The sequence below is a fragment of the Eumetopias jubatus genome, unplaced genomic scaffold (genome assembly GCF_037043125.1).
Source record: "Eumetopias jubatus isolate StellerSeaLion01/CBP00866 unplaced genomic scaffold, mEumJub1_p1.0 scaffold_2, whole genome shotgun sequence".
NCBI classification, from domain to species: Eukaryota; Metazoa; Chordata; class Mammalia; order Carnivora; family Otariidae; genus Eumetopias; species Eumetopias jubatus.
In genome coordinates, this window is record NW_028274808.1 from 86,449,931 (window position 1) to 86,522,019 (window position 72,089).

A 72,089-nucleotide genomic window follows, 5' to 3' on the forward strand; every position below is an offset into this window, starting at 1 on the left:
GCCTGACAGTCCGGAGGAGGGTGGGGACTCGGCGCGCTGGGGTGGGGGCCCCAATCCAGCGGAATCAGGGCTGGATGTTACCCCCTTGAGTCCGGGAAACCTGCTCGCGGATGTGATGCGGCGACGCAGGGACACCTGCGCTCCCCTGCGTGCTGCACTCGTGCAGCTCCGGGTGGCAAACGGGGTGAAGTGGGGGCGAGGGCGAGAGGAAGTTGAGGTGCTGGAGCGTCAGAAACGCTGCCTTGGCTTCCCTTGCTCTTTGGAGGCTGTCCCGAGGCGGGGCTGGAGGGCTCTGCACGGCGGACTTCCAAGTTGCCCGGGCACAGCAGGAGGTCGGGAGTTTTGAGCCCCCTGAGGGCGGTACCCTGGAGGTCCCAAGTCCCCACGAGAAGCCGGGTGCACAGGACCGCGTGGCGCGCTCGAAGCGCACCGAGCCGAGCAGAAGCAAAAGATAAACCCTGATGGGCCCGGGGACTGGCTGGCTGGGTCGCAGAGTCAGCGCGGACCCGGAGCGCCTTTCGTTTTAAGGAGCCTTACTTCTGGGAAGGGACAGGGAACTGTCAATCAGCGAGGGAGGGAGCGCACCGGCGCTGGGTGATGTCAGCGGATCATCTGCTCGATAACAAAGAGGGGGTATTACAGGAGAAAGTTGCAGCGGCGGCGGCGGCCACGGCGGCACCCCGGAGCCTCGGAGACAAGGGGCCAGCGGGCGAAGGGAGGAGCGGGGGGACGGCTGCTGCCGCAGCAGCTTAAGACCAAGGAATTGAAAGAGCTGTAGGGGGAGGCAGTGCGAACCAGCCCCGACTGCCCCTCCTCTTCCTCCTCCTCCTCCAAACTCGCAGGGTTCAGCCCCAGCGCTCGCTCAGCCGCCGGGAGTACCCGGACGGACGGGAGGCAGCCGCGCGGCCCCGAGCTGGGCACAGTCCCCAGCCGCCATGGATAGCGACGACGAGATGGTGGAGGAGGCGGTGGAAGGTACAGCGTTTCTCTGGGGCTGGGGGAGGAGGCGCCGAGGGCTTGGAACGCGGAAGGAGTGGCGGGCTGCGACCCGCGCGGCGCCGGGCCCCGCGGCCGCCACTGTCCCCTAGGCGGGTGGCCCGCTGCCCGGCTCGGGCACGGGCCGGGCGGCCACGGCCACGCCGCCGGGAGCGCGCACTGCGCGGTGGGGCGCAGGCCGGGAACGGGGTTCTGCCGGGGCCCCCGGGAGGGTCCGGCCGCTCCAGCCCGCGGGGCCACAGCCTGCAGCCGCCCTCGGAGTTGCGAACCTGCCCCGCACTCTGGCATCCCTGCTTTCGGGGCTGGAAGGTGTGGGTGCGCAGGAGGACAGCCCCCCCGAGACCGGCAGTCTCGGCGGAGCGATCCCCCCGCCCGGTTTTGGCAACCCGAGCCCCTCTCCGGCTGCCAGCCCTTTCCTTCCGCTCGCCGCTGCGACCTGCGGTGACCGCGGCCGCGTCCGGGTCCGTCCCCTGGCGCAGCGCATGGGGCCGACCCAGGCACGTGGCAGCCGCGGCCGCCGCGGCCGCTCTTCCGAAAAGATGAAATCATTGCAGGGCAACGCACCACGCTCCCAACCCGGGGCTTGAACGCACACCGCCCGGGAGGCGGTGGCCTTCCCCTCTGCTGCCCCCGAGCGAACTCTGGCAAACCGCCCCTCCCCCTTCCTGCTTCCGAGCTCGGGTGCCGCCGCCGCCACGCTGTGCAGGCGCGCCGCAAGCCCTGACCGAAATTGCTGGGTGACACTTAACTTTCTGAATTCCATGCCGTTGGCTGTGGGTGATATCACCGCCTCGGTGTCGTGTTTCTCCGCCCCTTCTCTTCTAGCGCCCCTCCCCCGACTTTTCTCGCCACTTTGTTTTGCTGAGTTTCTCCACCTCTTTTTTTGCTAGTTCTAAAAAGCGAGGTGGGGACGTTATACAATCTAGTTGTTTGTATCAGAAGATGTTATGATTTTGTAACAGTGAATACTGGAAAATACTCAGCGTGTTTACTTATTTGATTCCACCGCAGACAGTACGTCGTGATGTTTTGCAATGTTGTGTGGTATTATTCCAGAATATTTTAAAACCAAGCTTCTAAAAAGTAAATAATGTTAAGCTTTTGGTTGAAGCTGGTTTTTATCTAATTTGCATAAACAAGCGGTTATAAAAGGTAAAGCAAAATAAAGTAGCAACACTGTGCAAATGCTTAAGGATATATAGTTATTGCTACATTGGGAGAAGAAATCAGTTTTTATAAAACATAATTGACTCCTTTTGCAGTGATCTTGAGGTCTTACGGTGAGATTAAGCATAATAATAATTCTGAATTCTCTGGAAGATATCCATCCTGATGTAACTGTTAAAACTTCTTATTTCTCTATCCAGCTTCAAAGAGTTGGTGGTGGTGATGGTTTTAATTTCACAGTGTTGTGAATTCACAGAACTGTTTATCTAATAAGCAAATTTGGGGGCTTCTGGGGACCCCAAAGACAGTGATTGAGAGGGTCCGTTGGAAGCCTTTTTTTAATTTAAATTATTGACTTGTGCCTTCGTGTTATGAAAAATAAATGAAAAATGTGCTCTTTTCAAATTGTTAGGGCTTGTTCTCATTCTTCAAAGTTTACTTTTATTTGTAAAAATTTATTTGTAAAAATTTAATGCAAACCTTTGATCACAGGCAGTGCTCCTCAGGTTAAAACCACATTCCTTTTTGAAGCTGTTTAGAAACCTAAGGCCCCGTTGTCCATGATCCCTGGGTTCCTTGCAGAATGTGAACAAGCAGCTTTAGAAATATATCTGTTGTTTTTGAGGTTGTCCACTGGATAGTTCTTTATACAAATAAGGAAGAAACTGTTATATAGGGCAAACCATATACATTATTGTCCCAAATCAGAATATGCGTGAGAGTGAGAGAGGTCACTATTTATACTCATGCTGGCACAACTAGTTTAAGCCATCAGTGTTTGGGGGCAATCCAGGACACATGGTCACTCACTTGTACCTGACAGTAAACAAGAGTAGCACAGACTCTTTTAGAGTCTTTAAAAGCATCTAAGGCTCCAGCTCAGTGTCTAGAGCATGTGTGTGTACACGAAGTGAACTGTACCAGTGGGCTTTTCTCCAGCCATTGTTGGCCTTTTTACTGCTGTCTGTAACAGTCTTTGCTTATCATCTAACGTGTCCTTGGGAGACTGGTGAAAGGCTAGTTTGAATATCTTGGTGTTGAAGTATCACCTACCTCTCTACATAAGCAGAGCCTCTGGTCTCCGCAGTTCAGTTGTCTTCACTATTAGGATCACTGCTATAATTGTTTAGTTCTGACTGTGTTCAGGCTGTGGGCTAAATGTTTCATACACACATTATCCACTCAGTCTTATGAGGTGGGCCCTCATATTATCCTAATTTTACAGGGGAGGGTACTGAGGCACGGAAGAGTTAAGAACGAATCCAGGGACACTCAGTGAGGTAGGGGACAGGCTTAGACCTCCAGAACCTCATTCCACCATACCAGACTGTCTCCCTACATTTTTCCTATTTTTTTTTTTAATTTTTAGTGAGTCCATCAAATATATGAAATACTTGGTAACTGAGTTTGGAAGCAACAGTTAAGTACTGTGTCAGTATCAGTCTTTATCGCTCTAGAGTTTGATTCTGACAGTTAAGTGACTGTCAGAAAAATGTATTTGGGGAAAGAGAATTTAGCTTACAGCCTCTCCAACAGACATCCTTTTTCCTCTTTTTCTTCCTCCTTAGCAAATTACCCTGGGGAAGAAATTGGTCTTTGCAGGACTAGAGTTGAAATGTTAGTTCCCTGTCAGGGTAGAACCGTAGCCTGGGTGAAGTTCTAGGCTCTGAGTGGATGAATCCCGAGGGGAGGTGGACAGTGGAGGGAGTAACTGTTTCCTCCTGCTCGCTGTGCTTCTTGGGGAAGGCAGCAAGCCCTGGGCCTCAGAGGGCCCGAGAAAGCCACCTGAGATCCTGCTGTGGCTTTTTAAAAACTCTTCCAGGCTCATTAGTTCAGGAGGAAGTGGTGTTTATTACTAGATTTATTGCTTTGTCTACCCACAGATAACAAAAATGAATACAATGGGGTCCCTACTATAATTTTAAATAGGTCTGGCAGATCCAAACAGATGAATTATGGTGGTTGAGAGGAAGTAAAAATTACTTCCAGCTTGGGGAGGGAGATGGAGAAAGATTTCCCAGAAGAGGTGGTATGGAGTTGATTCTAGTTGAGATGGGGCCTCAGTGAGTGAACACAGAGGTTGGCACCTTGTCGTTATGGAGGCACATTCAGAGACTAATCACTTGGTTCTGCCGGAACAGAGGGCCTCGGGGAAAAGTGGAGGGTAAGACAGGAAGAGGCCGTGTCACCGGCTGAAAATGTGGATTGTGTACTGAAAGCGATGGGAGGCCACGGGGGCTTTTTAGAGCTGGGAATGACAGCATCAGAGCTCTGTTCTGGGAAGATGAGCCAGCAATGGTGAGCAGGATAAGGGATCACTGAGAAGGTTCTTTGAAATAATCCAGATATGTGGTTAAGCAGGCAAGAGAAAATGGAAAGGCTTGGAAAAATATAGGAGACGCTGAGGAAAGCTACTCAAAAAAAAAAAAAAAAAAAACAAGGAAATATCAGAATGTCTGGAAATAAGGAGCCAGAATGAAAACAAACAAATCAGTTTTCCACTACCCCAAGCTCCTCACAACTAATAATTGAGCTCTCACAAAGAATTACTCTCAAAAATGAAAGTATGTTTTTAACAACCAGTGTAAATGCATCATTGTGAGGGCATGTTCTTTGCACTAGACAGAATCAGTTTGCCTTTTATTATTATTACTTTTTTAAGCAGCTCTATTCCATAAAACCAACAATGCATGTAAGGGTCTCTTGTTCTGAAGGAAACACACCACACACACACACACACACACACACACACACACACACACACACACACACACGCCCTACTCTCAGATCTCCTGTGGGTAAGCCTGAGGCAGTCAGCAGCTGGGTGTCTGACCCAGAGGGAATTTTCTTCGCCAAGATGGACCAGCGCTGCGCAGAATACAGGCCTGGCTCTCATCAGGTTAAGAAAAAAAGCTCAGAGGTAACTCGAGGGGGAAATTTTAACTTGCTATCTGTTCAATAGATAATGATCTTTAGAACAAAGTGAAAAAATAAAGGTATGAGACTGTTACTTTTTTTTCCTTCTCTAACCTCTGTAAATATTTAAAATCACGCTGGGGACCGATCTACGGCACCTGAGCTGGGACAGCATTATCGACACCGAACAGTCATTCAAGTGATTTTTCCTGTTGTTCGAGTGGTGTTCAACCTCTGTTTAGTGGGAACTGGCCCAGAAGGCTGTTGGCTGACTTGGAGCATTTTACAAACTGACCTCAATCAAAGCAAGGAGGACTAGTGTTTCTCTTGGAGTTAGGTAACACTTGGAAGGGATAGGAATCTGCGTTGGAGATCCTGGTGGTTTTTTGAGAACTACCTTAACTCCAAAGTCTTCTTCCACTTTTCTTCCTGGGTCCCCAGGATACCTCTCTCTTTAGCGACACCTTCTTCCATCAGCAGCAGGGAAGAAAGGGCATGCTGCTACTTTGCCCTTACCTGGAGAGAAAAAGATTGAAAGAATTGGGGAAGGGGCTTTCAGTATTCATTAGCACGTTCAGAGTGGCTAATGTGTTTCTTGGGTGCGAGGCGTGGGCTTCCTCAGATGAGGAAATAAGCTTGGAATGTGGGGGCTTGTTGTGAGGTTTACTTGAGAGAACAGGAAAGGATGTCATCCATTGCCAGATGCCTAATAGGTATGCAGACGTTTTTCTTCTCCGTATAGCAGCAGTATTAAGAGACTAATACTGACCAGACAACTACTCCATGATGCTATTATCCACGTGGTGTCTGAACAAGAGCTATACCAGAAGATCATCTATAGAGGCACTAATGTTGAAAGGAGGTATGAAGGCATAATAACCTAATCTCTTATCTTCCCTACATTGCTTTCTTTGGAAAGTCTCTTTGTTGTTGTTATTGCTTTGGTTGTTGGAGATACAAGGTTCTACTGCTAGGAAAACCACTCCAGGCTATTAAATATTCAGGGTAGAATTCTCGAATGATCACAACCCTTAATTTCTTGCCCTTTTTAATTGATCCTGTTAATTGATAAAATCGTCCTCCTTTTGGAAAGATGAGAGGAAGACAAAACAAACAAGCCGACAAGAGGGGCCTGCTGTGGACTGACAGAGGGAGAGGGAAACAACACACATCTGCATCTTTCCAAACACAGAGTGTCACCCAAGAAATAGCTCGCATTCTCTTTGCCTCTCTCACTAGAGACTAAGAAGGTGATGGGACAACTCTTCACTGGCCTGTTGAAAGACCCATTGATACAAGCATCCTTCATGGAATGGGATTGACGTTTTTGCTTTCATCTCAGTTGGGATCAGTGCTGTCCTTCAAGTGCTTTTAGCATGTTCCATGCTAAGTGTCCACATGACACTTGAAATTTTCTCTAATTTTCCACTGCTGGGGATGCACCTGCAATGTTTTATTCAGAAATAGGACAGGACTGTGGTGAATGAGGGAGGGTGGAATTGAAATTTCTACACTGGATTTTTTCCCCCTTAGTGCTCATGTTTACCATAATAGTTCTCTTGATCTAAAGTACAATAAAAAATTTCATCAAATTTGAACTTTTTCAAGTCTGAAATATGTGAACTGTTTTCTGTGGGGAAAGCACTTTCAACTAATTAGTAAGCGCTTCAAAATAAGGCTAAAGTGATTATTCTGATATTTATACTTAAATTCTAAGTAGAATGCTAAATTCATAGAAATGTTAATCCCAACATTTCATAAAAGCAAGCTTTTAGCTATACACGGGGTGGGTTTTTTTATGAAAAGAAAAAAGGTATATTTAATTTATTTCAATGAGAGAAATGTCACCGGTACATATTTAGAAAATAATTGTCCAAATTACTTCATATGACTCAAGTATCATTGAATATGCCATGAATAGTTAGTTTTTGAGTGAGAAGAAAGCAATTATGGCCTAGTTGCTTTCTAACCATTAATTTCCTGGCCCTTTGTAGAAAAAAATTTGCGTTAAGAGGAAAGGAACCATATTGATTGTGATTTAAGTAGTCATGTTTTATTGTAATATTCTAGGTAATTCAATCTATACAGAGTCAGATGTAGCAATAAAATAGTGTATTTGCTCATTGTTATTTTATGTTTATGTAATCAATAACACAAATAAAGAGCTTTTTTGTTCATAATAACACTTACTTAACCTCTCTTCTAAGGGATTTTTTTTTTTTTTAAATCATGTTAGAAGAAACCGTTTTAGGAGACTAAAGCATTCATTGTGGTGATATGGTTTGTGTTTTTTATGTCTGTGAGCCATCTGGAAGGCCCATTTAAGTGTTTAATGTTCCTGCATTGCACACCATGTTTAATGCTTTCATACCTTTTTCATCCATGACCCAGGTCGTTAACCCAGGAAAAAGCCAAGAGATTAACTACTGCCTTCATTTTCACCCACCTCCATAAAATTAGCTCACCAGAATAATTGGGGAGATACCAATGAGGTGACTTCTGGGTTTTGTGAAATATGTAGGTAATAATAAAAACCTAAATATTGACTATAAACATAAATATGGGAATATACCGGTCTGTGACCCAGGAAGAACCAGCAGTTTAAAGATCACAGTATAATAAGAGCTGCTGATGTTCAAAATCACTGTTGAAATGGCCACGTGGATACTTGCAGCTGTGTTAAAGCACAAACCCTCTGAACATAGTGGTAGAGGGTATATGACAAAGTTATTACTAAACATTCAAGGCTGAAAGACATTGTAAAGGAAAGCAGTAAGTTCAAGGTTAAGCTTAAGTTCAGGCTTAGAAGGACTATGAGTTCATGTGTTAGTACAGTGTGAGGTGTATAAATATTAGGGCAGTTTCAGAGACGTGGCTATGTCCCTTGTTGTGTGAGCATACAGAGCAAGCAGTAAGGTTTTCAAAAGTCACCCGGCTCGCAGTCCTCCACATCATACTATATAATGATTTATAAAATCATATTGTATACTGAGTTCTACAACTAGATAACTTACTGCAAAGACAAAGTACCTTACAATAGACTATAAAATTGGTGCTATCTCAATCACATTTCAATTAAGCAAGAGAGTTGGGGGCATTGATTCCAAATATGAGCAGTGCCACGTAGGGAAGTACTTGGTAAATGGAAACATGTAGATGTTATTATTGGTAATAACTTGTAGTTCCCAGTAAAATGCAAGCTCATTTTTGGTCCCTAGTCTGAAATGTGTTTAAGTCCCTCTACTGTGGCCCCCGTCCGTTCACAAAGTGTACATAACACACAAGTTGATACTGCTGTTGCAGGCACAGAACCCTTGGCAGGTGCTCTCCCCTGAGATGGGCGGGGGGGTGCAGGGGGGGCTTTGGTGGCTCAGGGAACTTGCAGGCAGGATCCGAACACAGACGTGTCGGTGGGAGCGCGTTGAAGATGTTAAGGTTTGCCTTGTGGTTCCCTTTCTCCAGGGCACCTGGATGATGATGGATTACCACACGGCTTCTGCACGGTCACCTACTCCTCCACGGACAGATTTGAGGGGAACTTTGTTCACGGAGAAAAGAACGGACGGGGCAAGTTCTTCTTCTTTGATGGCAGGTAGCACTCACCATTTTGTTTTTTATTTTGTCTTGTCAGGGGGTGGCTACCAAATTACTTCACTTGAAGGAATGATACAAATGAAAGAATTCAAGTGGATGTTTTGGTCCCACTTATAGAAGAGGCAAAAGTCACCCCAACATGTATACACTGCTCTGGGGACCAAGGGAGTCCCTCGGGCTGCTCTGGGGAGCCAGCCTGTGGCTTAGGTCCGTCATCACTGCCTCCTAGGCTGTGCTTACCACAGCTCTCCTGTCATGCCCGAGTCAGGGAGCTCCCACCATGCACACGACAGTTACGGGGCTCACCCAGTTCTTTGATGGGTTTCACCTGCTTGTCCCCGTGTACTCAGTCTCCTTGAAGTCACACAAACGGGGGTTGTTTTTGTCAGCGTCCAGTTTGGGCAGCTCAGATTGTGACTGTTTCTCGCTGCTTTTCAAGGATAACACCCAGTCACTCCAGCACACGCAGCCCTCTCTCTCCCGGTTGTCACGGTCTGGTTCCTCCCTACCCTGAAGGATGGTGCGGCCACCTCATGGGTTCCGCAGCTTCATTTTCTCAGCATTTTCCCCATCCTCACGAGACGGGTCAAGAAAATATTTAGCAAGGCTCTTCCAAGCCGCCTCAGCAAGGTTCAAGCAGGGAGACCCGGGACAGGTGAACGTAGGAGGAGTTCAGCTCCAGACTCACAGTGCGTGACAGGCTTACTCTTTGGGATGACTGTCACTGTGTGTGGTACCTTCGTGCTGATAGCACAACTGGTACTGTCGACGTTCTACCTCTAGCTAAAATATGTTCCCCAGCAGGGTTCTTGTTACTTTGTTTTCACCTCCCGTCTGAGAACGCCGTGAGGCAGAGGTTCCTTACCCTCCTGAAATAGGTGGGAATGACCGGAGAAATGACTTTCTCTTTCAAGAAAAGATGGCATTGTACGGGTGCAGCTTTCCAACCGCGACTTTTCAACCCTGTCGGTTTCAGAAACAGAGAACGACCGTGTGAATTTCTCAAGCACTTGGAGGAATTCAGAGGCATGGGAAGGCCAGCTCTCTTTCTGCCCACTTGACTGGGGAATAGGGAACTGGAGTTAGCTAAAGCAGGTTATAGGATTCTGTAGGGTAGAGCACTGCTTCTAAGCTCTGGACATTGGTAATAAGCCGAAGCTTCCTAAGCCACGGAATTCCTCTGGGAAAGGGAAATGTCTAAGCTGACAGTTCAAGGGTGACGGAGGGACTGGCTTGTGACCCAGAAGGTCTTTTCTGTAGATGGAGTGGGTTGCTTTTAAAGTTTTTCACAGTTCTTCAGGCCCTCCCTTAGCTGATACAAGGAGGAGTGAGGAAAGTAATAAAAACCCATCATAGAACTTTTGTACAATTTCATTTTCATCATTAATCCCAATCTTCTCTTTCCCATGTTCCCCAACCCCACACCACATCTCTTTTTAGCAGAGCTTTGCTTACAAACTGTATATATTTTTTAAAGATTTTAAGTTATCTCTGCACCTGGTGTGGGGCTCAAACTCAGAACCCCGAAATCAAGAGTCTCACACTCCACTGACTGAGCCAGCCAGGCACCCCACAAACTGTACCTTTTAAATGTCCAGATATTTTACTCCCTTTCCTTGGCCCTGCTGGGGATACCTGGTGGACATCTGAGTCCCACACAGGACTCTTGTAAGATTTGGTATCAGTGCTTTCTTCTCTCAGGATTCCTTTAACCTGTCCAGAGGGAAGCTTTTCCTGCCTCATTCTCATAGCAGTTTATTTATTTTATACCTCTTCTCTGGAAAGTGTTACTTCTTACCTCATGCTGCAGTCATTCTTTTATTCATTCAACAAATGTATATTTGTGCAAATGTCTTATTTCCCTTATAGGACAAAGGTTTCCTTGAGGACAGAAGCTGTTTGATCTGCTATGCTTCATGGCACTTTCCCTTAATTTGATACTAAAAAAAAAAAAGAGGTCTTGCTAAATGAGTATGGAAGCAGAAGGAGAAGGTAGAATTCCCTCAGAACACCCACTCCACCCCCCCAACACACACACTCTCTCTCTCTCTCTTTCTCTCTCTCTCTCTCTCTCTCATGCTTTAAAGCTGGTAGTTTGATGATCTTACCCGGTGACTGACTTGAGGGAAACAGTGCAGCAGGGTTGGCTGATTGTAATGTTGCTTACTTGCTTCCCAGACCTGACATGCAGGGTTGAAGGGCTAGACTGCTCTTCCGCACCAGTGTGCTAGGAATGAGCTGTGTTAGCTCCAAGGTACTGATCCTGTTGGCCCTAGGGGGAGCTGAGTGGGGCCTGACACTTCCCAAGTACCTCCCTCCCTCCGTCAAGCTAGTCACTTCTAGCTGCAGGTAGCTTTACCCACTTCCTCTTGCAGTCAGTCCTGCGCAAGCGTGGCACCGCGGGGGTTGGGGTGGGGGGGTGGGGGGGTGGGGGGGAAGCTGAAACGCTAGGTCAGGTTGAAACAGGAGGCCAGTAAGTATCAATGGAATAGAAAGAAATTCATTGGCTTTTTTTTTTTTTTTTTGAGGCACTAATTCACTAGATTTTATATGTACCAGTCAAACATCTATAGAGACTTCGGTCAGATAGAATCAAAGAATGATGGTATTAGCACAGACCTCAGGAGGTTACCTTTGTACCCTTCTCAGATAGATTGGGGCTAATACTTAGAGGGCAGAAAGTCAGTATCGCCGCTTTTATCATATATGATGTAGTGGTGTGGTGACAGGTTCTCAAAAGGTCACTGTCACTTTCTTTCTTCAGCCCAATACTGAGCATATTACGAGGCATCTGCTGAAAGGATTTGCCATAAACATTAGTGAGATAATCTTATGACTGAACAAAAAGGCTGTGGAATCTACTAGGTCTTTTTAAGGAGGGTGCAGGATGTGATCATGGAGAGGTCAGCTGTTTCTCCATGGAACAGTACCTTAATTTACATTTGTCTATTAATTTTTCTCCCTATTTTTAGGGTCTGATGTATTGGGTAAAACAAGGTGGGGACCCCATGCTTTCAGTGCCAGTCAGGAGGCTTTAGTCTGAAAAAAAATCCCCCCAAAAAAGGCTGAAATCAAGGTTTTAAAACAACAGGTGAGGAAACAAAAAGTTTCTGTGAGAATTTTCAAAAGCTGTCCAAACCTGTAACGCAGGCTTGTGCTCCCATCAGATGGTTTGTTTGCAATTGCCAGAACCTGTCTGGAAAATTGCAGAGTGTAGTGACAAAAGATTTAGCCTGGTGCATTCTAATCTTATATGACACCTGAACCTGGGTGTGGGATTTCTGTAACCCACTTTACTGTGGTACAGTGCACGTACAGAAATCTGTACATATTTAACATATACAACTGGATGAATTTGGAGGGAAGTATATATTCGTGAAACCATTACCACAGTCTATGCCATAAGCTACGTACGTGATTTATGAGAGGGTTACAAACAAATATGAATTTATATCAGGGAAATTCTAGAATCACTTTTCTACTTCATGTAGACTATGATAATCCTGAATAAGAATTTTAAATATTCAGATCACCAGGAAAAATGGCCCTGTTAAGTTTTTTAGCCAAGTTCCTAGATAGAAGCAGAATATTTTTAAATTGCACATAGAGCAAATACTTGGTAGAATAACAGACTTCAAGAAATACACCAGTGTGGAGCGCCTGGGTGGCTTAGTAAGCTAAATGTCTGACACTTGGTTTTGGCTCAGGTCATGATCTCAGGGTCCTGAGATTGAACCCCAAATGGAGCCCTGCATTGGCCTCTGCACTCAGCAGGGAGTCTGCTTGTCCCTTTCCCTGTTCCACCCCCATGCACGTGCACTCTCTCATAAATAAATAAATAAATACATACATACATAAATAAATAAATAAATACATAAATAAAATCTTTAAACAAATGAAAGAAGAAAGAAATACACCAATGTAAAAAGTGACTATGCCTCCCCTTTTTCTATACCCTCACTCCCAACATCACAGAGGTGAGCACTGTTGGCAGAGAATTTAAGCATCTTAATTAAACATATTCACGGTAAAATAAGGAAATAGCTATTTATTTCTAAATCAGTTTAAATAGCCAAAATATACATTGTACATTACTATTATCTTAGCCTCATAAGGTTTGCTAGTTTTGAGATCTTCATCAACAGTGGGTCTCTCTCCTTTATTCTATGGCAAAATGTAGAACAGAAAAACGTATTAAAACCAGCTTAAGGGGCGCCTGGGTGGCTCAGTCGTTAAGCGTCGGCCTTTGGCTCAGGTCATGGTCCCAGGGTCCTGGGATCGAGCCCCGCATCGGGCTCCCTGCTCAGCGGGAAGCCTGCTTCTCCCTCTCCCACTCCCCCTGCTTGTGTTCCCTCTCTCGCTGTGTCTCTCTCTGTCAAATGAATAAATAGAATCTTTATAAATAAATAAATAAATAAATAAATAAATAAAACCAGCTTAAGTCAGAACCTTAAGTCAGATCAGTCATTCTTTACCAGATAATTTATCTCAGGAATTAAGAATGAATGGGAAAATTGACCTTATTTTTTAAATTGTCTTCAAGCAGTTATTGTTTTCCATTTTCTCCCCCTTTGTAAAGAATGAAGAAAATGCCCTAAGACTAAGATTAGGTCACTGGGACTTAGCATCTGCTCTGGTCCTGAGATGAAGGCCTTGATGCAGTGAGGAGAAAGGGATCTAGAAGCTTCATTGCTGTGGCTCTGGAGTCTGTCTGGCACCACTGGACTGTGGTGGGTGCATATTACAAAGTTTTAGTATGCAGAGCGCTTTGATGTACACATCTCGCATTTTTTTATTAATCCCCAATTCTGGATGCTCATTTTAAGGCATTTTTTCCTTAATTGTTCTCATTTCAACCAAGATTTATAGATGCAAAGGTAATTTTGCAGAACTACTTGAAATTTTAGAATGGCAAGAAGAAAGGTATTTCGATGCAGCTTGGCTTTGGGCTGGGTAATATCAGGGAATTGTGTGGTTTTTAGCCTGACTGTGAGATAAAGGTGAGTTAATTCATTTAGTTATATATTTTTTATATTACTGATGCTTCCCCTTGACATGCCAATTAGATTTAAAAGTATTATTTACTACTCCTAGTGTTGATTGCTGCACTGATGTGTCCAGCTAAGAGGGCTTTCTGTAATTTATCATTGGCCAGATAATCTAAGCAAGGCTGTCCATTTGGTGAGCCACTGAGAAAAGCTGACATTTTCCAGGTGACGGGCCCATGCACCATTCCCTTGTGTTTGGTTTTTAGAAAATACTTGGTCACATTTCAGGGAGACTGGAGGCAGAATGGACTTCTGAAGTCATGTATTCCAGCCTCCCACACAAGGCGAAAGTCCTTTCTATGTTCCTGATAGTCATCCAGCTTTTGCTGGAACCAGGCTCAACAAATACATTTGTCTGTATTCTAAAGAACTGTTCTGATTAAGGCAAAAACTTTTGTGACATACAGGAGGAAAGGAAGTGGGGGGAAAAATGAATAACTTTGAATACCTATCATTTGTTCAACCCTGGACACGTTTCCTTCAGAACAACCTGTGAAGTAGGCTTTATAATCCTATTTTACATATGAAGAAATGAAGGCACGGAGTGGTTAAATAACTTGCCCAAGGTCACCTAATCAGTAGGGGTTGGAGTTGAGATTCAAGCCAAGGTGAGCTCAATTCCAGAGCTCTTCTCTTCTCACTACACCTAAAACTCTCCTCTAAAAAGAAGCAGGGAACTAGCTCTGACCCCGACTGCTTTCTTGCTTGCTTTAAGTTTACTTGAAGTCACTTGTTAGCTATAATTTGTGAAGAGTTCAGAAGAGTGCTGGGTTGAATTTATTTACTGTCTTGTAGGGGCTTGAACAACTTTGGTAGGAGCTTGGCAAATTGATGGAAAGTTTACTTGCAGAATCAGCTCCAAAGAACTCTGATCTGTGAACTTGTTTCCTCATTTGTAAAGTGCAGATAATTATACCGACTTCTTCAAGTTATTGTGAAGATTGGATGAGAAAACCTGTAAAGACCTTGCAGAGTGGAGGGTACCTAGGAGGCACATATGGGAAAAAATGGATTTGTTTCCTATTACTCTGTATCTATATTTTTCCAGCTTTATTGAGATATTATCAACATATGATATATGTAAGTGTAAGGTATACAACATGATGATTTGATACATTTATATAGTAAAATGATTACCACAATAAGGTCAGTTAACACCTCCCTCCCCTGATATAATGACCTTTTTTTTTTAATGGTGATAATATTTGAGATCTACTCTCTTAACAACTTTGAAGTACATAATACAGTATTGTTAATTATAGTCATCATGCTGTACATTAGATCCTCAGAACTTACTCATCTTATGGCTTGAAATTTGTCTCCTTTTACGAACAGCTCCCCATTTCCCCCACCCCCCAGCCCCTGACCACCACCATTCTACTCTGTTCTATGAGTTAGGCTTTTTTAGATTCCACATATAAGTGAGGACATACAATATTTGTCTTTGTCTGACTTATCTCTCTTAACATAATGCCCTCAAGATCAAGGAGGATTATTATTATTATTTCTCACTATTGCTGTCACTATTATTTGCTGATAACAATGGCTAGGATTATTAATTTATTTATTTTTAGACAGGGAGAGAGAGGCAGAGGCAGAGGGAGAGAGAGAATCCCAAGCAGACTCCCCGCTAAGCACAGAGCCGAAGAGGGGCTCGATCTCACAACCCTGAGATCATGACTTGAGCCGAAATCAAGAGTCTAACGCCTAACCAGCTGAGCCACCCATAGGATTTATTTTTAGAGAGCAAAACTAAATTTCACTAATTGCTATTCAAAAATTTTACTGTCATCTTGAGCCTTTATAATAATCAGATCCTACAGACTCACAGATCTTCTACTAAAGGATAAAAAAAAACTTTAAAGATAGACAGCACACTCTATTACATGTAAGCATGGTAGTGCTCCATTCAGCTTGCTGATCACACCTTGTAAGAAGTTGAAGTTTCTCTCAGATAGAGCCCGAGCAGATGGTTTGGGTTTGTGGGGGATGTTCTTCTTTTTCTTTACTTAGTGTTCATCTTTACTTAGTGTTCAGTATTTTAAGAGATAATGTATATTACTATATGTCAATTACATCTCAATTTTTAAAAAAAGAGATAATATATATTGTCACATAAAATAACTGTTCAAACGATGTTTTAATACCAAGAGTCACAATTTAATTCAATTAGAACTGGGAATTTAATGTAGAATTATGATTCACTTAAAATTTCCCTCTTGGTTCTTATATTACAACAGCTGATGAAAGGAAGGGAACACAGTGGGGGAAGGGAACAGAGTTTGTGCCTCACGAGGTGGAAAGCCTGAAACATTCTGGACCCTAGAATAACAAGGAAAAAACCAAGCTGTCATATCTTCTAAGTGCACTTTTGTGTATTCAGATATTAAAGAGAATTTTAAAAAGAAAATATAATAATATTTGAGTAAAATGCAGATGTGTCAGTCTAGGTAAATAATTACAAAAATTCCCAGTTTCTTTTTAAGTTAGATTTCCTAATTTAATTTATCACTGGAAATTTAAGTACAAGAGCTTTGATAAAACAGGTAACAATGGTCTGTGTGTATATGTACAGAAAGAAATTTAATTAAAGTTGATGTTTTAATTTTCTCCACATTTTCTGGTTACTTGATTCAGATGCAGATGGCAGAAAAATCTAAGTCGAAAGACCACTTTTGAAGTTTCTTAACATACTAAAGAATCTGCCAAGATGTTGAAAGAGACTTCAGGAAATACCAGTCAAGAACACTGTATATAGTATGATACCATTTTTATTAAAACAGAAACAACAAAGGTGGGAAAGTGCATGATATATAAATGGGGAAAAAGTCTTAAATGGTATATGCCAAATTGAGCGAGAAGACTGGGAATTTCTACATTCTACATCTTTGTAGTACTTGGTTTGGTTTTTCTTTGTTTTACAATGAATACGTGTTACTTTTTTCACTTAAAGAAGCATTTATTTCATCTTTTTGCTATGTAATGCGTTGCTCATAAATTATTCCAGACAGAGGAACCTTTCTTGCCTGTTTTTTTTTTTTTTAGTAGATTTAAAGCAGTTTTGGTAAATGTCTTTGACTATTCCATTATCTCATAACTATTTCCCCGATGCTGTTTTAAGCCCAGTTTCTCAGTAGAAAGCTCACCATCATACCCATGAATGTGCATGCTTAATAATAATAGCCATTACTTATTTGAGCAATCACTATGTCCCAGATCATCTTCTAGGCACTTGATATATATGAACCCATTTAATCCTTATTATAACCCTATTAGTAGCTACAGTTTACAAATGAAGAAATGAAGCAGGGAGAGTTTAAGAGACTTTCCTGATGAGCAGACTCTATGCACGTATACTGCATAGAAATGGTACTCTCTGCACTTGCGTAACATTGTTATGTTCCCTCTTAATTGTCTCTTCTCAAAGCAGAATTAGCCCAGTTTCCATTTCCATTCTTTCATTTAGGAAGTACCACTTGAAGATAGGCTGTGTTCCTGTGTTAGGGAGGGATCGGTGGATGGATAACACCTAATTTGTTCCCACAAAGGGCTTACAGTCTAGTTTGAGAAATGGGACACGTAAGGTGGCCATCAGTAAAGACATGGGAAGCTCTGCGATGGTTCACGATGAGGCTCCAGTGAGAAATATGGACTGGTTGTGGAGCTCAGGGTAGACTCTGGGGGAAGTAGGGTGTGTAGGCTCTGGTTAAGCCAGTATGAGCAGACTTCCTCCAAAATGCAACTCTCCATCCAATTTCAGCAAGAAGGATGAGAAAGCTACTTGTATGTAGCTACCTCTCCAGTATTCTCTGATACTAACAATTTAGTGGCCACAAAACAGTGCCATTTTCTCAGCATATTTCTTTTTTGAATAGAAAAATGCCAGAGGCTTGAGGATAGTCATTATTATCCCAAGGTTATTTCTGCTTTGAATAAAAAAAAAAAAAGAAAGAAAATGTGACCCACAGCTATTTTCCTGAATGTGTCCTCAGGGATTTAAACCGTTTGGTTACATATGTTTTCAAGACAGAGGCAAGGATGCCGTAGTATGGGAGCTAAGATAGAGAGAGGAACGTGTGCTTGGGCCAGTGAATAGACTAATGTGAGCAGGGGACTCTAGAACAGGGGTCAGCGAACTTTTTCTGTATAGGGTGCGATGGTAAATACTGCAGGCTTTTGGGGCCTGCAGCACAGGGGTCAGTTTCCCTGGTACACCTCTGCAACTCTGCTGTGATGACATGAAGGCAGCCACAGAGGACGTGGGGAAGGACTGTGCGTGGCTGTGTCCAGTAGCACCACCTTTACAGAAACAAGGAGCCGGCCGGGGTTTACCGACCTCCTCTGGAAGAAAAGTTAGAAAGAATGGCAGGACCTTTGACCCCAGACTCAGAATCTTTTATTTTATTTCCTTGGTGCCAGAGGATGTCAAGCCTTATCATTTTTCTTGCCCTGGAGTTCCCCAGTTCATGCAATAATGTGCCCCTTTGGTCATCAGATTTCCTCCAAGCTATCATACTGATTTGCTGAGAGCACTAACAGTCTTCCTCAAGCAGGTGCTGACAAATAATGCAGTCAGTTTTGCTCTCCAGCACCTTAAGAGTTTGCATTTGTGCACCTTTGTCATTTGGGCAAAGAGGGAAATAGCTATTGGTTCTTAGTGTTATGAGACTAATAAGGATGGTCTCCATTGTAAGGGACGATGGGACAAGCTACTTAGGGGGAAATATGTGCAAGTCCATATTACTATTAAGTGATTTGCAAGACCCAGGCCTTGTAGATTTGATCATAACCTGAGAAAGATTGGCAGACTAGACTAGTGTGTCAGGGGAGAATTCTGCTCAAACACACACAGGAATGTTTTGAATGCTGCTGAGAACTTAGTAAATAGGGTTGCCGGGCTGAGCAAATAAGAATCCAGGGCACTCACTTAAAATCGCATTTCAGATAAGCAACAAAAAATATTTTAGGATAAGTGTGTGTTCTGCTCGACATTAGGGACCTATTTATACTAAAAAATTATCTGTTGCTTATCTGAAATTCAAACCTGTCTGAGCCTCCTGTGTTTTATCTGGCCATCCTAAATGGGAAGATAGGTGAGTAAGTAGTTTTTTGCACTATTGTATTATTATGTCAGCTGATTAGCTATCCTTCCCCAAGGTTGTTCTTATTTTTATTTTTTAATTTTTTTTGGTCATCGGTGGGGGGAGTCTAAGGACAGTCAAAACTCATTAAGTCCAACCTCACCGATACAGAATTTTGATTATTCAAGGACTGTGCTAAAGTGCACTTTCTTCTCTTCATGAATTTATTCAGCCTATTTATCATTGGTAGTACAAACAAAACTGAAAGAACTGTTTCCTACCCATAGTGTAATAAGTACAGTGTGATCAGCGGCTACAGTTACTTAGATTGTGCTTTTCATTTAACAATCATAGATCATTCTATCATTCGGTAAGCAAGACCAGACTTTACCAGGCACAGCCAGGTGCAGCCACCTCAGTCCCCATGGCCCCCCTGGCATCCCACCTATCCACATACACAGTGTGTGCCTGCCATGCTCTCCTTACGTTCCTCGTGCTTTCTAGAACCTCCCACAATGCTCGCTACTTATGAGGCACCCTATAAATGTTTTTTAGGTGAATTAATGGGTGAGTGCTATCTGCAGATGTTAAAACAAACTGTCACCGTTGCTAAACATCTTACGTTAAATTAAAAAAAAAATTATTTGAGGTACTCTTTCCCTTGTTCCAAGTTGTAGTACATAGAGGGAATTTTTGGTAAAGTTGGTTTTGTTGCACCATGGCCTTTGAGAAGCTAATCCCGAAAACAGATTGAAATTCCAAAAGTGTTCTATGAGGAGGGAGGGGGAGGTTCTTATAAATTCACCATGAGCAGCACCCCTGTGAGTTTCTTTTGTTGTGGAAGGAGGGGTGTCAACACTATCGGGCTGCTAATGATATTAACAAGGTTCAGCCTGCAGTCTTCCTTACTTGTCCCCATTTGCCCTGATCATGTACCCACACACACACACACAGGTGCACACATGCATATACTTAAGGAAATCCCCATATATCATCCACATAAATGGAAGGGGCTCTTCTGACTGGATATCAGTTATGGTTGTCACCCATAAATAATACATTAATGATCTAAATAAATATGTAGATATTTACATTCTAAACCACTATTGTGGTCCTTAAGGACCACTATATACAAGCCATCTGAAAGAGCTTGAGAACCCAGTGAAGGTCGGACCAGTGTTGAGGGAATTAAACATGAGTGGTTTATATGTGAAAAGGGTACCACCACCATTTCTATCGCCAGGTACCGGTCAGCATCTTAGCCTTGAAAACATACTCAGATGAGGCTTGGTCTGTTTCCACCTGTGGCTTTATTCTTCTCTATTTCTGCTAGCAGAGAAAAAGGATGAATGGGAACCGGGAAGTTAAGAATGAAATCTCCCTCTGTCCCTAATCCTACCCAAATCGCGGGAGTATTTTTCTTAGCAATGGAGGGAATTCGGAGGTGCACTGAATACAGGTCAGCAGCGAAACAGAGCGTTGCCTGTGATCCTTTCTTCTAAGAGAGTGGGGCCGTGGTCTGACTATTCCCTTCTGTTCTCCCTTCTCTCGCAGCACCCTGGAAGGGTATTATGTGGACGATGCCCTGCAGGGCCAGGGAGTGTACACTTACGAGGACGGGGGCGTTCTCCAGGGCACATATGTAGACGGAGAGCTGAATGGGCCCGCCCAGGAGTATGACACGGATGGGAGATTGATCTTCAAGGGGCAGTACAAGGATAACATTCGGCATGGAGTCTGCTGGATATACTACCCAGTAAGCCTGGTGACTGTTCATTTTGCTGGAACGTAACATGGGTTAAGCAAGTGCTTTGGCTCCTGGCAATAAAGAGTAAAGTGTAGCCTCTATGTTAGAAAATGTAAAGCTGTGAAACTTGAGAGAGTCACAGGAGCTGAAGCCACCAGCTTCCGAGGTGTGCCCCTCGCTGTTACTCACTATCCTCTTAGATTGTTGATCCTCACAGCTACTATTCATTCCTCCTCGGTGTTGTTTTGGAAAGGAATGGATAGTCATGATTCAAACAAATTGGGACAAAATGGCTTTATTGTAACACTAATAAAGACAAAAATATATGCTTTTTAAAAATATTATTTTGGGGGGGCACCAGGGTGGCTCAGTCATTAAGCGTCTGCCTTCGGCTCCGGTCATGGTCCCAGGGTCCTGAGATCGAGTCCCGCATCGGGCTCCCTGCTCTGCGGGAAGCCTGCTTCTCCCTCTGCCTGCCGCTCCCCCTGCTTGTGCTCTCTCTCTCTTTCTCAAAAAAATAAATAAAATCTTAAATATATATATATTCTTTTGGTATATAGAGAGAGATGGTGGAATATTCCATTGTGTTGCTATTAATTTTATTCTGGTTCTCATACAGGAGAACTGATCCAACAATCTCCCATCTTTTGGGACTTACTGCACTGTTATTACTTGCTTTTACAACCCTATTCCCTACTTTATAAGTGATTGATGGCTTATGTTGCTTAAATTAAGGTAATTAAAATTAACTTGCCTTTGAGTATTTGATAACATTTTCCAATATTTCTGGACTTTACTAGAGCAAATGATGTGGCAGAACCCATTGGCTTGGGAATTAATGCTCTAATTGTTGTTTGCATTTCAAATATCCCATCTGTTATTAGTGAATTTTCAGAAAATATGTCAGAAAATAGACCTTAGAAAATATTTTATCTACTATTTTATTTTGTCCAGGGCACCTAGCTCATTGTGTCAGTAAAGCATGCAGCTCTTGATCTTGGGGTCATGAGTTTGAGCCCCGTGTTGGATATAGAGCTTACTTAAAAAAAAAAAAAAAAAACAACTAAAAATAATAATAGTAATATTTTATTTTGTCCAGAGCTTAAGTCAAAATACAAGACAATTTTTCTTAACTCTGAACCCTATTTTCTTATGATTAAAAAAATGTTAATAAAAACAAATGATCTATTACGTGTGTAATAAGAAAAGTGGCCCCAGCTAAATCTACTTACACATTATTGTTCTTTAAAAACAAGCTATACTCTAGGAACAGGGCTTAAGGAAAGAATACTGTAAAACATTTTTTAAATAATTACCAAAGCAATTACATATGTTCTTGGTAGGCTCTGTGATAGATCAGGAGTCCTTTGGGTTACTGCCTGTGAGGCAGGCAGGAAGAGGGACGTCGTGGAGGTACTTACCAGCTTAGGAAGACCGAGACTTGTTGCCTCACGAGTAGGCCAGGTGAGCATCTTGCTGCCTGGGACCGGGGATCTGCTGGCATGACGGTGAATCATGAAGTCAGAGAAAGTGGAGCTCTCGGCGGGAGCCTGGGTATAGGAAAGAGCCCTCCTCCTACCTCATCTTACTTGTGACTCTGATCAATTAAAGTCTCTAGAGGAGATCAAAGATGCACCAAGGTGAATGGATCCATTTCACTCAGTGTAGTTGCATCTTGACACCTAAATGGTGCGCCTACATTTTAGTCTTTGGTGTTCATTATTATCTTATTAAATGCCAAGAGAAGACTCTGCCTTAGGAAAGAAGCACTAGGGTGTTATGAACTTCCAAAATTAACTTGGGATAACACTTGCTTTATATATGGTATCTGTTGGCAGTTGAGGGGGCTGATCACACCCCTCTTCTCTCTGGATTCAGAATCAACTAAGACACCTATGTCTTCAGGTGTCAGAGATCAAGATGGTTATATTATAACAGCAGTGGGGGATTGGAGATGTGATGTGGACCCAAAGTCAAAATGGGCTTCTATTCTTTCCCCGTCTGAACTAAACAGTTGGATCAGCGGCAGATAGAGCTCTAGAAAGTTGCAGGTCGCCCCCCGGAGGAGTAGGGCCTGCCTGGGGAGCTTCCCCAAGGAAAGAACAGTACAGGAGGGGGCAACAGGTGCAGCCTGCGGGGACAGCGTGAGTGAAAATGTCGCAGGACCTCTGGGAGCAGCAGGCTTTATCCTGCTAACCCCCACCCAATAAAGAGATGGATGTCAGTGGGTGTCAGACTCTGCCTTCTCACTAATCAAATGAATGATTCCTTCTCCCATGAGGAGGAGCCACCGAGCAGAGGAGAGAAGGTAGCAGCTTCCTCCCCGACACTGCCTGACACAGCAGACAAGGACATTTTTGTGATACGGAGTCAAAGCAGGAACAAGAGGAGGGAAAATAATGATTCGCCTTATACTATTTATAAGCTTACTCTCAAGACAGCTTATTTCTTTCAGAATGATGTCACCTGGGTGGCTCAGTCAGTTAAATGTCTGCCTTCCACTCAGGTCATGATCCCGGGGTCCTGGGATCGAGTCCCGCATCCGACTCCTTGCTGGGCAGGGAACCTGCTTCTCCCTCTCCTCCCCGCTTATGCTCTCTCTCACTATCTCTGTCTCTCTCTCACAAATAAATAAATAATCTTTAAAAAAAATGTATACCTCCTTTTGGAAATAAAAGAAGAAACTCTGCTTTATCATACTAGACAAATAGATTCATCGCCTCCCTGACCAAAAGTTTAAAGTACTTAAGGAAAAAAAAAATGTGAGAGCCTAGAAAGACAGAATTCTGGACAAATAAGTCGAGACGTTGGCTCACATTAGTTACGGCATGTTAGACACGCAAATGCTCTAACGCCCTTCAGCTCAGTAATCACCACTGAAAGCCTGAAGGCAGATCTTGCAGAAAGTACCATCCCCATTTATGCTGGCTTATTAAGAATTAACTCTGGGAGGAGAAAGAGCAAGCATATAACTCTTAAGGCACTTTCTGTGCCTTAAAAATGCTGCCAAGTATTTTTCTCTCTATGAAAGTGCTATGGTTCGTTTTTAAATTTATAACCTTTTTTCCTCCAAAGAGCAATTAGACTACGGTAAGCTGTAGAAATCAGGTACCTGATGTTATTTATTCCTGCTGTCTCTCAGTAAGCAGCATTTGAGATCACTCAGAAGTCATCCTACACCACTGACTTTGAGTAGCTGATTCTAGAACCTTTGATTTGGAGAAATAACCAAGCTTTTAAAAGATGTCATGGCGTTAGTATTGTTGTATTGAACCCACATGGGTCTCAGACTTTCAGTTCAGGAAACGTTGCTTGCACCCTAGATTCAGTTATTTTTTGATTATTTATTAGATTATTTTTTGGTATCCCAGTTCAATTCAAAAGTCATTTATGGATCACCTACCATGTCCCCAGCACTTACCAGGATACAGAATTCTATCAGAGCCTCTGCCCTAAAATATTTAATGACCCTTAGGAATGAAAGCAAGTGACAGTTAAGCAGGAAGTACAGCTGGCTTCGCTCCTGGAAGGAGACAGAACGGAGCGGTAAATAAAAGTGGGAAGAAAGAGATGATGGGGAAGGGAATAGGATTTAGTTGATTTTTTTTTTCACTTTTCCTTGTAATGCCATAAAAAGTGACGGTGTGGGATTCTTAGAAAGGCAGTATCCACAAGTCCCTTTTGTTTATCTCCTAGAACATGCAGACAACTCTCTTTACTCATGTACACTAAATTGATTCTTGAATACATTTGAACTAAAGATTTTCTTAGTAGACCAGAAATCCAAAATCCCACATGGAGAATAAGTGAGATGGTATGAATAGCGGGTAAAACCATCTTGCTATAGATCCTCATCACATTGGATATGGGCCCACAGTTTAACACATAGTTACATTTCATTTAAATGTTTGTAACTAATATTACAAATACAATGCATTTGCTTCTTAGATAATGAACCAAGATAGAGTAACTTGTCAGGATTATAAAGTGCGGCTCAGTCTCTGACTCCCTAAATCAGGCTTCTGTACTTCTATGTGTGTCTAACTTCTAGCAGTTTATTTGTATGGGGCTGCATGGGGAGGTATGCATCATGTTTTTTCTCATGTGAAAGCTTTGAGTTCAACTGTTAATGTTAGTGCTATCAATGATGGGAGCATGCAAGAAAAATCCCTTGAAGTCGCGTCATATGGATAAATACTACATATAATATTTTCTGGCTTTTGGTTTCTCCCATCAGGATGGAGGCAGCCTTGTGGGAGAAGTAAATGAAGATGGGGAGCTGACTGGAGAGAAGATAGCCTATGTGTACCCTGATGAGAGGACAGCACTTTATGGAAAATTCATTGATGGAGAGATGATAGAGGGAAAACTGGCTACCCTTATGTCCACTGAAGAAGGAAGGCCTCACTTTGAGCTGATGCCGGGAAGTAAGTCGGATCTGTTTCAGATGGGCTGCTCCAATTCCAAAGCAGGTTGTTAGGGCATATTTGAGAGAAATTAATTTGTCTAGTCCACTTGAATCGTGTATTAATAATCAGCCTTGCTGCATAACAGACATGTCCTCAAATATAAGTCTGCTGACGAACTGTATTCCAGCTGGGTCAGGCTGGGCTGGGCTGGACATGGCTGGACTTGAGGCTTCTTGTCTTATTATGCCTTATATGTCTTAATTCTGGGGCCCAGTCTGAAAGGACTGTGGTGACCTGGGTCAAGATTTTCCCAAGTGGGTCCCAAGAAGCCAGAGCATGAGTAGACACCTATGCTGCTTCTGAAAGCTTAGCTTGAAATGGTCACGATGTCACTTTCAGCCACTCTTCATTGGTCAAAGCAGATCGCACAGCCAAACCAAATATCAGTGAGATGGGGAAATAGATACCATGCATTTCAATAGCAGGTGCTAAAAAGTCACATGATAAAGGCATAGCTATATATTCAAATACAGGGAAGAAGTGAAGAAATGACAGCAGTAATTCGATGCATCTCAAAAGGTTAGATCTCAGAAAAAACTGAAATACAGTTTAATGATATTGAAGAATCAAATTAGGTAGATCTCCAGGTTGGTACAAATTGTAAAACTGATTCAGCCTGACCTCTGATTGGGAAAGATAAATGCATGTTGGCAACCCCTGCCTTCTTCAGAGCCCAGCATCTTCACGGGGTACATACTGGATACATGAGTGAGCCCAGTGGAATCCATATTAGAAAAAAAATCCTTTATCCTTTTAGAAGTACAGTATGGCATACTAAGCATTTTTTTTTCTGAGTATAAAATTATTTATTAGGGGCACCTGGGTGGCTCAGTCGTTAAGCGTCTGGCTTCAGCTCAGGTCATGATCCCAGGGTCCTGGGATCCAGCCCCCATTGGGCTCCCTGCTCGGCGGGAAGCCTGCTTCTCCCTCTCCCACTGCCCCTGCTTGTGTTGCCTCTCTCGCTGTCTCTCTCTCTGTGTCAAATAAATAAATAAAATCTTGAAAATAAATAAATAAATAATTTATTGTAGAAAGTCTGGAAAAAAACAAGGAAAAAAAAACAAGATTTTGTATTTTGGGTAGTGTAACAAACGAAATCTGTTTAAATTGGTCTCATTCCTTGAAAGCTATATATGCATGTATGTCCCATCTAAGTTAGGTTATACGGAGAAAAAAAGTAGAGAAGATAATAAATCTATGCTAAGTAGTCCTAAATAATATTTAGCTATTTGTGATCTGAAGGAGAATCTCCAGAGGAGAATGTCCAAAACTAGGAAAGCTAGCATTTACACTTAGGTCCAACTTGGTTGTTTTAAATGTCTCAGTTTTTGTTTTTTTAAGCTAAAAATTGAGGCGGCCTAAATGCAATGTGGGATTCTGGACTGGATCCTGGAATGGAAAGAAGGCATTAGTGGAAAAACTGGTAAAATCTGAATAAAGTTTGAAGTTTAGTTAATAGTAACGTATCTATGTTGGTTTCTTAATTTTGACAAACATACCATGTGACGTAAGAAGTTACCATTACAAGAAACCGTGAGGAGTATTGGGGTGCTCTGTACTATCTTTGCAACTTTTTTTTAAAGATTTTATTTACTTATTTGACAGAGAGAGACACAGCGAGAGAGGGAACACAAGCAGGGGGAGTGGGAGAGGGAGAAGCAGACTTCCCGCAGAGCAGGGAGCCCGATGTGGGGCTAGATCCCAGGACCCCGGGATCATGACCTGAGCCAAAGGCAGATGCTTAATGACTGAGCCACCCAGGCGCCTCTATCTTTGCAACTTTTCTGTAAATTTAAAATCATTCCAAAATGAAAAGTTTTAAGTGAAACAGTCATCTTTACACTTCTGATTCTATTCTCTGTGCTCTTCACATATGTTCTGAACGGAGACAGTGCTACCGTGTTTAGAAGCGAGGGGCCCCGGGCCAGGGGAGGATCCCAGTGGGTGATGCCCATTTTAAAACTTAAGAAGTAGCAGCATGTTTTAGTGGCAAGAGCCACGTGAACTTGAGAGTCACCTGATTTGGGTTTCAGCTTCAACATTTACCGTAGTATGGTCTTGGGCAAGTTATTTATCCCTTCGGAACCTATTTCTTCATTATAAAACACAGATATTGGCACCTACTATACAACAGCATAAGGGAAGTTATTGTTCTCTTTACATTCTTCTTGGTGTGAGTAAGCAACAGATTTTGGGAAGCAAGGGTGATAATTCTCAAAGGGTTATTTTTCTTAGACTTCCTGGTTGTGGGGCACCTGGGTGACTCAGTCAGTTAAGCATCTGCCTTCAGCTCATGTCATGATCCCAGGGTCATGGGATCGAGTCCCACATTGGGCTCCCTGCTCTGTGGGGGAGTCTGCTTCCCCCTCTTCCTCTGCCGCCTCCCCCACCCCTCCTCATGCTCTCTCTTACTATCTCTCTCTCTCCCTCAAATAAATAACTGAGATCTTAAAAAAAAAAAAAAAGAACTCCTGCTTGTAAATAACAAACACTCTCTTCACTTTAGCTTAAGACCACAAAAAAGGTGGGGAGAAGGCGCATGATTCTTGGTAAGATTCTGGTAGGCCTGTTAATTTGAGGACATGTTGAGCAGTTTGGGTTTCACAAGCGTCGGGGAAGCATGGCTGCTTCGGGTGCCTGGGAGGGACACGGGCCTTGGTTGTTGGGCACTTCTCGCCTACCCCCCCACCCCCTCGCAGTTCTAGTGAGTGAGCTGTGGACCAGGTCTGACCGGGCCCTGCCACCATCTGGTCCGGTGTGGGGAGAAGAAGGAAAACGGAAGGCAGGTATCCCAACCTGCCCCTCGCTGACCTCTCCCCACACCCTTTCTCTTCATGCTTCTGTAGCCGCAAACTGCTTCTAGCTATCCACTCCTGCACGCTGATTTCCCTGTCAGGGCTCAGGCTGGACTTTCTTCTTGCCTCATCTCTTCCTCTCTCCGCAGAGGAACTCCTTTCTCTGGTAATTCCTGTGCTGTCTTTAAGGCTTAGAATTCATGTCTGTCAAGGAAATGAATGAAATCTGGTCTGGCGTAGTATAAATTACAGAGGAGAGGGGGATAAGTAAAGAGTGTGCTCCGTGTGCCGGGAGCATTGGCCCATTGGCCAGTGGGGGAAGAACAGGAAGGGACAGCGTGTGTCAGAAAAGATGGCGTCAGCTTCTTGAAGGCAGCCAGAGATGTCCCTCCTGTTTGCATCTGTACAGTCCCTAATGTGGGGCTTTCCATGTAGCTGGCCCGTGGTACTTTGGATGACAGGTTTAGTCTAAGGAGGGGAGGGGGAAGTTCAGAGGAGATTTTCTGCACAATAGAACAAGTATTTCACAGAAAAGTCTGGTTAAAAAGTGTGGGTTCTTTCTTTTTTCAGCTAACTTGCTTTAACGGATTGTGCGTTGGTCCATTACCAGTTTGCTCTCAGATGCATTTCTTGTCTTTCTCCTGCCCTGCTTTTATTGCAGGGGGGCTTCTGCTCCTTGAAGGCCACATTGCCTAGGCCCTTGTGCATTGGCTTCTGTCTGGGTTTGGCCACAGGGAGGCACTGGCCAGGGCCACGGAGAGGAAAAGCATCAGGAAGAAGCTCTCTCTCTGTGTCCAGCAGCATCTCCAGCAGGGGCCTGTCTTCTGACTCCATCTCCCACCAGGAAAGCCCCCCCGCATCCCAGCTTCCCTGGGCCGGTATACCCCAGCTCTAGAGCCCCAGGCACACCACCTCCACCTTTGTCCCTCTGGCTTAGGGTTATGTGGCTTCAGCTCCTGCCAGTCTCTAGGCTCCTCACTGACCCCTTCGGCTTCTCAGTTCCTCAGTGCTCCCTATAACCAGTTCCCTAAGTGAAATTCTCTCTTTGAAATACGCAAATGGTCTGTTTCCTAGCTAGACACTGACTGATCTGGATTGCTTTTTAACTTTTAGCTTGAGACACTGATTTGGGTTTTGTGATTGTACCAAACAAACAAGCAAAAACCAGAAGGAGGACCTGGTAACCGCTGAGGAATTGCTTAACGGGATGATTTGTGATGTGTTAGTGCCTAAAAGAATTTACTTTACAGGAGTAAGCCCTTCGGTTCTAAAATGTGTTTCTTTGCTTATTCGGCATTAGAGCATCAGATGTCTTCATTGCGCTCTGGGAGGATTCTTGGTGGCTAATCCTTTGCAGAGAACCATTGTTAATTCTAGGACAGTTGTGTACCTTAGTTTCTGAATAAATTACTGATTGGTGTCTGAACCACCTTGATAGAAATAAGAAAACTTTGGTTTTTCTTTATCAAAAGCAGTTCTGTTCTTAATTCTGGTGAGGCGAAGGTTTATTTTTATTTTTATTTTTTTAAATTTTTTTATGGTTATGTTAATCACCATACATTACATCATTAGTTTGTGTTGTGCGAAGGTTTATTTTTAGCGAAGGGGACAGTTGCTGGGGTTGGATGGTTGGAGTCCACAGCCTGTGTCTAGTAGGAAGAAAATCACAAGAAAATTTTAAAACCATCATCCAACCTGATCTGACCAGAGAGATCTCAAAATTTCATGACAAAGCAGGTCCTTGATTAAAAAATTTTAATTACACAAGCATTTTGTAAACCATTTGAATAAAGAAAATTCAAAGGCAAAAATGGGATTTTAAGAGATACATCTGATGGCTGTTCATTAAGACCTAAAAATAAAACTCAAAAGCAAATCTAAAAACTGTTCATTTATATTGGAGAATTTATTCTAGTCAGTGTAATTTGAATAACATTTTTCATTATTTAACTCCTGCTTTAAAAGCTCTCCCCTAACTCGGTAATCTCTAGATTGAGGTGTTCGCTTGCTTTTCAGGTTCGGTGTACCACTTTGATAAATCGACATCATCTTGCATTTCTACCAGTGTTCTTCTTCCAGATCCATATGAATCAGAGAGGTAACTTTTTTCCTTGTGGTTTGAACGGCATTGTTTATGGGAAGTTAAATAACCCTCATGGTGGGAACTAATCCTCCTTTGTAGCCCTCTGAGCAGAAGAAAATATTCGTATATTCTGAGGAAGAGTGTTTTTATGCTTATATCGCATCTGTCGCTGTGAGAGAGTTTCTCCACCCATAAAGCACAGAACGACCATGTGTCAGTCCCAGAAGGAAACTTCTACATATAGAGAGCCCACTATGCCCTGCCCCAACGTCCCCTTTCTTGGGGCCCTGGTGTGGTTGATGCTGCAGCCACGTGCTGGCCTCTAGAGGAGCATTTTGTACTCCTTAAAGCTCTAGCCTGGGCAGGAACCAGAATGCCTCCTTTACTCAGCCCCGCCGAGGGGGTCTGGAACACAAGACAATTTCTTGATTCACGAAGGGAGAACAGCAGTGAAAGAAAGACTGTAAGAAGCATAAGAAGCTTCCAGTGTACAAATGACAAGCTTCTGATTCTATAAGCTCACTCCCCAAGTGTCAAGTCCCGTTCCAGCCCATCTTCCCTAAACTCCAGCTCTCCGTTGTTGGTGTGGCTTTCCCTGGTACTCTGCCCGAGACTCTTATCCCCTAGCAACTGGCCTGTTGGTGAGGAAGAGAGCCATCTGCGGTTGGTTTTCTCTTTGCCTTGCTCTTTGTAAGCGTGGCTTGCAAAAGCATAACTTCCACTCACTTTCTGTTCTATTCCCATCTGAAAATAGGCCTCTTCCGTGGTTGAACTGACAGGGCTCACACCACAATGTCACAGTGAATGAATGGCCTCTTTCTTGATGCAGAGCTCTGGTCCATTTACAAAGGGAAGGGCTCAGTGTCTTGGTAGCCCCCGAACACAGTAGCGCGATAGTCCTATATATCGGTCTTTTTTGTTACTGTCGTTGTGATGAGGCTGTAGAAGGATGCCCTCAAAACTCGCAGTGGTTTATGAATGCACACATTTTATTTTACACTCGTGGTTCTGTAGGTTAGCTGAGGTTCAGTCACTTTTGACTGGGCTCCACTCGGCTCCCCTTCGCTCAGCTGGACGAGGCTGGACTCCAGATTGCAAGTTGGGCTCTTCTGGGCTCATGTCTGAATTCCAAGACTGAGACTAAAGGAGGAACAGCCCCCTGGGGCATCTTCTTCCTATGGAGATGAATGGAAATTCAAGGAGGCTGGCAGAAATTCGCCATGCCTCTTACCACCTGAGACCTGGCATGCAGTCCTCCTGCCCATGTTCAGGTAGCAAAGTAGATCCTACGGCCAAGCCCACAGGGATTGAGGCAGGGGTACATCTCATATCCCCACTCTGAAGGAGGCACCGCAAGGTCACGTGGCTAAATAGTAGGACGTTTAATTCTACCACAGGGAAGGAGGAAAGAGTTGGAAGCAATAATTCAGTCCCCTAGTCTACAAAATAAGCCCCAAGATCCATGTAACAAAAACTAAAGATGACAGGTTCCACCAGAATCATTGAATCCCAGTGCCCAGAGAACTGAAATAGTTGTTGATGGGGTGTGTCCTCTCTTATTCAATCCAGTTCAGTAGTCATGAGTGCTGTTTTCCTGTAAATCCAGGGATTGGCAAACTCTTTCTGTAAAGAGCCACGTTGTCCGTATTTTAGGGTTTGTGGGTCTCTGTTGCAACTGCTCAGCTCTGCTTATGTCACCCCAAAGCAGCAACCGACAATACTAAATAAATAGGTGTGGCTGTGTTCCACAAAATTTTATTTACAAAAGGGTGCAGCTGCCGGATGTGGTCCTGGGGCCATAGTTACTAGACCCGTTATGAACTCTTTTGTTGGGAAGTGCTTACTGGATATGTTTTTGTTAATTGTTTGTCACTCTTTCATGTGAAAGATTCATCTTGGGGCTTAATTAAAACAGTCTTTCCCTCCTATTTGGCATTGACAAACTTGGGTATAGCTTTAATTACTTTGGAAATGTTTTACTTATCCAGGAAGACAGTGAAAATATTCATTAGCTAAAAACATAAATTAAAAAAAAAACCTTATATCAAACATTGCTTTATGAATACAGTGAAACTTTGAACAACACAGGGATTAGGGCACCGACCCCTATCCCTACCCCATGCAGTTGAAAATCCACATGTAACTTTTAATTCCCCAAAAACTTAACTACTAAGATAAGAGTCTACTGTTGACTGGAAACCTCACCAATAACATAAACAGTTGATTAACACGTATTTTGTATGTGATATGTGTTATACACTGTATTCTTACAATAAAGTCAGCTAGACAAAAGAAAATGTTATCAAGAAAATCATAAAGGGGGGGGGGTGCCTGTCCGGCTCAGTCAAGTGGAGGCTGCAACTCTTGATCTTGGGGTTGTGAGTTGGAGCCCCGTGTTGGGTGGAGAGATTACTTAAAAATAAAACCTTTAAAAAAAAAAAAAGAAAGAAAAGAAAGTCATAAGAAAGAGAAAGGACATTTTCAGTACTGTAAAAAATCCGCATGTAAGTGGACCTGCACAGTTCACACCCATGTTGTTCAAGGGTCGACTCTATATAATAATCCCCATATCAGAGAGCAGATTTTAAACACCACTCTTAAAGATACATGAGTACAAGTTCTTCAGTTTTCAGTGCCAAATCCTGTGGTTTAACTTCTCATCCTCCCTTCCTTCCTTCCTCCCTGGATTACTATGAACTGATGCTTCCGATTCATTAGCTATTCTGATATTTTGGTGTTTGATATAAAGAGTGACATATCCAACTAAAAGAACCATCATTTGGCCCTTTTTTCTATTTAGGGTTTATGTTGCTGAATCTCTCATTTCCAGTGCTGGAGAAGGACTATTTTCAAAGGTAGCGGTGGGACCTAATACTGTTATGTCTTTTTATAATGGAGTCCGGATTACACACCAAGAGGTGAGCGGGGTCTAAGTGGAGAATCAACTTGATTGGTTACAGGGCTTGGTTTCAAACACTCTTAATTTTCCTGTTAGCCCCTTTACTTTAGTATTCGCTAGAAATATGAAGGAATAAACAGTCTTTTTTTTGTAAAACTGATGGAATATTGTCTTACAGCAGTCTTCAGATTTCTATAGCAAAAATACCATACACTGGGGGCACCTGGGTGGCGCAGTCAGTTGAGTGTCTGCCTTCGGCTCAGGTCATGATCCCAGGGTCCTGGGATCGAGTCCCGCATCGGGCTCCCTGCTGTGTGTTGGGGGAGGGGGGTCTACTTCTCCCTCTCCCTCTGCCTGCCGCTCCCCCTGCTTGTGCTTTCTCTCTCTCTCTCTCTCTCAGTGTCCCCCTCTCTCAAATAAATAAAGTCTTTAAAAAAAAAAAACCGTATACTGGGTGGCCCATAAACAACAGAAATTTATTTCTCACAGTTCTGGAGGCTGGACGCCCAACTTCAGCATGTCAGCAGATTTGGTGTCTGGTCAGAAACCACTTCCTGGTTCATAAATGGCTCTTTTCTCTCATTGCAGCTTCACATGGTGGGAGGGACAGGGGAACTCTCTGGGGTCTCTTTTAAGTTTCACAGCTACTTTATAGAAAGTGGGATGGCGCCCGTCCAGGAGACAGCAGTTGCTTTGTACCATACTACACCCAGTGTCTGAAAAATTGAGACCCAACTGGATTCGGTCAATAATTAATTTATGATCTTGCACAGGCTACTTTATGGGAAGGCTCCCTACTTCTGTTTGTGCAAAAGTCATACAGTAGCCTACATCCAGCCAGGAAGGGTTCTATTGCCCAAAAAGCTGAAAATAAAAAGTTAAAGAATAATCAATCACCTCTTGCCTTTAAAATACAATCTTTGATCGGGCGCCTGGGTGGCTCAGTCGTTAAGCGTCTGCCTTCGGCTCAGGTCATGGTCCCAGGGTCCTGGGATCAGGTCCCGCATCAGGCTCCCTGCTCCGCGGGAAGCCTGCTTCTCCCTCTCCCACTCCCCCTGCTTGTGTTCTTGCTCTCGCTGTCTCTCTCTCTGTCAGATAAATAAATAAAATCTTTTAAAAAAAATACAATCTTTGATATATTTTCCAGAATTCAGAGGTGTTTTTGTTTTTGCTTCTTCACGTCACAATTACTTCCTTACATGTCCACTTAAGGGCAAAAAGTCTGCTGCTTGAGCCCGGCTTGTAGTCTCCATCTGGTCTCACTTGCATTAAGGGTGTGGGACTTGGGCTTGTTGCTCATATCCCTCATTCATGTACTTCCCTTTTTCACTTATTGCTATGGAATGCTATGGGGGAAATGCCGTGAAATAATCAAGTGTTTGCCCATTCAAAGCCGTCGTACAGACAAAGACGGCTTGGCGCTCACACTGAGCCATTACTGGCACGCGGTACCCCTGGTGATGGCCAGACCTCTGTGTCCGCAATCCTGACCGTCCAGGAAATTCAGCATATGAAAGGTGGCTCAGGATATTGATACACTATCTATTTATTCTAACATTTTACAGATAACAAAACTAAAACCCAGAGTGGGTGAGCCATTTGTCTGAGGTCACAAATACAGTAAGTAGCAGAGTTCAAGCAGGATTTCAAAATAGAATCTGGCTCCTGGCAAAACTCACTATATGCTGTGCTGTGGAAATGAATGGGGCACCCTCCTTGCCTTCATGAAATTTAGACTCTGTTGGGGAGAGGTGCCTGGGTGGTGCAGTCAGTTGGACTCTTGATTTTGGCTCAGGTCCTAATGTCAGGGTCGTGGGATCAAGCCCTGCATCCGGCTCCGTGCTCAGGGGGGAGTCTGCTGGAGATTCTCTCTCTCCCTCTCCCCCTCCTCGCGCTCTGTCTCTAAAGTAATAAATAAATCTTTAGATTCTGTTGGGGAGATAAGAAAAATATACAAGTAATGGCAACATAAGGTAGATGGTAGCAAGTATCATATATCAGTTCACATAACAGGGCTGGAATATTAAGACCCATGAAGATTTTTTTCACTTTAATCACTGCTGTAACCCCTACACCTAGAACAGTGCCTGGCATATGGTAGGCACTCAGTAAATATTTGTTGAATGAATATCAGAAACAAATAACAGCATAATTATAATCTGGGGGCAGGAGAGGCAGTATACCTCTGAGAGTCAGCAGTTCTATATAAAAATGTGGTCCTAGGGGCGCCTGGATGGCTCAGTCGGTTAAGCCTCCGACTCTTGGTTTCAGCTCAGGTCAAGATCTCAGGGTTGTGGGATGGAGCCCCATTTGGGGCTCCCTGCTCGGCAGGAAGTCTGCTTGTCCCTCTCTCTGCTCCTCCCCCTGCTCTCTCTCTCTCTCTCTCTCTCTAAAATAATAAATAAAATCTTTTTAATAATTGTTTTTAATGTAATCCTGTTTGCTCCAAAAAACTGCTCTCCTGACCTCAGCAGATGCTGGGGCGGTGGGCTGGAGAAGGGAAGACTCTTGGTGCCCTGCAGAGAGTGAGTGTGGGTAAGAGAGCACACTGGGAATGGGTGACGCCATCTGCAGGTCACACTGATCCCCCACTTGTAACAAAGGTGAAGGACTCTGCTTGAAGCACGATTTTGCATTCCTCATAGTTCCAGTTCCATTTGACGTTCTTGTGTGTTTCTTTTGCCTCATCTTCTTTTTTTTTTTTTGCAGTTTTTTTTTTTTTTTAAGATTTTATTTATTTGAGAGAGAGAGAATGAGAGATAGAGAGCACGAGAGGGAAGAGGGTCAGAGGGAGAAGCAGACTCCCCGCTGAGCAGGGAGCCCGATGCGGGACTCGATCCCGGGACTCCAGGATCATGACCTGAGCCGAAGGCAGTCGCTTAACCGACTGAGCCACCCAGGCGCCCTTTTTGCAGTTTTTTTTTTTTTTAAGATTTTATTTATTTGAGAGAGAGAGAATGAGAGATAGAGAGCACGAGAGGGAAGAGGGTCAGAGGGAGATGCCTCATCTTCTTCACAGTGGGGCTTCCAGGGATCTGGGGGTTGGTCAGAGCAGCAGATCCGACCATAGGAGGCAGTAACACACAACAGGATTCCCTGACACGGGGCAGTGCTTGGACAGGGGGGCAAGAGAGGGGACGTCCTGCCAGCCCGAGACGGTCCAGGGGTTGTGGCCCAGGGCCCCCTACCCGGAGCAGGAGGAGGGCAGGGAACTCCCAGGAAAGAGATGGTCAGAGAGGGGGCTGTCGTGTCTAGGTGACGTGTAGTGCAGAGAGGAGTCTCTGGGCCACAGAGCTCCGAAGGCCAGAGGCAGTCTGGAGGCTTTGTGGTGCTGGGCTTTCTCTCACGAATCTGCTAGCAGATGTGGGGTCAGGTGTCCCAGGGGAAGCAGATCCGAAGGGGCTAAAGCTCCGCTTTGTTTGGGCTTTTTAAAGAACAACTGGATGTGTAAATTTGAGTTTGGTGCTGGAGGGCTTTGGAGGTGATAGGTCTTAGCCTGCAGTGAAGAAATAAACCACCTAGGGACATCAGGTTATATTTTTGTGTGTCTTTGTCGGGGACTTTAGTCCTTTTTTTCATGTAAGATGAGGAAGTCAGTACGTAAGAAGTTGAGCTGCCTGATGCTGCCCACAAACGGCTTTCGCACCATCGATGTGCGGAGAGATGCCTTGGGTTCTTTTCATGCATCTAGCGCTCACATAGCAAAACGTAAGGAGAAGTGAGTAGTGTTGCTGTTGTTCTCTGAGATTTGGGGAGAAAGGCCCTATCTAACGTTCGCTTTCTTGTTTTCTGCAGGTTGACAGCAGGGACTGGGCTCTTAATGGGAATACCCTCTCCCTCGATGAAGAAACGGTCATTGATGTGCCTGAGCCCTACAACCATGTGTCCAAGTACTGTGCCTCCTTGGGACACAAGGCAAATCACTCCTTCACTCCAAACTGCATCTACGATATGTGAGTATGACACCCAGCTTCCAGGGTGGATCCGGGCCCCATCTCCTGGAGCCCTGCGACTGACGAGGGCCTGTCACAGCTGTCATCCTGCCCCAGGTGAAGGCTGCTCCCTCCGGGCTCCTGAGGCTCCTCTCCCAGATGTCTCCCGGTTATGACTTGACACTCGGAGTCTAAACAGCCCCTTCCCTGGCTTTGGTAGCTCAGACAGGGCAAAGTGCTTGGAAGGGTAGAAATGCTATGGAAATGCGACACTTCCTGGTTGCTGTTTTGTCGATGCTTTTTTGCCCTTCAGTGGTCTCACTCTGGAAAATTAAGGATAGTGTTACTTGAAATATTAGAAAAATTAAAATTATTCTGCACAGTGGAGACTCGTGAACTCTTTTATGTTGTGAAAGGAAGGAAGAAAATAAAATGCCAAGCCTAGAGCACAAGGTCTTGGTGTTGGAAAAGACGGATTAAATCAGAGTCCCCATTATTTGACAATAAAGAGGAAAGAAATACTGGCACATGCTACAGTGTGGATGAGCCTTGAAAATATTATGCTAAGTGTAAGAAGCCAGTCACATAAGACCCGATAGTGTATGATTCTGTTATTGATAGGACTTGTCCATTACAGTGAAATTCATAGAGACAGAGTACAGATCAGTGGTTGTCCAGGGCCTGGGAAAATGGGGTTGATGGCTAATGAGTATGGGGTCTCTTTTGAGGGTAGCGCACTGTACTAAAATTATATAGTGGTGATGGTTGCCTGCCTGAAACCCACTGAATTGTATCCTTCAAATGGGTGAATTTTAGGGTATACGAATTGCATCTCAACAAAGCTGTCATTTTAAAAAGTCAAATAGTCCTACCTCTCAGAGTTTGAGCCCTCCCCTTCCAACGGCTCACTGAACCTCTTCTTGTAAACCTCCTTTGATGGGGAGCTTACTGTTATCCATGAAGGCAGCTATCTGGACAAACTGACATAGATATTATTCTGAAATTAACTTTCAGGCTCTGATGATTAAAATGTTCTTTCTATGAAGCCCAAATGGGTTTCCCTGTAACATCCAGCCCTTCGCCCTAATTATTCCCCTATGCACTATGCCAGTCTCTCTTCGACATAGTAGCCCTACAAATATTTTAGAAGCTTTCATATGCCCCCTGAATGTTCTCCTCCCAAAGTCAAGCATCTCTGACTATTCCTTGAAGAGTACGTGGCATTCCTTGGATCATCATCATTGATCTCCTTAGCTCAGCCAGAAAATGCCTGTTCCCCCTGGGAGGCAGGCGGCCACGTGCCACCTTTTCTGCTCAGTTATAGCTCTCAGTTCCCCCTGTCTATTGCTTGTTAACAGAAGCAGGATCCAATCATGTGCATTTAATCTGTAGGAAAATTGCCAGGATATGAATGTCCCTCCTCGCATCCCTGAGACGGCTTGGAAATTGCTCTGGCAGGGACTTGCTCTCCTTGGCAGCCAGTACCAAGTACTGCAGCTCCGACTTCTGTTTAAAGGGCAGGTAGAAATGGCAAAGGACATGTGTCATGTGAAATGAAACCGACACTGTTATTAACTCCAAGGCTTTCGTGGCCAATGTGAATTAGGCCAAAGCATCGTTCCAGGCTGCACACGGCTTCCCAACAATCTTTTAAAGCAGTGGTAACTAACAGTAACAAATGCTACTTCAACTAGTCTTTTAACAACTACTCTTTTAAAACAAACGAGTTCTGTGATTTCACTGCAAGGACATGGTTTTTCTCACCAAAAAGAAGAGCGCACAGGAGACAAGGGAGAGATCCATTTGTGCAAAATCAAGTCCCCAGACTCGTCAGGGTTATTTCCTTCCAGCCCAATGTGAACAATTAGTTATTTGGGGTAAAGGGAAGACTACCTGAAAAATAATAAAATATAAAATTCAGATACCGATTCATGGCATTCATTTGCTTCTAAAATTATTGGTATCATTATGCACACTTTAACATCAGCAAAGCAATATCCCTGTATAAGCTGCAGTCCGGTACAAAATACAAATGGACAAGCAGACACGAACTACTGCCCTAGTTGTCAATAGAGGTGACATGTCGCCAAGGTCCCAAACCACTGGGTACAGAGAGGTTTGCTTTGGCCACTAATCGTGCTACTGGCATTGATTGAGCACTTTGGGCTGGAGCCACGCTAACGCCTTCTCATGAATTCTCTCACTCAGGCCTCCCAGGACCTCCGTGGGGCAACCTCCGTTACCTACTTCCCCCCCCCCGCCCCCCACAGACCAGAAATGCGGAGCTCTTAGCCGCAGTGGCTGAGTGTCCTTAAGCGTTGTGCCCCCGTGCTGCCTGGGAGAATCAGCACCTGAAATGGAGTGCCTTCTTTACAGTCTGTCCTTTTTCTACTCTTTGAAAATAATAAGCGGGAAAATGAAAATAAAAGAGGATTATATCACAACCCTTAGGTTTCTCATGGAATTTTGCCAGTGTGCAGTAAGATTAGCTAGAGCTCCGTTTCAGGGGTATTATTTTTGTAATGCAATATTTTAATTTAGAGACAAAGAGCTGTGATTTTATTATTTTTTTAAAAGATTTATTTATTTATTGAAGAGAGAGAGAGAGCACAAGCTGGGGAAGAGGGAGAGAGAGAGACGAGCAGACTCTCCGCTGTGCGGGGAGCCCCACATGGGGCTCGATCCCAGGACCCAGAGATCATGACCTGAGTTGAAACTGAGAGCCGGATGGCCAACCAACTGAGCCACCAAGGTGCCCCAAGAGTTGTGATTTTAATAAGGACTTCCCGAATCCCTGGTGCAGGAATGTCTGTGATGGAGCACAATATGAGAATTCTGTGTGCACGCACACTCACTCACAGATGTGCGCATGTAGTCACTAGTAGAAGCTGAGTCCTCACTTTGTGCAGGCCCTGTGTGAGGTGCATCCTATATGGGACCCTATTTTGTCACAGTGACAACTCTTACACCATTAGGATTGCTAGTATTACTGTGAGGTGAGGGTGAGGAAAGTGAGATTCAGAGATGTGGAAGTGAGCTTTCTGAGAGGGGGCAGTAATAATGTGTGGAACCGGGACTTACGCTAAAGTCTCTGACCCCAAGTCAAGCGTGCTTTCCAGAAAAGATGACACCCAAGTGGGGTGGACATAGAGGCCCCTTGGAGTGAGGGTATGCTTGCTCCTTTGTCCTTCACATAAAAGATGTCCCTAAACCACAGACACACTCTTTTCCCCACCACCAATAGCGGGAACCAGCCAGGTCCTTGCTATCATGCCCCATGTGCCAATCTAACTTAGGGCCTGGAAGCTTCTCCTGTGGTGTCTCCATGTCCTTTGCTCACAATGTGACAATAAATGAATGAGACTGATGTGACCAGATGCATATGGAGATAAAGTGAATTTCTTTCTGGCCATGCCTTACATATTTCTGTTCTGGGTTTCAGAAGCTGTTAGGTGAGCTAAATCTATTCCTTATTTATCTCCTGTTCTCCTGCAGGGGTCATAGGGGTGAACCGGGTTGGGAGCCTTTGGCAGAGGAACACAGAGCGTTAGCCCTGCCTTGGGTTCCGAAAGGCTCGAGGCTGCTCCCTTCACAAGATGCTTCACGGGGAAATATTTAAAAAGCAGGTTGGCAGAGAGTTCTAGGCTTCGCTCCTGGAAAGAAGTCTTCATCTACTTTTATGCTAGAAAATAATACTTCCTCTGTCTGTAGAGGGTGGAATACAGTTTTTTGCTTTTGAAAATCCTCGGGGCTCTTCCTTACACCTCCCAAAGTGTCCTGGTAAAGCCTCGCCCACAAGGTACAGCCAGGTAATCTGATGCCATAGGCCAGGTGGGCCGAAATGCCGACCGGCTGCACTGGATCCAGTTTCTCATTAGGGATAGATTTTTGTTGTTGCCCATGTTGTTGGTTTATAAATACAGAGTGCCAAATATGCTCAAAGAGGAAGCTAGAGCAGTGCTTCTTAAACTGGAACGTGCATATGCATCACCTGGAGGTGTTGTTAAAATGCAGACACTAAGTCAGCAGGTCTGGGTGGGGCTGGGATTCTCCGTGTCTAGCAGCACCCAGGTGAAGCTGATGCTGGCCAATCTGTGGGCCACACGTGAGGGCCTACCAGTGGTGCCCAGGGAAGAGCTCCTGGATGATTCCTAGCCCCCCCCACCCCCCACACACAACCCCCGCCCCAGGCTTTGCTTCTAACCTCCCGATCTGACCCAGGAGTGACTGTGCACATCTTGATGTCTAGGTTTGTCCACCCCCGTTTCGGGCCCATCAAATGCATCCGCACACTCCGAGCCGTGGAGGCTGATGAGGAGCTCACCGTGGCCTACGGCTACGACCACAGCCCCCCAGGGAAGAGCGGGCCTGAAGCCCCGGAGTGGTACCAGGTGGAGCTGAAGGCCTTCCAGGCCACCCAGCAGAAGTGAGAGGCTCGGCCCTGGGCTTCCGAGACCTGGAATAGAAACTTGGATCTATGCACTACGTTTTCCGACAACGGGACAACCAGGGACTGCTCATGCTGTGACATCACATCCTCTCACTCCACGTTAGCAACGACTTTCTCGCATACTAACTAGGTTTGACTGTATTACTCATACCAGATTTAAAATTAGCTAGCCTTGCAACAACGTCCTACTGAGAGGTATTGTCGAACACTTGACACAGACAGCGTGATGTTCTTGGGTGGTTCAAGTCTAAATCTGTACCACACTCAGAGATGCCAAATGATTAGACTGAAAAAGGGAAAGGGGGCTTTTCAGTCATTTTTAGTCTGTGGTTTTTCCATGATGTTTTTTCCTATGGCCAACATAAAATGTGTGTTCACACTTGCATACGTGCCGTACGGAGGATAGAGGATTACTACATTTTTATTCTCTAAATGTAGTATAATTTGCCTTTTAACCTTTGATCTGTATCTTGCAATAGAATGGCTTTGTTCTTTTTTTTTTCCTAGCAAACAGAACCCCACTTTTTTGAGTCATTTCACCCCTCAGTCCCATTCCCTCTCTTAGATATCTTTTACAAGAGAAAAAACTTCCAAATGGATTTCGTGTCAGTGCCAGTGCGTAGGTCTCTCTGGCTCTTTCTAGATCATTGTTTCATTATTATGTCCTAATATAAAGAACTGGCTCATAGGGCCGGGGTATTATAGAACTATTATTCTCGCATGTAAACAAAGATACCTTTGCTTTAAGATGTGAGAAGAAATGAATTTACTTTGTTTGCATTAAGTTATGGGAGAGTTGTAATATATACTTTAAGAAAGGAGAGAGGGAAATTAGTATTTCTAAGCAGTAACTGTGGCAATTTTGCAGTATCTTCAATAGTGCTAGTAATTTCTTCTCGGGTACACATTAAATGTACATAACATAGAGCAGTCTGGCTTGTGGCGCAGTGCACTGAATTCAAAAGTCAAATAACAACCTAGAATTCTGCCGCAGAATTCTAAAGTTGGGTTTTTTTTTTTTTTTAATTGCTGCTGTTAGGAGAGACATACTGATCACTAGGTGCAAATCAAACCTTAGTGCTAAAACTCTTCATTGTCGTATTTTCAAAGCACTTACCTGCTTCAAAGCGTTGTGAATTAAGAATAACACCTGTATAGTTTAAAAGCAACGATATCACTAGCATTTCAGCCATTTTGCAAGCCACGTGTAATCACAACTGCAGAAATAAGGAGAAAACCCCTGTTGTTTTAGTTTAACTGCTAGTTAGGTGTGTAGTGTACCTGGGACGGCTCTGAGTGAATCCTGAGAGCTCGGGGCTTTGGCAGGTGCCTTCACCCCATGCCGTAGCTGTGGCTTCCTCAGATGCCCCGACAAGGCTGCCAGCGGTGGCACCTGTCGCCTGAGCCAGTTTGGCCTTGAGAGCGAGCGCTTTCCAAGCCTCCGCCCATAGGGAGCTCTGGCCGAGCAGAGATCACTTGCTGGCAGCGAGAAGAGTAAAGAAATGGGCAGGAAGGAAGTTTGCTATTTCTTGTCAGGTACACGTTGCTCTTAGGAGGAATTTAACAAAAGTGCTTGACCCGGGGCTGCTCACAACTCTCCGTTCGTGTGGCCCCTGGGCACAGGATTCAGCCCCCAAGAGAGTGACAGAAGGAGGCCCTTCCCTCCTTTGCAGGGCCAGGCTTCCCGGAGCCCCTCCCCGCCCCCCCCCCCAGCGGTGCCAGCACACACGGCCAGTGCAAGGCGTGCAGCTAACTGGAGGTGGGTCTCGGGGGGTGGGGCGCGGGGAAGCTGATGGTTCCCCCGTGAGAAGTTGTCAGGGCTGCCAGAAGGATCTCCCACAAAGGGAACCGAGTAGGGTTTTTAGATGATAGGATAGCTTCTGTTCTGTAGAAAGAAGATGGTTCTGTAAACTGTGTGACAGATGGGCAGTCTCGGGACTTGTATTTCTGATGGGTGCTTTAATTCAAATGCGTCCCAAAGCAAGTGACTGTCTTCAGGAGAAAGATGGCTTAAATTAAAGTAGCCCCAGTCAGTCAGGGCGTGGAGCCAGGTCAGTGAGCGAGGTCAGGATGGAGCAGGTCACACTTCCAACACTGCTGTGCTTTGAATGATTTCATTCCTGGTGGTGATGTCGTTCTTGTTGAGGCTGCAGTAGGGGTATAATTTCTGTCCTCCTGGGTTACTCTGATTACCCCCCACTCAAATGGAATCTTTCTTTCTTCCTTTCTTTCTTTTGATAAAAGGGATTGAAGAGTTGTAAGTAGTAATTAACCAACTAATCCATTTTTCAAATTAGGTATTGAATGACAGCACTCGGTTTAAAACCGGCAGTGTGTCTGTGACCTTCAGACAAATCAGAGGAAACAGGACACCCAAGCTGAGCCTCTCTGTCTTTCTCCCTCCTCTCTTCTTGCGTCTTCTGGCTCTTCTTTCTCCTGTCTCGTCTCTTCCCGCTTTCTCTCTTGTCTATGAGAATGTCTTGACGTCCCTGTCCAGCTGATCTCTTGCTCCTTCCCGGCCTCTCCCTCCCCATTTTGAGTGTCTCTCCTCTCTTGCTGGGCCCTCTGTGTGCACCTCTGTGCCTTCACTGTGTCTCTGCCTGGCTTTGTGGCGCCTGCTCCCCCCCCGCCCCTCCCCCACTCCCAAACGGAAGGCCCTGTCACAGAGTGGACTCCGAGGGGGCTTGAGATTCACTGTGTTCTGCAGGTAGGTAAAGAAGTCGCGGGGGTTGAGGTTCCATAAGGAGTTAACTGGTGAGGAAGGAAGGGTTTCTCCTTGTTCGAGCCGAAGTCCTGCGAGGAAAGCCTCGGGATGTCTTTCTCTACTGAATCGTTACATCCGCTGTGGAAGGAAACGTGTCAGGAAGCAGCCAAATCGGGTAGTTTTATGAGCATGATGATCACAGCGGAATTGCGGAAGATTCCATGTGGTGAGGAATAAAGAAAGAACCTCATGCTCTCCCCAAAAACGCCGGCACCTGTACGGGTGCGTGACGCCATAGTCTCGAGAAGATTCACTCTGAGCTGTCTCAGCCCAACTCCTGCATGACTAGATCTTTCCTTAGCAGCTTTTCTCTGACAAAATATTATCTTGTGTTAGAGCTAGGAATAGGAACTAAGCTGTGGGACTGTGTCCCCGCGTGGACGTTTGGATGGACTGACAGAGGCAGAACCGCTGTAAGGACTGACTTTCTGACACAAAGCAGAGAGGAGATTAAGAGGCAACAGGCGGGGAGGACTTGAGTTTTGTAGGACCTATTCTTATTTTAACCTGCTTCGTCCCTGGTCTACTTGAGAAATGAAGAAGGAAATTCGTTTTTCAAGACCTCTTTGAACCTGTCCGGGGCGTACCGTTCAATTTATTTGCCTTCTGGGGGTTCTTCACACTTGAAAAAGGATTTCCTTGTCACCAACAACCTGGAAAGGCCAACATGGAGGCAAGTGTAACCATTTACAACATGTACTGGTAACTATGAAAATGGCAGTAACTGTGAACAGCGAATTCAAGGGTTGCCTTCTTAGTGAGACAGTGTGTGGCACTTTAGAAACTTTCCTTTAATATGTAAAATTTTAAATCACTCGCGGCAAAGTGGATCGAAGATCTTCCAAGAAGGGATAGTTTTCTGTTTTGCCTTGTTTTAAAAACCGTTGCCTCAAGTTTCTGTCTTAAGAGTAGTGATTTACAATCCAGACATCTTTTCTTTTAGAAAAACAAGCGAAACTATGTTGCAAGACTGATAGTTGTAATGTTTATTTGCCACAGATCAAAGGTTCACAAAATATCTTTAAATTTGCATCTACTTGAGGTACCTTGATAGACTGTTTTTTTCTTTGATCTTTCCCTTCAGGAATTTGGAGCCTTGGTGTCACTTTTTTATTTAAAAAAAAGTACTAAATTTTAATAGTTTTATTTTGCCAAATGTGTGCATACATATTCAAAGCAATGAAACTATTTCAAGCCATACAACCACAGGGGTGGAAACCCTTTTCACAAATTTTAATGTGTTTGTATGTAAATAGATGTTTGTATGAAATATTTTCATGGTAGAATGAATATATTTAAATGAAGTCGAATTATTCCAGTGCTATTTAAACAAATTACAAAAATTTTTGGTGAGAATTATCTGAGTCTATGGAGCTATAATGCAGATCAATTTTGATTTTTAAAAATCAAAAGCCTACCAATAACTCTGACTCATGGCAACTTCCCTGCGTCGTTGCATCCGACACGGAGAGAGCTCGTAGGCTTCCCCAGTGCCTCAGCCGCTTCCTCGTGTAAGTTAGGTGCTCATGGAGGTGTGTCCACCTTTAAGTGACATCACTCCTGGCCTCCGAGGGCCTGCGAGTGAATTAGAGGCATTCGAGACACCGGTGCAGTTATCCGGAGCACAATTCCTTTGCAGGGCAGCAGAATCAGAAGCCACGTGGCCGCGCGACCCTCGCAGCTGGGTTTTCTGGCCACCATCAGCCTTACTGCCTAGTCACACACGTCAGGGAGGCTGCCCTCAGTGGAGTTGGGGTTCAGACCCCAGGGTGGAACTTCACGGTTTTGCCAGCAGTCCCGGCCTCCTGGCCTCCACCTCACAGAGAGGAAGGAGGGAGGGAGTGGCTGGCAAGGGGCCCATTTCTCAGCACAGTACATTTCCTGTCTCAGCTCTGGGAGACTATGCACCTAAGCACCAAACTTCCAACCAGAGAGAGACGTCCTCGGATAACGCAAATCCTTGCTTCCTCTGTCTGTGACTTTACACACTGTTGTTAGAAGTCGTTGTAATAGCAAGACCAATCGCATCTCTGGGACATACCTCCCAACTCTCCTGACTCTTATGTTACTAGAACACTCCTTTATAATGGTATTCAACTTGAGTGGGTTGTTTTGGTTTGTTGTTTTGGTTTTTTTTTTCCCCCCTCTGCTTTGGTCCTGGATATAATGAAATGATAAATATGACAAAATTTTCACTGTGTCTACTAGCAATATGTACACAACATGCCAGTGTATCTTAACATAGCAACTTGGTTATATTTTGGGTTACTATAATTAACCTCGATTCTTGTATTGGGAAACCACAGGGATGTGTAATGCCTGCTTATCATGGAAGAAATTAGGTTCATGGTCTGAGCTCCCTCCTTCAAAAGGTTTCCTCCTGGGTTTTCTATGTTCTCTTTTTATCCTGAAATGCATTTATTAGGTTGTGAGGTATGTTTAAGGATTGGAACCTAGGGGTAGGCTTTCAGCATTTATTGCAACCAAAAGTTAACCCCATCACAGTTAACAAAAGATTGGTCTTTTGTGGAATTTGAACTAAATCTATGAGCCTTATTCAATATCTATAATTCTATGATTTTTTTAAATTATGGGAAATTAATGAAAGATGTTTACATGAATAATGTTTGCCCTTACTGTGTTATGAATGAGTTTTTTTGTAGTGTGTCTGGGTGCATGTGCAAGAGAGTAGGAAAAATGTTTCTGAAACAAAACTTGACAAAATATTTGTAATGAAAAGTAAATTTAAAGATTGCTATAATTGCGCTATAGAAACAATGCAAGTATTAAACAACATATACAATCATCTCTCATTGTCTTCCTTTGGTCATTTAGGGCAGAAAGGCAGTAACTTTTTTCTTTATAATTTTTAAAAGATTTATTTATTTATTTATTTATGTATTTATGTGTTTATTTAATTATTTATTTCAGAGAGAGAGAGAGAGAGAGCGCAAGGGGGGTGGGGGGGCAGAGGAAGAAACAGACTCGCTGCTGAGTGGGGAGCCTGACTCAGGGCTCCATCCCAGGACCCTGAGATCATGACCTGAGCCGAAGGCAGACATTTAACCACCGAGGGGCCCTATTATGACATGTCTACCTATGTGTTTAAATTACTAAGCAAACTTTACATTTTGAGTTTTGGGGGTTTTGTTTTGTTTTGTTTTGTTTTTTTAATTAAGAAAGTTGGTCTTGGGTTGGTTTTTACATACCTTTCTGATCTTTTTTTTTTTTAAGATTCTATTTATTTGACAGAGACAGACACAGCGAGAGAGGGAACACAAGCAGGCAGAGTGGGAGAGGGAGAAGCAGGTCTCCTGAGGAGCAGGGAGCCCGGCACAGGGCTTGATCCCAGGACCCCGGGATCATGGAAGGCGAGAATTCTACCACTGAACCACCCATGCTCCAGGACCCCGGGGATCATGACCCGAGCCGAAGGCAGACGCCTAACGACTGAGCCACCCAGGTGCCCCCATTTTGAGTTGTTTTAAAAATGTCATTAGCCATTTACCATTTTCAAAGCATGAGAGGAAGGGTATGGAATGGCTGGGAGCTTTATATTTATTTAGCATGACTCCACCTGTGAATCCAGAAGAATCATCAGCATCAACCCAAAGGTCTAGTTGATTATGTAAATGTTAAGGGTATTGAATATAAATGAACTGATCAGGGGAAATATCTGAAGGATGGGAAGCTTCAGCTCATGGTTTAAAGAAGATAATAGGAATTTTATTAGATGTGGTAGATTTGGGTATCTTAGGACAGCTTTGAGCTGAGGAAACCAGGAACCCCTTGTTCCTCCCCAAATCACAGCTCACATTCCCAAACTCGCCCCTACGACGTTCCCAAAGAAAAAAGCCAATGACACACATGTAAAAATAGTACTCTGCTACCACCTGCACCTTGTGCCCAGGGACCAAAAGCAGTAGATTCTAGTAAGCAGAGTGTTATTAAGGGAGGCACAGTTAAGCATCAAACCGAAGCAGACTGTGAGATCTCCTGCTTGATCTTCCCTCCCTCAGTTGACCAGTCTTTGATTTTCTCACACTTCCTTCCATCCAAGGAAGGAAACGGAGGCAAATAAGATGACTAATCCAAACTCTGATGCTGGATCAGCTTCATCACCCGGATGGAGACACATCCATATCTGGATCTTTAAGACAGAGTTTCCCCTGTCTTAGTAAGAATATTAGTATTCTTCCTCCTTGCGGGAGAGACGGGGATGAGATTAAAATTTTAATGCAAATTGGGTAACTCTGAGAAGCTAAAATCTCAAAAGGGAGAGATCAGGCGTCTTTTTGAGTATTAAAATTGGTGTGGAGTCAAGGGTGGTAGAATAAGGTAAAGTGAGGAAGACTGAGGCCAATTATTTTAGTCTCAGTGATTGTCCCACACATACCTCTCACTAGATGTCTGCCTTGAGGTTTTAATGCACCAAACTGTTCTGTCTGCTGGTTCATATTACACTTGAAAGTATTTCAGTGGCCATATCCAGAATTAGATAAGTCATTCAGAAGGATTTTATGCTATGCTCGACATTTATTTTTTTTTAAAGATTTTATTTATTTATTTGAGAGAGAGATAGCAAGAGAACACAAGCAGGGGGAGCAGCAGAAGGAGAAGGAGAAGCAGGCTCCCCACTGAGCAGGGAGCCCGATGATGCGATGCGGGGCTCCATCCCAGGACCCTGGGATCATGACCTGAGCCGAAGGCAGACGCTTAACCGACTGAGCCACCCAGGTGCCCCTGTGCTCGACATTTAATTTCAGTTCAGCATCTGACTGATTTGGGGTGGTTCAATAAGAAAGTTCTGCCCCAAAACTATTTTAGAAAACAACTGTTGCCTTTTATATAAAAACCTAATGCTAACTCTACAGCAACATATTGGCATATGTTTTTCTTAAAATTTTGTTTCTTTGTGAAAACCAAAAGCCATGGTTTTGAAATTAGAGCCTCGCTTCTCATAGTATACATAGAAAAAGATGAATGGATTTATCTAGTTTGCTACTAAAGTTTTTACTTCAAGTATCAGAATGCTGCCAGCTTCAAGAAACATAAAAACCCAACTCAATATGGCTTAAGCGATAAAGAAAATTTATTACCGCACATAATAAGACCCTCACATAATGAGACACTGTTGAGTGACCCTGGAGTTGTTAATTCGGCAGCTCAGCCAGGTCCTTTCCATCTTTCTGCTCCGCAATTCTCAGCTTGTCAGGTTTGCCCTCAGGGACCAGCCCACCTCGCCGTCACAGCATGGCTGTTGCAGTTCCAGACACCACGGCCAGCATCCAGTGGGTGAAAAGGAAAGTCTCTTCTCTATACCACTGAGGAAACCTAAATGAGTCACTTGCAAGGGCCATGGGGGTGTCATGATTATCCAAAGGAAGCATAGGGCTTTGTGGAGAAGAGTGGGTGGCCCGAACAAAGCTGGGGTTTTCCCAGCAAGAAAGAAAGAAGAAATGACAGTTGAGCTGACCACCCACAGTATCTGCTTCATCTGCAACACAGGTTTTGTTTTATTTTCTTCAGAAAAGAAAGGTTGGTCTCTTTAAATAAATAAATGGATTTTTAAATTAATTCACATCAATTTAGAGAATTCTCAAGTGGTGGGTATGGGAGAGGTTCTACAAATACACATTTATATAGAGTTTATAAGGTGGTTTTAAATATTTAGATGATTTCTTAGCAGCCATATGATATAGGTACTGCTATTATCCCATTTTACAGAAGGGAAAACTGAGGCATAGAGATGTTAAGTAACTTGCAATTAAGTAATAGTCATGGAAGTGGTAGAGGCAGAGTATGAAGCCAGACGGCTGGGCTCCAGGCTATTCTCTTAACCACAGTTGTGGGAGCTCCTATCTCCTCCTGCCCTTTACATGCTAAGGCCATCATTAATATCCTTAGTCCTCCTTTCCCTTGTTCATTTGCTTAGCCAGCCAATCGACTGATCTCGCAGACTGTGGTCCCTCCTCGAGCCAATCCGTGGGACACCCAGACCAGCTTCCCCTACTTGTATTCTCACCACTTTCTGCCCGGATCCAGAACTCCCAGCCCCCTCTGCCTGGATTTCAGTCGTAGCTTCTCCATCGCATCTCATCTTCCATTCCTCACCTGCACCACATGAAGCTCCCTCAGTGACAAGGCTTCCCCGTTCCTGCCGGTCCTTGGTGGCACTGGGAGGGCCATGTGCTGGAAAGGAGCTGCGCTCAACAGGCAGACTGGGTTTTTGCTTTGTATTTTTGTTTTTTTCCTACTTTGCCCATCCCCTACCCGCTCTCTTCGGGCAACCACCAGTTTTTTTCTCTGTGTTTATGAGTTTGTTTCCGTTTTGTGTGTGTGATTTTTTTTTTTTTTTTTTTTAGATTCTATACATAAGTGAAATGAAATGGTATTTGTCTTTCTCTGACTTACTTCACTTCACATAATATCCCCTAGGTCAAGTGGCAGGATTCCATTTTTGTTTATGGCTGAGTAGTGTTCCACTGTGCACATATACCACCTCTTCGTTATCCGTTCATCAATCTGTGGATGTTTATGTTGTTTCCGTATCTTGGCTATGGTAAATAATGCAGGAATGAACATAGGGGCACAAATGTCTTTTCAAATTAGTGTTTTGGTTTTCTTCAGATACTCAGAAGGGGAATTGCTAGATCATTTGGTAGTTCTCATGTTAATTGCTTGAGGAATCTCTATACTATATTCCATAATGGCTGTACCAATTTACACTCCCACAGTGCACCAGGGTTTTCTTTTTCTCCCCATCCGTGCCAACAGTTGTTTTCTCTCATCTTTTTGATATTAGCCATCCTGATAGGTGTGAGGTAATAACTCATTATAGTTTTGATTTGCATTTCCCTGATGCTTAGTGAAGTTGAGCATTTTATCATGTGTCTGTTGTCTATCATCCACCATCTGGATGTCTTCTTTGGAAAAATGTCCATTTAGGTCCTCTGCCCATTTTTTAATCGGATCGTTTGCTTTTGAATCAGCCTGGTTTTAATTGGCTTTGCCACCGTCTTTGTGACATTGGGCTATAGGTTGGACTCTAGCAAATGTGGATAAAACCTGCTGCACAGGGGTGCTTTGGGATTGAAGACACAGAGTGATGTGCGCTGTGCCCCCACCCTCTCCCTTCCCCCAGTGCAGTCACCTGCACCTCCCTGTCTTTTGAAATGCTGGGCTCTCACCCCCTCGGGGCCTGTGCATGTCTTCCTCCCGGGTAGCTGCCTGGCTCCCTCCCACCTTCAAGTCCTCCCTGAAATAGGCCTACCTTGGCCACCGCACCTAAACTGCAACCCCTTTCTCCCCCCAGAATCCCCAAACCAGTCTGCCTTCCTTTCTTTTTCTCCATACCACCCATCACCTTCTAACTTACTATCTAATTTAGTAATCCATCATGCTTGTTGATGGTCTCCTCCTGCTAGACTGTCAGCTCCAGGCAGGCATGGTTTTCAGTCTGTTTCATTCACTGGTGGGTCTTCAACAGCTGATGCACAGTAAGCATTCAAGAAATTCAGCGAAGGAATGGGACAGAGTGGATCATAATGGTTAAGAGAGCTTTGGCGATCGCCTTAGGTTGAACACCCAGCTCTGTCATGTCCTAACTGTGGACATAATTTCTTTGTGCCTCAGTTTTCTTTATTTGTAAATTTGTAAGTTTTACAATTTTTGTAAAATTGCAAGAGTAATGATACCTGGGGGAAAAAAAGAAAAGAAAAAGCTTGTGTTTGACCCGTGGTGCGGGTTCACTAGCCGTGGTCCTACTGCTTCGGAATGCCAAAGCCTGCCTCCTTCCGAGAAGTCCCCAGTGAAGACGCCTTGCCCGCAAAGCTCCCCTGACTCTCCAGACCCGCCCTCACAGGTCCCCCATCTCTGCACCACACGGAGGCTGACAGGCCGCGCCAAAGCGTGTGCTGCGTAGACTGTTGAATGAGTGAAACATCTAGCTCACTTCTCACTTACATGACAGGCTTTTGGGAACCAGCAAGTGTTTCTTACTGGATGCATATCAAGCAATCTCCAAATATTTGAGGTAAGAATGACTGGGCTGGAGTGTCTTTATTTTAAAACTCATGTTCTCTGTTTGCTCATCCGTTCAACATCGATTTCTTCAGCTTTACCGTCTAACGGTCACTATTTTAGGACATGAACCACCCAGCAGTGAACAGTAACAAAGTCTCCGCCTCGTGGGGACACTGGCCAGGGAAATGCTGTGGGACAGGGGAGGGGGAAGGAGTGTGGGAAGAGATGCTCAGGGCCAAGATCGGGGCGCCCTCACTGAGGAAAGGAGAGCACAAATCAGGGGGTCTGGGGAAAGTTTCCAGACGCAGGAGGGGCTGCAAGGAGCCAAGCCCTGAGATGGGAACTTGCGTGGAGTGTCCAAGGACAGCCAGGAGGCCAGGGTGGGTGGCGAGAACAGGGCCGGGTGATGTGCTCGGAGGAAGAGCAGGAAGCCAGACCGGTGGGGCCCCCAAAGCCATTTTAAGGACTTGGTGGATTAACTCAGAGTGTACTGGGAAATCAGTAGATGATATCAAAAACTTTTGTCTGTTTTTCAAAACAAACAGCTTTGTCTAATTTCGTTCACTCTAGGTTCCAAAAACCCTTGTAAAATTTTTAATTGCTGTTGGCCCCCCCATTGGAGTGCTCGGAACAGAAGAGGGTAAGAGCTGCTTTCCTGCTATCCCAAGATCACTCTACCACTCCCACTGTTAACAGGTGGAGAACAGACTGCAGTGAGTGTGGGGCCAGGTGACAGCAGGAAGGACAAGATGACGGTGGAGGCAAACAGAAGGGGCAAGGAGAAGTGGCTGAATCTCAGACATGCCGTAAAGCCAATGACAATAGAATTTGCAGAGACGAGATACGGGGTTCTTTTCAAAGGTGTATCTTATTATTACTCAGGTATGGTGAAGCCAGCACACCAGGAACCAAGTGCCACTGAAAGACAGTTGGCTACTTGGCTACTCACCGTTCCCAGAGGAGAGGGCCCCACGGTGGAGTCGGTGCTAGTGGGGGGTGGGGGGTGGGGGGGTGGCGGGGAGGTCACGCGGGGACGTACGAATGTCAGTCGCGAGGCAGCAGGAGAAAACGTGGACAAGGACCTTGATTATGACCTTGGGGGAAGGAACAGGCGAGGCAGGGGAAGCAGCTTGAGGACTGACCACTCCTTCGAATAGTTTCAACAGGCTCTCGGGTGGAGGGGTCCTTTAGCTGCCCAGTACCTCGCCCTGGGGTGAGATGGGCCTGGCGAGCAAGAGCCTGCAAGAGCCGTGTACAAAGAAGCTGCTTGTGGTGTGGGCTCCGCAGTGGTTGCATAAATGGCGTGCGGTATTTGCTCTAAGAATCGGTAGCCCAGGGCCAGTCAAAGCAACAGAATAAAAAGACAAGCTCAATAAGCTGGGAGGTTAGAAAAGTCAAGGCTACCTCTGAATTTTGGTATAAACAACTGCAAGAATGGGGTAATCACTTGAGGAATAACTTCTGTCTCAACTGCTCCTTCTGATGGTCTTACCTCAAATCACATGCCCTTGCCCTGTTTTTATTTCTAGTGCCAAAGCAACCCATTAATTCTTCATGGTCCAGCTCCCTCTTGTGGTAAGGATCTGGTACTGTTTCAGACCTGAAGCTCTAAAACAAAAAGAACTTCAGCAAAAGGAAGATTTTAATACATTTCGAAGACAAACATAAACCCTGTGCTGAAGTTTATCCCCATCATCAGGTGGAACTTTGATGAACCAACTGAAGACACCACTTTCAGGACTTTTTTACCTTTCAAATAAGCCCAGATTTCAAAAGAGCCAATAACACGTTTGAAGACTACAGCAAACTAAGTTGAACAGAACTTGTTTATTTTTCAAAACAAACCAAAGCATTTCATGTCACCTAGCTCTTTAAAATCCCTATCTGGCTAGAGCACAGTTCTCTGCAAAACATGGGTTATAAATTCATTAGTCCTGAATTAATCTAATCTTGTACTTCCCTAACCTATCACTTCTTTTTTTTTTTTTTTTTTTTTAATGAGTCAACATGAGTTGTGAGAGAGTCGTGGATCACCAGGGGACATTACCTTCTAGTTAACCTTATGCACAAACTATGCAGAACCAAATGCAAGTATTTAAGATACCTTCACCAATGAGCAGCTTCCTGAGTTTCTTCCAATCTCTAGAATCTAGCTCATAGTTGGGGCAGAGGGATACAGTTTCTCCAAAACAAGAGAATCTTAAGTAGCTTAAAATAAAAAATGGAGTCATATTCAAGCTCACCATGTGAGCGGGATATATACTGGGGGGAGCTCTGTTCCATCCATACCTACCAAAATTTGTTCCTAAAAGGAAAATAACTTACCCCAGTAGAATGGAGATATCAGAGAAATTTCTCAAGATTTCTTTACACAGTAGAGCTATCCAAAATTTAGCACTTGGCCTGTGTGTGTGCATGTGTGTGTGTCGGGGGGGGTGTGTGTGTACTGGAACACCACTTATGTAGGGAAGATCTACAGCCCCATGACTATGTGAAACAGCCAGAAATCTGAAAGCAAGTGACTTCTGAGTGGCCAATAGCTATTCCAAAGTTCATGCCCTTTGTTCTATAGAACCTCCCTGACGCAACCACCATGGAATGTCAACCTTCCAGCCTCAGAGCCTCCGGACCCATGCGAGGTGGGGGCCAGCAAGAGAGAGGGGAGGGAGAAGCATTAGAAAATGTGGCTGGTTTTCTCGGCACCATGGCTCAAACACCTATGTACTTGAACAGCCTCTGACAACATGCTCAGCTATTGCTTTTCCAACTGAGTGGGCAGAGTCACCCGAGAATTCACTAACCATGCAGACTCTCGGACCCCAGTCGCAGAGATCCGGCATGTGGGTTGAGTCCCTGGGCAGAACATAGAAAGCCTGGCATTTCTGCGTCACAGTGCAGTCTTATCAGAGATCTGAGAATGATGCTCCTGTGTAATTAAGGAAAGATAAAAGTAAGTGGAATGTACTCTGCCTAATGATAATGCTAATTGTTGTCAGACATAGGCTTCCTCCAAGAACTCAAAAATGGCTCTTTGGGAGCCATTTTAAGATCAGAGCAGAGACATCTGCAGTCACCAGAGAAAGAATAACATGGCTGTCAAACCAGCAGGACTTGGTTCCTTGTTTCTTGTTAAGAAACAACCAGGATTTTGGAATTTACTTCAAATTCCAATACAAGAGGTAGAGAAAGGGGATGGGGGTGTACATAAAACCAGTGTGAATAATGACCTTGTGTGAATAATGATTGAAGTTGGGTGATGGGTACACGGCAGGGGAGGGGGGGTGTCATTCTTTTATACTGTGTATTTTTATGTTTCCAAATCTCCACAATAAAAAGATAAAGGAAAAAAGAAATTTTAAAAAGTGAAAGTTAGTGACCATAAGCATATCGAAAAACAAGTGTCCCAGAGGTCAACATTACCCATCCTAATTCTGTCCAAGTAATTGCCTTCCTTGAATTTCCTGGTCCCACTGGCCAAGTAATTGCTGTTGTGAATGGGTCTATCAGACAGCATTAAACATTACATGGAGATGTGAGAACTCCCCTCGTTCTGATTCTTCGTGCACCAAAGCAATCCTCTGATTGTCAGTCTGCCTTCAGGGAAATAGTGCTCTGATTGTGCTAGCACAAATCCCCAATCCACATGATATTCTTCATATTCTTCATTGGTTGTGACTAATCTAGGATTCTGGTTATCCGTCAGTTGTCTAATTAGTTATCCATTAGTTATGTCACAGAATTTTCATGATAGAAAACACGGGGTCATGTCCTTACTTGGAAAAGATCACCATCCTAATTGGTTAAAAGGGGGGAAAAGGGCACAAAAGAATGTGTGAAAGAGATTGTTCCTTAATCTGGAAAAAATGTACCTGTGTTAAATACTCATTGCATATAATCTATAAAGCCACATTCTGGCTACAAGGTCATGTGAAGACATATATGTATGGTTATTAGCCATTGTTTTTCTGAGTAGAATTTCATTTACACTCCCCATCTCCTCACAAAGAATTAGAGTTTACCATTTAAGATACTATTACTGGCAAATCCCCTTAAGCCGGCACTTGTAAGCGCACATCGTCACAATCCACTGAAAGGGAACGTGTCAATTCATGTATTAAAGATCAGCAATGCTAACCCTTCATGTCTGTGTCATCTATAGCCATACAAACACAAGACCTAAGTGTGCTTCCCACACTCCAACGGACTGTCTTCCACACCCCCTGGGATGTCTCGACCTTATCCTTCTGTTCAGTGGAACAGTATTTCCGGGTATCACCCAAGATAGTATTTTTTCTTTTCGTTTTTAAAAGGCTTCTTTCCATTCCAAAGTCTGATCCGATGACCCGGCCTCCCCTCGGTGCCCATTCAGCCATGATAACTGCTCAGGGATGCTGGACGTTAAACACAGAGTTGGAAGAATTGTTCACCTGTAGACACAGCAGGAGCTGTGTGACCAGGGTCGGCCTTTTGCAGAGCCCAGAAGAATGAAAGTTAGGAGAAGAGCACATTGAATTTGAGGTCAGAAGCCTGGCACTCAAGCCCTGTGAGCTCTCTATGTTTTAACACTGCTTCCCCTTTATAAACGAGCCCAATAAAAATGGCCCCACCCATGTTGCAGGCTTGTTTTAAGTATAACGCAGACGACCCCACTGGCAGACACTGGATTGGCTACCCAAAAACCATTCACAAACCATTGTTCCCTTTGCCTTCCTGTGCCTAAAATAGTCACCTTTCAAGTATCTCTTGCAGCTAGGGCTGGCCACCTGACCAATGGGATGTCAGGGGAGGGTGGAGAATCACTGAGTGGAGCCTCCAGGAAAACTATGTAAAAAAAAAAAAAAAAAGACACTCCCCAGGCATGCTGCCTTCATCTCTTACTCTCCCACCCACTTTTCACACAGTGACCTAAGTGATCTTTCCAAAATAGTAAAGCAGATCATGTCGTTGCCCTGCTGAAACCCTGCATGGACTTTTCACTGCAGTTAGAATAAAATGCAAACTATTTGCAGTGGTCTGGCTCCCCCACCCTTCTCCAGTGTCATTTAGTCCGTTCTCCCATTCACTGTACTCCAGCCAGACCTTCTGTTCCTCAAACTTGCCAAGCATTTCCCCGGCCCCAGGCCTGTGCACCTGCTGATTCTTCTGCCCAGTGCTCCCCTCCCGCTCTTTAAATGGCGTTCTGTCTCTTTCAACTATCAGCCCTGAACTCCTCCAGTGTGTGTTGGAGATGCCGTCCCTGACCATTCTGTCTCAGAAGTCCTGCCCATTTACCCCCTAGCTCATTACCCAATTTGTTTCCATGGTTATCCCTTATTCCAATCCACAGTTATTTTGTGTATTTATCTATTTGCTCGGTGCTTGTCTTCTATCACTCGAATGTAAGCATCAGTGGGGTTTTCAGTCTTGTTCATTGCTATATCCCTAGCCCCTTGCATGGTGCCTGAGACATAGGAGGCTCTCATTTGATATTTGCTGAACAAATGAATGCATCTTCCCTGTGGATCTCCATCTCCTATTTCTTCTTCATCAAAGGAAATGAGAGGCTAAACAAGAGTTTGTAGCAGGAATAACAAGCACGTAACACAGGATGTGTAGGATGGTGAGATGATTTTTCCGAAGTGGTAATCAGGGGAGCCAACTTGGTAGCAACAAAACAGAACAAAAGTAAGGGAGCACTTGCGATTGGCCTGAGAGTGGCATGCGGTGGCAACCACCGTGTGGCCCTCATCAGCCCGTAATTATCTGGATTGCCATGGCTGTAGACACCGTAGGGAGTCTTGAGAGAAGACATTTGGATGTGAAGGTGACCCAGGCAGTGAAGGTGAAATGCCTGCTTCCCACAAATTCCGCATCACATGCCCGGGGAGAAGGGGCGCTCACTGTCCACTTAAGTTCCCATTTCTCTTTACTTCCTCTCCTCACAGTCTCCTCTGTTCAAATCAACTGCTCTGATTCGTCCTCACAGAGTTCCCTTTGCTGGAATAGATTTCAAACCGAGGAGAAGGAGGCAAAGATTTCCGGGGAAAGCAGAGCTTGCAAAGTTAGACAAACCTTGCTCAATCCCTTTCCAGCAATACTATTTTAGAAAAGTTACTTAGGGACACCTGGGTGGTTCAGTCGGTCAAGCACCTGCCTTCGGCTCAGGTCACAATCCTGGGGTCCTGGGATGGAGCCCCACATCAGGCTCCCTGCTCAGCGGGGAATCTGCTTCTCCCTCTCCCTCTGTGCTCTCTCTCTCAAATAAATAAATAAATAAAATCTTAAAAAGAAAAAAAGAAAATGTCCTTAATTTCTCTAAGAGAAGCAATAATATCTACTTCATAAGGGTTATTGTAAAGATTAAATGAGCTAATGTATAAGGCACCCGGTTCAGTATAGACGAGAATAATAAAGTTATAACTTTAAAACAAGCGGGATGGGCTTGAAGAGGATTTAATGAGGAAAAGGGTGTATGTGTGTGATACTGTGGTTTATAATAAGAAATATGAATTGGTCTTTAGCCACAGCTCCTGGCCCAAGCTCCCCAAACCCTTGGAATTTCCTACTAAGAACAAAGGAATTATCTTTTGTTATAATATTTGATCTTTTGCCCTTAGTTCTTGAAGTAGCTTCAGAGCAATAGAGGTGAAATGGGGGGGCCTTGTTATTAATAACAGCCCCTTTCAATCACCCCTCATTGGGTTAATGAGGTTACTCTTGGAAAGCACCTCGGTAACCTGAGGGTAGAGGCTGGTTGCCCACAGAACCAACCAGGTGATAAGAAGGTCGAAACTTTCAGCCCCACCCCCTGACCCCTAAGGAGGCAGAGGGGCTGGAGATTGAGTTCCATCACCAACAGTCAATGATTTAATCAATTATGTAATGATTTAATGGAGCCCCTGTAAAAATTCCTGACCTATGGGGTTTGGGAAATTTCAAGGTTGGTGAATGAGAACACGATGGATGCGTGTGCCCAGAGGGTGACCCACCCTAAACTCCAGAGGGACAGAGGCCCCTGTGTTCAGGACCCTTCTGTGTATCTCTTTGTCCAGCTGTTCACTCGTATCCTTTAATATCCTATGATAATAAATTAGTAATGAAGTGAGTAAACTGGTTTTCCTGAGTTCTGTGAGCTTCTCCAGCAAATTAGTTAAACATGAGGAAGGGGTGGTGGGAAATCCAAATCATAGTCCGTAACAATCTTGTGATTGGCATCTGAAGCGGGGATAGTCTTGTGGGATGAGCCCTAAACCTGTGGGATCTGACACTCTCCCCAGGTAGATAGTGTCAGAAGTGAGTTAAGTTTGTGGGACACTATTGGGGCACCTGGCTGGTTCAGTGGGTGGAGCATGACTCTTGATCTCAGGGTTGTGGGTTTGAGCCCCACGTTGGGTGTGGAGATTACTTAAAAAATGAAATCTTAAAAAAAAATTGGGAGGACGCCCAGTCAGTGTCTGCTGAGAATTGGTGGTGTTTGAAAACACATGTCAGAAAAGGTATCTATGAAAAACCTACAGCAGACCTCATATTTACCATTTCTCTTTAAGATCAGGAACAAGATATGTGTGTCAGCTTCACCCCTCCTATTTAATATTGTGTTGAACATCTTGACTGGTGCAATAAAACTAGAAAAAGGTAAAAACTGTATAGGAATTAGAAATAACCAAAAAAAGTGCTCTTATTTGCAGGTGATCGATTACTTATGTAGAACACCAAAAAGAATCTACAAATAAATAATTAGAATTAATGAATATTTCACTTGGTTCCTAGGTAAAACCAATATACAAAATCAATATATAGAAATCAAGTATATTTCTATACATTAGCCACAAGAAATTAGACAATGAAGATTTGTAAAGCTGTCTTTAAAAGGGAACCAAAAGAAAGTTCTTAGAAATAAGTCAAGTCCTTTAAGAAGAAAATTATAAAACTTTATTCAAAGACATTGAAGAAAGCCTAAATAAATGCAAAGATTTAACATATTCTTGGGCAGGAAGACTCAACTTTGTTAATATGCCCATCCCCTACACTGATTGATAACTTCAAAGCATCTCAGTTAAAATCCCCAGCAGGATTTTCATAGAATTTGACAAGTTAAATCTAAAACTTAGGTAGAAAAACAAAGGTTCAAGAATGAACAAGACTCTGGCTGAAGAGCAAGGTGAGAGACTGTCTCTGTTAAATATCAAGATATAAAGCTCTTGATATAAATATCAAGATATAAATTAAAGAATGTGTAGTATCAATCTGGGAACAAATAAACCAATGGAATAAAATAAAATAAACCAATGGAAACATAAATGCATAAATAGTGCCTTTACTGATAGAGTAGTCACTACAGATCAGTAGGAAAAGGGTGGGCTACTTTAATAAATGGTGCCCAAACAATAAGATATTCATATGGAAAAAAATACAAAATTGGATTCTTACTTCATATTACACATAACTGAATTCTAGTGTATTAAAGACTTCAATATGAAAAACACAACCATAAAACATTTAGAATAATATAAATGGAATATCTCTTTTTACTTCAGGATAAGAAAAAAATTTAAATCAGACACAAAAACACACAATAAAATGATAAATTCAGCTATATAAAAATGAAGAACAACTGTTCTTAGAAAAACACCATAAGAAGAATAAAAAGACAATCCACAAAACTGGGAGAAGATACTTGCTTCACACATAATAGACAAAGGCACCATATCCAGAATATATTAATAACTCCTACAAATCAATAAGAAAAAGACAACCCAATAGAAAACTAGGGAAAAGGCTTGACAAGAATTTCACAGAAAATGAGGCACACATAGCAAATAAATATATGAAAAGTAAGCAGGGAAATACAAATTAGTATCATTAGAGCCCATTTTACTCTCACCGGATTAACAACAACAACAATTTAGCTGGACAGTATCAAGTTCTAGTAAGTCCTGCCTCAGGGCCTTTGTATATGCCTTTCCTTGTGCCTGGAATACTTCTCTTTCAAATCTTTGTATATCTTGTTTCTTCACTTCACTCTTACCTGGTTCAGATGTTACTATTCCAAGAGGTTTTTGCTGACCATGCTATCCATCATTCTTTATCCTCTTACCTGGTTTATTACGGTCTTCAAAGCACTTGTTAACATTTCACCACATTGATTCTCTCTCTCTTTGTGTGTGTGTGTGTGTGTGTGTGTGATATTATATATGTGTGTGTAGCATGTATGTGTATATTTATACACACGCATGTATTATCATTTTGCATAACCTTTGAAAGCAGATGGCTGACACACCGAGTGATTCTCAAATGGCAGACACCTAGGGGGAGAAGATGATTTTGTAGGAAACAAATGACATTCAAATATAAGAAACTGACCGCAAAGATGTGGAAACTATTATCCATAATCAAGGCTACTATGAGCAGAATAATGAGACTATTTCCTCCTTTCCACCATATAGTTGTCATTATTTTGCAGAACATTTTGAAAGCAAGGACACCACCCCTAAATACTTGCATATGTCTCTCCTAAGATTCTCCCACTTAACCTCAATACCATCCACACAACTAAGAAAATGAACAATCATTGACTAATACCATCTAGCACATAGTCTGTATTCTAATTTCCAAGCACTGAGTCTTTTGAAGGTCTCACTACACATCATATCAAATATATTAAAATGTACACACAGTACTGGTTTTCTGGAAACTTTTAAAAATGATTGAGGTACAAATAAACCATTTAATTTGCAGTCAGTTTCTCAGCAAAGGGAACTAACCTGGGACACCTGGGTGGCTCAGTAGGTTAAGCTCCCGACTCAGGTCTTGAGATCACGCTCAGTGGGGAGTCTGCTTGGGATTCTCTTCCTTCTCTCTGCCTCTCTCTCTCTTAAATAAAAATAAATAATCTTAAAAAAAAACAAATAAAGGGAAATAATGTAACCTACTAATTGTTTTCAAATTTAATTACCATTTATATGAATATTAACATTTATCAATTAACGTCAGCATAATTTTTAGTTTGTAGACATTTAATTAAATGTTTCTTAATTTTGTTTTTATGTTTTGAGGTCAATCCTTTCTTTTTGTCAGGTCTCAAAAATGTTCATAGGTTTTCAGGAAGCTCCTTGGTCCTAGGCACGGTGCAGAAGCTGTCTGATGGATAAAGAGAGCTGGCTGGGGGCTGGGGGCAGAAGAGGGTGACTCAGCGGGCAGCCTCCAAAATAGAAACGGACTTAAGCCCAGAACCTCCTCCTCCCTGAGGCAGTGGCTGTTGCCCAAGTTCCAAAAACTGGGCTGAAGTGAGAAGCCCTGAGTCTGAGACAGAAAGCAAGGGTGAGGAGAAAAGCTGCTTCTAAAAGAGATCCGTTTCCTGCCTGTGCAGCCCGGCATTCCTGGGTTACCTCTGAGGGAGTCTTTAAGAAGTAAAAAGAGGTAGTCTGAGCAAGCTTCTGTGCTGACCAGGAACTCCAGATCGGGGCCGCCATTTGGGAGAGTTCAGTGGCTTTTTGATCGTTTTTGTTTCTAATCAAAATTGAGGATATCTAATTTGAGTTCAGGTCATAAGGCCAAAAAAGATTCTGGCTGTAGGAAATTTGAGAATGAAGGGAGACAGAAAACAAAATTAAAACTTCTATTAGAAGCTGCATTGTCAATTGCAGAATGAAGTCCCACTTACGCTTCTAAAAAGATTTCATTAGTATAAATCAATCCAATAAGAACTGTTTTAAGGCATAAAAGGGGCAGGTTTTATTGACCCTGTTTTGCAGATAGGGAAACTGAGGCCGGGCAGTGTAACATGGCTTGTAGGAGTCTTGCCAAGATTCACTGGCTGAGCGGGACCTTGCTTGCCATCAGGATCCAAGAGAAAAAAATGAGGACTTCAGTACTTTCAGTTCATGATCATCTTTAAATTAAGAAATGCTGCTTTGTTTTGTTAAGCTTAGCAAAGAAGTTAAAAGCAGAGTGACTTCATTTTCACTCTCACGAAACAAAACTCCCAGAAGGCACATGTTCTCGGCAAATGTAATGCAATGTTACTAGAGCGCGTGCTGGGAATGAATTGCTCATTTTCACGAAGCATGACTCAACCATCACATCAGGAAATTTTTTCCTCTTGAAAGCCCGTGGAGTCGAATTGTGATAGAATCAGGAGGAATCACTTCAGCACATGAGTGATTTCCAAATGGCGAACACTTGGGGAAAGAGGGTGGTTGTGGAGAAAACATGACATTCATAGATATTGACTGCGACGTTGTGGGGACAATCATATGCAATCATATGCAATCAAGGCAGAATTAATGAAACGTGTTCCTCCTCCTTCCCACCAGAATGTTCTAGGGAGGAAGGGAGCGAGAGGATGATGCTCAGCACAAACGCTCAAGCAGTGGCTCCTGACTCTGCTCCTTTCGCACACAGTCGAGGCTGAAGACACCGTGCCGTCTGCTGAGGCCGTCTTCCAGCCCCGCTGACGGAGTGTTACCGTCAGTGGTCTTCCAACTCTTTAGACACGACGTCCTTATCAGGAGAAGAACGTAAGCCGGCGCTTGCAATGCATGCTCACTGCTTCACCTGAAATTATCATCACAAACTGTACTGATAATACTCAGGAGATTAAGAAACATACGCAAAAGAGAAATTGAAAGGATGAGGTGACATAAAGAATATTTTTAAACAAGTATTTTATTTCTTTTCACTTAATTCTAAAAAACCTTTTTTTTCCTCTGTCACACACACACACACAAAGGCCTATTTTGCTAATAATAATAATAAATGCTTTATTATTCTGAAAATCTTTACTTAACATTTCATGATAAAGCAAGGCGAAGGTCAGTTTGTTGATACTTGCATTTAATGACTATCAAAGATGGAGAAAAAAAAAAAAGACCTCAAAGAATCTTGGGTCCAACTAAAAGAACATCATCGACCAGGCTTATTAAGCCCTGGTACCGAGTTTCCAGTTCCATCTGTCAACTATGCAAAGGTTTTTACTGGAATTCATTTGCTAAATTTCCATCTCCCCACTTTGTTCTTGCAAACTACCTGAATGTTGCATTTCTATTTTTAACAAATGGGTCCACGGTGTAGTGTAAGCCCTAGTTTGGAAGGTTTTTTTTTTTAATTTATTTGAGTGAGAGAGAGCATGAGAAGGGGGAGGGTCAGAGGGAGAAGCTGACTCCCCACTGAGAAGTGAGCCGGATGCGGGACTCAATCCTGGGACTCCAGGATCATAACTGGAGCCGAAGGCAGTCGCCTAACCAACTGAGCCACCCAGGCGCCCCGGGAAGATTCTAGCTTTTAAAATGGAAAATTCTAGCTTTTAAAATGATTACTGGGCAGAGAACCAGTTCCAAATTCACGTTTGGTTACTGGCCACTCCAAAGCCAATACTCAAGAGCCTGGCTGGTGGGAAGGTTTGCTTTCTTAGGAAAGACGGTGGGCTAACATCCCAGAGACCATCTTCCCAGTCCAGGTGAAGTGGAGGGTGCTCTTTTTTTTTTTTTTTTTTTGAGAGCGAGATAGCAAGAGAGAGCACACGAGTGGGGAGGACAGGGAGAAACAGGCTCCCAAGTGAGCAGGGAGCCCGATGCAGGTCTCAATCTCAGGACCTGGGCCAAAGGCAGACGCCCAACTGACTGAGCTACCCAGGCGCCCCAAGCAGAGGGCTTTGAAAGAGGAAGTCGTGGGGAATGGTGAGGGGGCCATGTGCAAGAGAAGCTAGTGCTCAGCAGTTAATCACTTGTCCTTGGCAAGCCTTCCAGATGACTCCACTCTGCCAGGAATCAAGGCTCCTAGGCCTTTCTCAGTAAAGGATACCTCGGCAGCCCAACTAGCGGCCTCCCAGCAAGGGATTCCAGACCTCCCCCACTTCCACTGCACACCAGGAAGCAGGACTCCAGGTGTCTCTTATGGAGGATGCCATGGCCAGTGGCAGCTCTTTTGGCAAGTGCAGTCAGGCCTTATCTTCCCAAGAGCCTGGCTCTTTATTCCTCAAGGCCAGCGGTCTGCCGGCTCTCAAAGGAAATACATCAGTCTTGCTACAAACTGTGGGGTTTAGGTCAGCAAGCAAGAAGGGCATCGGCTTGAAGCCAGTTAACCCTTAAGACCCGCTGGAACAAAATGTTCCGATAGCATTTTTACAGGTGACACAGACTTTAGAAACAAGAGCACATCAGTTGGAAACATTTCCAAACACCAATCAGGAAGAGAAATTGAGAGTGTTGGTTTTCCTAAAAATAGCTATCACGTAAGAAATGTGTTCCTTAGTATGAAATACATTGCAGACGTTTGTGCTATAGAAGTGACCAACAATTTGAACCATGTCTCTCTGTGAAAGAAAAATGTGCAGCGCATCTTTCAGTTTGATTAAGTCTTTTAATTACTGTGCCGTGCAGATAACCACTGGATCATCCGCATGGCACAGAACATTTTTATGGTCGCTCGCTATGATGGTTTTTTAAAAAGTCCACGAGTTTTTCAACAGGCCTCCATGCACAGTTGGAGTTCCCACCTCCTCCCCTGGAACCCAGGCAGGCCTTTGTGATTGCTGCTCACATGACTAGAGCAGGACGCCTGAGCTAAGTTACAAACCACCTGGAGCTTCTATAGTTTTGTCTTGGTCCCCATGCTCTGGGCATGTCCAGCCACCGTATAAGAAGTCTGGCTACCGTGAGGCCACCGTGCAGAGATCCCAGCAAGAAACAGATGCCAGGAGAGCACCAGTTGCCAGCCCCAGAGAGGGCTGAGTGTCCCGTCCCCATCCGTACCCCACCCCCGCCCCTCTCCCAGCCTTTAGAGAGCCCCACTCCAGAACTGCCTGGCTGGGCACTCCCGCATTCCCCACCCACAACAGTGAGAGATCATCAGGGATTGTTGTTCTATCTACTAAGTCTTGGAGAAGACGGTATGCAGCAACAGACATCACACATTGTGAACTCATTTCATTCTCACAGTAACCTTTTTGTCATTGGCAGCCCTCTTCTAAAGAGTCAGAGGACATGCGGCATTGAGAGGTTTCACCATGAGAATTTCTGGGATTTGATCCCCACGTAGCTGGACCTCATGGTCTACCTGCAGCATCCACAGCTTCTCGGGAAGAAGAGAACCAATGCAAGGGGAAAAGGCGGTGCAAGCAACACATCTGGGTGGGAGACTCGATGTGGGAAGTGCGGCAAAGGGGAGCCTCAGATAGAACCTGGAGGTTTGGAGGAAACACAGGAAGAAAACTAAATTTAGGTAGGAGGTTTATGAGTTTGGATTTGGCCATGTCTATTGGGTGTGCCACTAGGTACCTCAAAAGGTCTTCAGGGGCCGTCAAGGCCCTGGAAAGTAAGTTGGGGAATCAAGTGTTTCCTGAGGATGAGATCGTAAAGGGAAAGGCCGTTTGGCCGGAAAAAAAGAGGAACAAGGACTAAGGCTTAGGGAGTGCCTCCTTGTCTGGATTATGATACACATGACCTTACATGATTAAGTTCCCAATATTTTCAGAATTTAAAAATGTCCGCTATACTGTTGGTAGAAGTGCAAACTGGGGCAGCCACTCTGGAAAACAGTATGGGGGTTCCTCAAAAAGTTAAAAATAGAACTACCTTACGATCCAGCAATCTCACTACTAAGTATTTACCTAAAGAAGACAAAAATGCTAACTCAAAGGGATCTATGCACCCTAATGTTTAGAGCAGCATTATCTACAATAGCCAAATTATGGAAACAGCCCCAGTGTCCATCAACAGAAGCATGGGTAAAGAAGAGGTGGTATATATTTTCAATGGAATATTACTCAGCCACAAAAAAAGAATGCAATCTTGCCATTTGCAACAACATGGATGGAGCTAGAAAGTATAATGCTCAGCAAAATAAGTCAGTCAGAGAAAGACAAATGCCATGTGATTTCACTCATGTATAGAATTTAAGAAATAAGCAAGCAAAGGGGGACAAAAGAGAGAGAGGCAAACCAAGAAATGGACTCTTAACTATAGAGAACTGATTTATTAGCAGAGGGAAGGTGGAGGGGGAAAGGGTGAAATAGGTGATGGGGATTAAGGAGGGCAGTTGTCAAGATGAGCACCGGGTGTTGCATGGAAGTGTTGAATTGCTATATTTTACAAAACCTGAAATTAATATTACTCTGTATGTTAACTAACTGGAGTTTAAATAAAAACTTTTAAAAATGCGTGCTATATTGCATATGTAGATGTACAGTGGAGTAACAGACTCCCAGGAGCAGGAAACATTTATTAATCTTACATTTGCATAAGAAGTTTATGGAATATCACAAATGACCACATCAGTGAGGATCTCTCTTTTTTTTTTAAAGATTTTATTTATTTATTTGACAGAGAGATAGACAGAGACCACAAGTAGGCAGAGAGGCAGGCAGAGGGAGAGGGAGAAGCAGGCTCCCCGATGAGCAGGGAGCCTGATGCGGCACTTGATCCCAGGACCCCGGGTTCATGACCTGAGCCGAAGGCAGACGCTTAATGGCTGAGCCACCCAGGCACCCCCCAGTGAGGATCTCTTTAGTTCACACTCCAGACGGACTTCCAAAAGGCACGGAAACATGCAGTGTGCTCTTCCCAGGGCAAAGCTCTCCCAGGCATCAACCAGCACCCCTTTCTGAGGCAGAAGCTATGACTGGCTCACACAACGCCTCTCAGCCCTGCTCTAGTGCTTTCCTGTTGCAGAGCCTAGAATGCTCAGATCTGTAAATTTCGGACTTCTGTGCAGCTTCAGCTGGGGGTGTGGTCTGGGTTCTGCCCCACAGGCTTGCCATTTGGGAAGGGAGGGAACGTGCAGAAAGAGGGTGACAGGGAGAATGGCCCTTCTGGCCAGCATGATGTTGGAAGTCTTCAGCTCTTCTGGGGCAGCTCTGGGGATGCTTTGGTGTCAGATCTTGAGTGTCACAGGTGCTGAGGGGAGGTAGTATGCAGTGGACCTTCTGCCACACACCCAGGCATTTCTCTTGGCTCTTGGTTTTCCTGTCTTTGTAGCATCCAAATCTTGGATCCAGGTCTTGGAAATTCTGTAAGCTACCTCAAACCCTCTAAAAAGTCCTTTTCACTGTAAATAAGCTAGTAGAGTTCCCTAATGTATACGAATTCCATATCAGACTTTACACAAATAGTGTTTTACATTCAAAGGTAAAATTGTACACCATTAAATTTATCATGGACTGACAAATTTTAACAATTTAAAGCTAGATATACTTTCTTGGGGTAACTTAGATGAGGAATCAATTAACCCCAAATAACACTGGCTTAAACGAGATAGAAGTCTTCTACTTGACTCTCATGCAATAGTCTTGTCAGAAGCAGTCCAGGGTTATGCTGGCGGGATCTGGGACCCAGGGTCCTTCTGTTTTGTTGCTCTGCTCCTCCTAGGATGTTGCCTGGGAATAATATCTGCATGGCTCATGTGTTTTCCGCTAAGTTCCTAAAAGGGTATTATTCCGTGGGGCAGGCTTGGAGGGCAGCAGAATGGCAGTAACTGAGACTTTCCCAGAAAGTTCCTCCCTATGAAGGACTAGTGCACCAGGAGAGCCTGTGGCCACCAAGTTGGCTCCCTGCCTACCACAGGGAGGGAGTTCCTAGAGTGGACTAGTGTAATCTTTCTTCAGAAGCCTTAATCCCTGTGTCCCCAAGTCTCCTTCACTTCTTCCACCTAAAGTGTCCTTCCACCTGGGGTTGTGTTAAGCTACATGCAACAGAAACCTCCCCTGTATTGGGGTTATATTTCTCACCACGAATCATGAGGTAAGTAGCCTGAGCTGTAGTAGCTTTTGGATGCCGTTCTCCAGACCATTTTTTTTTAAATGGTAAGACACCTATACAAACTCCAGCCTCCCTTTCACCTGCCATACAGAAACAAAAAAGGAAGCAAACAGGAAAGGACAGTCCTCTTTACAGGAAAGCAAGACTGACCTGGGAATCCCTGGCAGGCACCTGCTTACACCTCTTTGAGCAGAACTATGGCACATGACCATATCAAGTTGTAAGGGAGGCTAGGATTAATTAGGGGCATACATGGCCATGCCGAACTTATTCCTCTTACCTTCTTTCTGGAATTGCAAGTCCTGTGCTGTCTTTTGTCCGGTGTCTAAAAACTGGTGTTTCATATATTTCGTCCAAAATTCTAATTGTTTAAGACTGGAGACTATCAGGACACCTGGGTGGCTCAGTCGGTTAAGTGGCTACTTTTGGCTCAGGTCATGATCCCAGGCTCCTGGGACCGAGCCCCACGTCGGGCTTCCCGCTCAGAGTGGAGCCTGCTTCTCCCACTACCCCTGCTTGTGTTCTCGCTCTCTGTCAAATAAGTTTTAAAAATCTTAAAGGGACTGGAGACTATCTGGGTCCAACTTCTCCATCTTGACTAAATGTAGAATAGTTCTGAAATGCATTTTCAAAGCACTTAATAATCCCAAAAACATAAATTTAAAAAGGGCAACAAAAAAGATAAAGTATCAAAAATAAACCTCTCAAGAAATGAGGAATACCTATATGAAAAAAAAATCTCTAAATGTTCCAGAGGGATACAAAAGAACAGTGGAGCAAATGAAAAGACCCACCATGATCTTGAACAGGAAGCCTCAAAGCATAAAGACAGCAATTCTGTTTAACCCTAACATTGAACATGGATTTAATAAAAATACTAACAGGATTTTGCTGTTGTTGTTCTAGGCTTTAGACCCTAAACCAATTTTGAAGTTCCAGTGGAAAAATAAGCAAGAACCATGAAAACTTCGGGAAAAGAGAGTAAAAACAGAACTAATCCTACCAGATACTAAAACAACAAACTATAATTATTAAAACATAGGGCACGTGAATAGTAGATTAATGGAACAGCAGAGAAAAGCCAGAAATAAGTCCAAAAACATACAGAATTTAGGATATGATCAAGTTGGCACCTCAAGTTCAAGGGGGAAAGGATAGATTATTCAAAACATGGTGTTAGGTCAAGTAAGTGTCATCTAAAAAGAAAAATTTGTGTTCATAACTCATATCTTTCATTGAAATAAATTTCAACTAGATCAAAGATTTTTATGTGAAAAAAAAGAACAAACCATAAAAGTACTACAAGGAACCAAGTGAGAATTCTTTTTTTTTTAATCTATTTTTATTTGAGAGAGAGAGAGAGCAAGTGTGCAAATGGGGGGGTGGCAGTGGGGCCAGAGGGACAGGGAGAGAGAGAATCCTCCAGCAGACTCCCTGCTGAGCAGGGAACCCAAGTAGGGCTCAACCCCAGGACCCTGATCACGACACCTGAGCCAGAATCAGGAGTCGCACGCTCAACTGACTGAGCCACCAAAGTGCCCTGAGAAACCATGTGAGAATTCTTATGTTACCTCAGAACAAGGAATATCTTTCTAATTGTGACATAAAACTAAAATCATAAAAAAGATCGTTAGGTCTGACAAATTAAAATTATTTTCATGCCAAAACCGTTACAAGCAGTCGATTGGCAAAGAATGCCCTAGAAAGAATATTTATAACACCTATCACAAAAAAAGGTTAACTTCTCAAATGTATAATGTATTCTTACAAATCAGTAAAAAGGACAAAGGATACAGACAATTCAACAGGAAAGGAACTACAAATGACCATTGAAAAGATGCTCAATCCTATTCGCAATAAGAGAAAGACAATTTTTCACCTATCGATTTGCAAAGATCAAAACCTTTGGTAACACTGCGTTGGTGAGAGTTTTTCCATCACCAGCACAACCTCTGAGGAGGGCAATTAGAAACCCCACTCGCAAATGCACGGACCTTTCGTCTAGCAACGTCATTTCTAGGAATTTGCCCTTTAGACATATTCACACATTTATGAAATGATTTATGTAAAAGGTTATTCATCTCAATATCGTTTGAAATAGCAGAAGACTGTAAACAACCCAAATGTCCACCAATAGAGGGCTGTCTAAATAAATTATGGTCAACTAAAGGAATTCCATGAGGCCTAAGAGAGAAATGATGCTTACATATTTTAATATGAACTCATCTTTGGGATATCCTGTTGTTTATGTACAGAAACAACAAATTCACCTATTTGTGGTGGAAGACCCAGGAAGCTGAGGGGAGTAGGGAACAGACTTCATTGTTTATTCATCTGTACATGGTCCAAATAGTGAACCATGTGAATATACTTCCTATACAAAAATGTAGTAAAAAGAAGAAAAGCCTTATTACTTGTCATATTTTATAGATAAATAGACCTCTCAAAGAACTGAGGAGCCAACAGAAGTAACGAAATGCGTTTATATTGTAACTCTAATTCTATGGAATGAAGGACCAATATGAAAATTGAACTTTTGTTTTATTTTTTTTTTTTAAGATTTCATTTATTTATTTGACAGAGAGAGACACAGCGAGAGAGGGAACACAAGCAGGGGGAGTGGGAGAGGGAGAGGCAGGCTTCCCGCAGAGCAGGAAGCCCGATGTGGGGCTCGATCCCAGGACCCTGGGATCATGACCTGAGCCGAAGGCAGACGCTTAACGACTGAGCCACCCAGGCGCCCCTCAACTTTTGTTTTAGTACCTAGTGTTCGAGGACTTCAAGAAAAATATACAAAATCTTCTGTAACTAAATTATTTTAAAATATTTTAATATCTAATAGCATTAGGGTATAAAAGTTAATAATTTTAAATGAGAAGTTTCAGATGACTCAAAAATTCTGAAAAACAAATATGGAAATGACCGATCACAGGAATCAAACTTTTGGTATAGGCAATTTAAAGCAATACAATAATACAAAAAACAAGACTAAAAATACTCATTTTAAAAACATTTAGCTACATCCATGAGAGTAGTGTGTAGCCCTAAGGAAGAACCACACTCTGCTTCATGAAATTAAATTTCTGACCTTGACCTAATCAACTTGTATTTAATTAGTCTCCAACTCCTCAGGATTTTAACCCTGACACGTCTCCAATCCATGTTCTTCCACCAATGTCCCAGTGAAAGCTTTCTGTAGGCTCTTACGCTAAGCCAACTGGCCACCACGGTTCCATTCCTACCTACCCTTCTCATTGCCACTGCTATTTCTAGCATAAATCTGATGGTCCCAATCACCACCTTGCTTTAACACCTCCATTAGTTACCCAAAGCTCAAGTGTTTTCATGTGGCTATTCTTTTTTTCCTTCCCTTCTTCAAAATTCCTTTCC

General features: G+C 43.7%; 1 protein-coding gene across 1 annotated transcript; it reads left to right on the forward strand.

Moving 5' to 3' along the window:
- The first annotated feature begins 257 nt into the window (after positions 1-257).
- Positions 258-46,747, forward strand: SETD7 (SET domain containing 7, histone lysine methyltransferase). The gene is made up of 8 exons (XM_028102259.2): positions 258-975; positions 8,542-8,671; positions 20,357-20,558; positions 24,787-24,976; positions 29,830-29,911; positions 32,697-32,814; positions 36,591-36,748; positions 40,977-46,747. The coding sequence occupies exons 1-8, from the start codon at positions 936-938 to the stop codon at positions 41,155-41,157; spliced, it is 1,101 nt and encodes a 366-aa protein (XP_027958060.1). The 5' UTR covers positions 258-935; the 3' UTR covers positions 41,158-46,747.
- Positions 46,748-72,089: the final 25,342 nt, after the last annotated feature.

What these genes read in the sequence shown, in the direction of transcription:
- SETD7 (XM_028102259.2), top strand. Translation starts at nt 936, where the DNA reads ATGGATAGCGACGACGAGATGGTGGAGGAGGCGGTGGAAG. An exon ending in GGTGGAGGAGGCGGTGGAAG is followed by an intron (nt 976 to 8,541) that starts GTACAGCGTTTC and finishes CCCTTTCTCCAG; the next exon opens with GGCACCTGGATGATGATGGA. An exon ending in CTTTGAGCTGATGCCGGGAA is followed by an intron (nt 24,977 to 29,829) that starts GTAAGTCGGATC and finishes CTTGCTTTTCAG; the next exon opens with GTTCGGTGTACCACTTTGAT.